This window comes from Lissotriton vulgaris, chromosome 10 (genome assembly GCF_964263255.1).
Source record: "Lissotriton vulgaris chromosome 10, aLisVul1.2, whole genome shotgun sequence".
Classification (NCBI taxonomy): Eukaryota; Metazoa; Chordata; class Amphibia; order Caudata; family Salamandridae; genus Lissotriton; species Lissotriton vulgaris.
Genome location: NC_141698.1, coordinates 846,760,434 through 846,832,522, shown reverse-complemented (window position 1 = coordinate 846,832,522; position 72,089 = coordinate 846,760,434).

Genomic DNA, 72,089 nt, shown 5'->3' with positions numbered 1-72,089 from the left:
AAACAGGGTCAAAAACCATGCTGACAAATACTAAATTGATTTATTCAGAAAGATTTTATGAAAAAATGATTACATTTGGTTTTGATTTCTGTAAAAACAACATTGAAACAAAAACCATCTGGGGTACAAAAGAATGGCAAGTCCAAGGTTTAGAAGCATTATTTCGAGCCTGTATGATCCCAGAACAAATAATGTTCTTGAATGATACCATTCAACAAACTACCTGTCTTGGCCTAGTCAAGATCAAAGACTTACACATACCGTCTATTCCAAAGCCAATACCTGAAAATACAACCACAGATATTGAGATAGACGTATCCCAAATTTTACACCAAAATAGAACACATCCTGATTGGAAAAAGTGGTTAATCTGGCCAACAGACACAAATAACTGTCAAGATAGATTCCTGAACAAAATACAGGGGTTAAAAATGACCAGACCCTAGATACTCCCAGAGACAACATCCAGGGATAGTAACAACATACAGTGTAGGGAAACTATGCCTTGAATGCCTACAAACATCCACAATGGCAGAAATTAAGCAACACTTGACTTTATTTAAAGACGGTGCTGACTTGCGCGATTTCATAATGGGACCACGCAAACAGAGTCAAAAACGTTTCATAGCAGCCAGTATATACGCTGCGTAAGACGAAGCTTGGAAAGTGACTCAAATTGAGACAGCAGAGAAAATACGAGAAATTGAATGTATTAATTTTGAAAAATCACTTTCTGTTGTGGACAGTGGGTTAATGACTCTGTCCTCCAGAATATATTCACTGGACAGTATTGAGTCATCTGCTATCGATATATTAGATCAGGACCTGCTAATGTTACAACATGGCCAGTCCCAATTACGTTCTATTGTACAGCTAGGCTGGACGTTGCAAAATCTGCGTTCAGGCTATGTGCCGTGGCGTTTAATCAACACAACGTCATTGTTCTCTATCTTTAACCTTACTGATAAACAAATCAGTTTGGCACAAAAAGGAGCAGACTATACGATTCTGAGCATTGAAAAACTTGAGAGATTACCGTTGACAATGCCAGAAAGACCTGTCATTGAATGGATAATACACAGAATAATCACAATTCCGATAACAACTTTCCATTTTTAAAAAATGCCAATAGTATATACCAGCAGGCCAGTATGAAAGGTTGGGTAAAGGGTACATTAAGTCATCATGGAAATTACCATATACACATACATGTTATAGTGACAAAAACCAGAATGTATTTCTTAGTGGTAATAATTGTAAACGATCACTAAGCGGTATACTTCTGTGCCAAGGTATTAATGGAATGGAGACATTGGGTGATGGGAGCGAAACATCAAGTCACCGTATCCAAGGTATTAATTTACATGCGGCCTGTGAGGCGACTTCAAATAACCTTTCATGCCACCAGAACGGCACACCTGCAGCAAAAAAAGAGCCATTCTTTAGACAACTTTCTAACGGGAGTTACGTTCTAATAACGGACCACAGCTGTTGTGGCATGGTGCCAGGGAAAGCATATCTCGTAAGCGTTATTTCCATGGTCACTTGCTGTATGCAAGCATTGTATCCAAACATCCCTACTGATACAGAGGCGACGATTTGGCCTCCCTTGAATATCTCTTCTATACGAATTGATACTTTAAGCAGAATGAAGTCTGTGCTTTTACAGACAACAGTGCCTATTACGTCATCAAAGGAAACGTATGATCTTCAAGTTGCAAGGACAACGGCAGAGATACATACACTTTTATCAACTAATTGCCCAGTGCATTTCGTAGAAATGCTAAGCCAAATCCTAAATATGTCAGATGCCAGTGGTATCGCACATGTATTTAAGACAATTTTTTCGGGACTGTTAACACCCTTCGAAGCAGTCCTGGGCATCTTTCCCAATTTTGTCCATTCGGTCTTTGGTGGCCTACCACTACTTTTGGGACTCGAAGCAGGAATTTTATTTTTGACTCTTCTGCTCCGATATGGCAAGCCAAAACGCAGACAAGACTCCAGCAACAATGGAAGAAACGATCCTAGTATACGCTATCGGGACCGCATAACTAAAGTCCTTGGATTAGCCCAGCTAAGAGATCTGAATATGACCTGTTTTCTTTCATTCAGACCTATATGGCAGAACTGCATCTTACCTGTGCTTCGATGTATGCTATGCGGAGAAGAATGCGTGTTGGACACCTGTCTTACACTACAATCAGCAGTACCAATGGATATTGATACTATGCTAAGTCCTGTAACGGCTCATGCATCGTGTTGCCCCCAGCGGTTACCAATCCTGATGACGGCATTTGTTGAAACTTCACCACTACGATTAGGCGGGAGTGAAGCAAGAAATGAGAGCAACATCACCCAGGTACGACTTTCCGTGAGCATTGCTGATCCTAACATCGATGATAGCAATCATTCTCACGACTGCCCGGTTACAGCATTATAATCCTTGGTCGAACTTTCACCAGAAGCTGTAGACTGTTTTTGCACATCTAACTGAAGTAATGTTCTCCCCTGAAAAAAAGAATAACTTTTAAGCAAACCGGCACACAGCGTTCCCCTGAACTCTGAATTCGGCCTTCAGCTTTGATAAACAAAAGCTACTGAAAACATTTGGAACTATTTTTTCCCCTGAAAACGATTTTTTTTTTCCAAATTCCAAAATATTTACCTTTTTTTGGCACATGTACTCTGCTTACAGTAGAACTATTCATAAAGAACAGAGCTTCTATTTTTAGTACTTCTAGAGACAAAATATTACCTCAGCCTCTAGCATACTTCAAGTAATTGCATTTATATGTGATGAAATAGTCTCGACCTTCTTTTCTGTATTAAGAGACATTTCATGTGTAATTTTCGTAAATCGTTCAGCTAAATATATATGCATCCGTTTTTTAGTGAATGATTACACTGTTAAAAAACGTACAGTACCTATAATCTTTTGTGTATTTCGCATACACCATTTCGAAGGCAAAATGTATTTTGGGGTGGGTTGGAATACACTTGCACCTTTACATGTTTAATATTGCTTCGTTTTAGTAAAGATGGACATTAGATCGTGGAGTGGGTATTGTGTTTTTATCTAGGAACAAGAATCAATATTACCATTTTATGCCCTTGTATGGCTATAATCAATAAATATCCCTATAATGGCATAAGAATCAGATCCATATTTCAGTAAATCGCCCTTGCAGTCCAAGGCACGGCAAAAGCCACTTCCTTAGATTCCTAGAAAGCACAACGAGTTCTTTCAACACACCAAACCTCCAGCAACCTGGGAAATCCCCGCTTGCTTTGTTTTGATTTTTAATAGAACTCCTGCGAGCACTGTAAGAACGGCAAGTTCTTAGTGACATCTTTATGTCCAAACCTTACGTCAAACTCGGCACCTTTCAGGTATAAATATACCAACGTTGCCTTAAGCAAACACACGGTGGTGGTTTTGGAGCAGAGCAGCTAATCTACTTGCCGAGAGCCCAGCAGACGCGAAGTGCTCACGGACGCTGCCCCATCTCTTTGAAGCGCTGAGAAAGACGCTATCTTTTCTCCTGCCGATAAAATCCAGCTCCGGCATTTCCAGCCTACCCTTGCGGGTGACTGGGATATCGAGCCCTGAGAGAGAGATACCAGACCTCCTACATTCTATTCCCAAGGTACAGTGCTGACTAAACCCTTAGAGAGAATTCTTGAGTCAGATTCTTGGCAAAACCAACTTAACTTAAACTGCTACTTACTTACACCTTCCCACGTATTAGGCTTAGGTCAGGTACACCGGGGTAGGCGTATTTTAGAAGCACCAGTTAATTACGTTAGCCAATGTATATATGTATGTATATATTTTATCCATTTTATCCATTTTAAAGTGTCATATGGCTAAGAAACCATATCAATGCTTTTACAGTATTATTTCATAATACTCCTTTTACTGTACGTACTTTACTTTACATTAAGTATTGCAATTGTGGCAATTCATTTCTCTTGCATGAGAAGGAAGACTGCTCAATAAATAATACCTTTTCTCTGCACTCTGGTGAAACTAAGAATGCACATCTGACTGAGTGAAATAGCTGTCTATTGCTTTCAAACGCCTCTAGAGATTTACTCTTATTCTGAGGGAGCAAAGTTGTCATGTTTATGAGGTTGTCAGAAGCTGAATCCCTTCTTGTCTGAGCCAGGGAAGCTGATCCCTTCCTATTCAATCAAGAAAGTTTCCAGTGAACTCTGAGCTAGCTGGCGCAAACCTAAATTAAGTCTAACATAGTCAGTAGAGACCTAGATGACCTCAGTCCTTCGTCTACACTGCTGTTTATGTTATTCCAATGCGCAGAGCCTATTGGGAAAATAGGAACTACACTACAGGACGGGAATCCCAAAAGTGTTTTAAAAAAATAATATACATTTATTCCAGTTACAAATATAGAAAATGTACAAATTTGAAAGTAAATCTGTTTGTATAATATATATTATAAAGGTATATACATATATATGTTTTTTAGAACTAAATAATTTGCGCTGGAGTCGCGTACCTATCGCGACCCGGAAATACATGCATGAGATTACGTGGGACCATTGCGGCTTCAATATAAGAACTCAAATATTCAAAAAAATAATTTTGTATAACTCTGTCAATAAATCACATACAATTGATTTAAAAATATATAATATATAACATATTTTTAAATGTGACATCATCAGCAGTGCATGGGGGTCGCAAGTCATACTTAGCTCAGTTAACTATTGTCAGGCTCTGCTTTCTGGCCTCTTCGGGGATGTGTTGATATGCCTATTACCTCCCCTATAAACGACCTCAGAGACTGAATCAGATAACACTGACTACAGAAGAAGTTAAACCGGGGAGGGAAAGGAAGGGGACGGCAGGGAGGGAGACCTGTAACGACAAAGAACAATTCGTTTAGAAGACCCTCCCTGTTTTGAATCTAACCCACCCACTTCTCTCGCTGACCCCGTAACAACAGAAAGACTTTACAGTACCACTCTTGTACCTGTAAAGAAAAATACAATTGGTTGCTTCTCAAGAAGACACGACGTGAGGTGGCACCAGGCACTCTACCCAACTGTGAAATAACCAGACAAAGAAACACTTTGTGAAAACCTTACCCTACGAGGGTTGTACTATGTAAAGGGAGGACTGACACACCTACCTAAAACAAGTAATAAACATTCCTCAATGGGTGTGCTGAATCCCTCTGAATATGTACCCCTCTTGTGTCTCCTGAGTAAGAAGAAAGAAAAAAACAAATGTTGTGGTATGACATCAAATTATATAGAAGCAGGAATGGAAAGGGTCCTCTGTTCGATTTTCACATAAAAGAGTGTCTGTGAAATGTGGGTGTTCAATATCACACCCTGCACTGAGAAGCACTATATTTCAACAGCACAAAGTTTTACCGAGGTTCAGCCTCGTGTTCCCGGACTTGAAACAATGATAATTGCACACAAAGGTTCTCTTCTTTCCCCCTCATCCGAGAGGAAAAACTTAATAATCAACAAGATGCCACTTTTCCAGCGTGGCTCTGATGCTCGTAACTCAGGGTCTCACTTGTTGCGCTACAGCGCCATTGCTTCCCTCTCAGCCGAGAGGAAATTGGGAAATAACACAAAGCTCCACGCCACCAGTTTAGATCGCACTGTTAAAACACAGTGTGCCGCAGGGAAACAGGAATTTGCGGACCAACTCCGCTTTCTTACCACTACTGTCTGGAAACAAACCATCCTCCGAACAGGATCAGGAATTATCGGCAAAGCCGTGGCTGCCGGGGCTCCTTTTGATTACGTGGTGCGCACGCTCCGTGCGTCCATCACGTCATTGTCCCATAGCCTGCCGGGAAACGTAGTTTCTTGTTTTCCCGATGCTTGTGCATCTCGGACCTATGAAACATGACAGTACATCCCCCCTCACAAGGGGCGGGCACCGGGCTTAGGACGGTCCGGGCACAAACGATGAAAACTGGCAACCAACCTGGGAGCATGCACCGCCCCAGCCGGCTCCCAGAAGTTCTCCTCCGGACCGTAGCCCTTCCAAGAAATCAGGTAGTGTAAGCGTCCCCTCACCCACTTGGAATCCAGAACTTTCTGCACTTCAAATTCCCTTTCCTGTTGGACCCTGATAGGCAGGGGAGCACGGCGTACAGGACAAAGAGAGGGTTTCAAGAGTGACACATGGAATACAGGGTGTATCCTAAAGTGCGATGGCAAACGTAACTTCACAGCAACAGGGTTGACATGTTTAACCACTCTGTATGGTCCTATGAACCGGGGATTGAAAACGCTATGCCTCTTGAATTTGATGTGCTTGGTGGACAACCGCACCAAATCCCCTTTCCTGTACACTGGGCTAGGCCTGCGGTGTTTGTCAGCCTGCACTTTGTATCTACCCTTGGCTTTCATCAGGTTGTTGCGTGTGGCAAGGAGCACCTTGCGAACACGCAGCAATCTCTCCCTGACTTCCGGTAGCTTGGTGCTTGAATTAGGCAACAACATAGGATCAAACCGGGGATGATGTCCATAAGAACTAAATAAAGGTGTGTGTAACGTAGAAGAGTGTTGAGAACTGTTATAGGCGATTTCCGCTACCCATAACCAATCCACCCACGCATCGGAGTTGTCTTGTACGTAACAACGGAGATACTGTTTCAGGGTTTGATTCAGTCTCTCCGTCTGTCCGTCAGTCTGGGGGTGGAAACTAGTCGACACAGAGGAATTGATCTTTAGCTCTGAACACCACGTTTTCCAAAAGCGTGCTGTGAATTGCGCTCCCCTATCGGACACAATATCCCTCAGGAGACCATGAAGCCTCACTACATGTACAAGGAGTAGATGCGCTAACTGACCTGCCGTTGGTCCTTGCCTACAGGCTACGAAATGCCCCATTTTAGTCAGGTAATCCACCACTAGCACTATGGCTGTTTTCCCCTGATCTTTTGGAAGACCCACTATAAAATCCATGGAAAACCTTGCCCACGGGTGAGCGGGAGTGGGCATAGGTTGAAGCAGCCCCTGTGGTTGTTGACGATCAGACTTCATTTGATTGCATTTCGTGCATTCGGTTACCCATCGACGGAGATCCAGCCAAATTGAAGGTCACCAGAACTGTCTTAAGGTCTTCTCGAGGGTTTTTCCATACCCCATGTGACCTGCGCAGGGAACGGTATGGCACCAGGAGAACACAGTCTTGCGCAAGAACACCGTAGGAACAAGGACTTGAGTTCCTTTCATAGGTACGCCATGATTCATCCTCCATTCAGGGTGATGTCTCAGCCAGGTTCTCCACACGCATGTCTGTATTCCGTTTTTCACCCCTTTCAAAAAATCATGAGATTGGGTTACTCCTATGACATTAGATGGATTGATAATGGCTCTGTTAGGGGTAGTGGTGTGTGGAGTTGGGTTCTCCTGTCGTGTCAGGGCGTCGTCCTTTCTGTTGAGGGCACCGGGTCTGTAGGTAACTATGAATCGGTACTCCTCAAAGAAGAACATCCAGCGAAGCTGTCGGGGAGTTAGATGTTTGGCTGCCCGCATAAACTGTAGATTACGGTGGTCACTGTATACGGTGACTTGATGTTTCGCTCCCATCAGCCAATGTCTCCATTCCATGAATGCATCTCGGATGGCCAGCAGCTCCTTCTCCGCGATTGTGTAATTGAACTCCGCTGGACTAAGTTTTCTCGACATATAGGCGATGGGATGCGACTGGCCCGTGGCTTCTTCCCTCTGCGACAACACCGCCCCCAAAGCTGCTTCGGATGCGTCTGCCTCTACTGTAAAAGGCAGATCAGGATTGGCATGAGTGAGCACTAGTGCAGTTGAAAAGGAGGTTTTTAACTGATCGAAGGCTTCTTGAGCTTCAGCATCCCACACAAAAGGCACGTTTTCCTCATAAATCGGGTTAAAGGGGCCACCATGCCCGAGAATCCTTGGATGAAGCGCCTATAGAAGTTAGCGAACCCTAGTAGGCTCTGTATGTCTTTGATGTACTTTGGACGAGGCCATTCTTTTATTGCCAGGATCTTTCGTTCTGCCATCACTTGTCCAGAGGGGATGAGCATCACTCCCAGGAATTCCACCGTTGTTACATGGAATTCGCATTTAGTGATCTTGCAATATAAGTGATGTTTCTGTAGTGCTCGCAAAACTGACCTGACGTGAGAAATGTGTTCTTCTGTGGAATTCGAGTAAATAAGTATATCATCGATATACACGACGACATGATGGTCCAGGAATTGTCTCAGTAGTTCGTTTAGGAAGAACTGAAACGCGGCCGGGGCGTTACACCGCCCGAAGGGCATCACCAGGTATTCATAAAGCCAGTACCGCGTCTTGAAAGCCGTCTTCCACTCATCACCTTGTCGCATACGTACAAGGTGATAGGCGCCTCGGAGGTCCAGTTTTGTGTATATGGTTGCTGATCATACCTGTTCCAGCAAAACAGGGATTAATGACAGGGGATACTGATTCTTAACGGTGATGGCATTCAACGCCCTGTAATCGATGCAGCATCTTTTTTTGCCATTCGCTTTCGGGATAAAAAGAGCGGCGATGCCGCGGGAGATCTTGAAGGACGGATATATCCTAGGGCAAGATATTTGTCTAGATATGCCCGTAAAGTTTCGTTTTCCGGCACCGTGAGAGCATATATCCGGCCATTGGGTATTTCTGCCCCTGGCACCAACTCTATTCGGCAATCATATGTTCGATGCGGAGGGAGTATATCCGCTTCTTTGTCGCTGAAAACAGCCTCGTTGGTTTGGTAACACTCCGGAAGAAACACCTGACTTCTCCGCGGCCGTGGCTATCCATTGAAAAGCTGCCAATGCTTGTGACGGACGCGATAGCTTGTTGCTGCAATGTTCTTGGCAATAAGGAGACAGAAATTGGACTTTCTTGGTAGTCCATTGTATCGTAGGTTCGTGCTTCTGCAGCCAGGGAAGCCCCAAGATTATTCCATATTGGGGCGCCTGGATGATATTGAATGTCATTCTTTCATAATGCGTTCCATCGCATGAAAGCACATACTCCGGAGTGTGGTGTGTAATGGGTCCGGCCTCTAATTCTTTCCCATCAACCGCGTATACGACCACCGGATGTGTCTTGGGGATTAGACGCACTCCCAGCCTCCGGGCTTCTACAGAGTCCATGAAACAACCAGTAGCTCCTGAGTCTATCATAGCCCGCACATCTTTTTCTTCAGAACCCATCACCAACACCATCTTTAAAAACAAATCATTCTTCTCCTGATCAACGTCAGGGGTTATGGAAGGGATGACATTCATGCTTGATGGCCCCCCTTCAGACGCCCTCAAGCTTTGGAGTTTCCCTGCACCTTCCCCGCAGCGCCGGCTGCGGTCTGTCCTGTTCGAAATCTGCCAGATTTTAGTTTTATTGGACATTCTCTCAGAAAATGGCCCTTCTTGCCACAATAAAGGCACAATCCTTGTTTACGCCGTTAGTCTCTTTCGCTCATGGTTAGTGAGGCCCTCACGGCTCCTATATCCATGGATTCTGGTAGAGCGGCTGCTTTCTCCCCAAGGCTTTGGCTTTCGTAGGGTGTGATCGGTCTGTCTTTCTTTCTTCTTGTGGTCTCCCTTTCGTTCCTTTATCCTATGGTCCAAGCGTAGTGTCAATTCTATAAGAGCAGCGCAGGTACGTGGTTGAGGGTCAATTTGGGCCAAAGTGTCTTTCAGTTCCTCACAAAGACCTTGATAGAATAAGGCTGTTTGCTTTATTTCTGGCCAGTCGGTTTCCACCACCAACCGACGAAAGTTGTTTAAATAAGTTACTAGATCTGTATCTCCTTGTTTGAGCTTCAATAATTCCCGATCAGCAGTAAACGTTTCTGCCCTTCTGTCGAAAGTCTTTTCGAATTCTGCACGGAATTCGTCCCATTCATAAAGAAGAGGGTCGTCTCTCCTAACCACAGGGACTGCCCATTGTGCGGCTTCACCTCCCAGATACGAGATAAGAAAGGCCACTCTTGCTTGGTTAGTAGCGAACATTTTTGGTTTACACATAAAGTGTAACATTATCTGCGTCATGAACACCTGTACCTTTTTGTTGTCCCCATAAAACCGCTCTGGCGGGGCCAAAGGGATCTGAGAGGGCATTTCAACCACCACCGAGGTGGATGCGGAGGGTCCCCCACCCACCACTGCTGGGGTTCCAGGCAATCTATCCAAACAGGCTCTCAGTTGTGCGTTCTCCGCCCTAGAGGCGGCCACCTCTCTATTTGATGCCCTGAGTTCTACCTGAACCTGCGCTAACGCGGCCAATACGTCATCTAAGGTTGTCGTGTTTTTTAGGGGTCAACACAGCCAAGAAGTGGATAAAATTCTTGGGGCGATAATTCTGTCAGGCTCTGCTTTCTGGCCTCTTCGGGGCTGTGTTGATATGCCTATTGCCTCCCCTATAAACGACCTCAGAGTCTGAATCAGATAACACAGACTACAGAAGAAGTTCAACCGGGGAGGGAAAGGAAGGGAACGGCAGGGAGGGAGACCTGTAACGACAAAGAACAATTCGTTTAGAAGACCCTCCCTGTTTTGAATCTAACCCATCCACTTCTCTCGCTGACCCCGTAACAACAGAAAGACTTTACAGTACCACTCTCGTACCTGTAAAGAAAAATACAATTGGTTGCTTCTCAAGAAGACACGACGTGAGGTGGTACCAGGCACTCTACCCAACTGTGAAATAACCAGACAAAGAAACACTTTGTGAAAACCTTACCCTACGAGGGTTGTACTATGTAAAGGGAGGACTGACACACCTACCTAAAACAAGTAATAAACATTCCTCAATGGGTGTGCTGAATCCCTCTGAATATGTAACCCTCTTGTGTCTCCTGAGTAAGAAGAAAGGAAAAAACAAATGTTGTGGTATGACATCAAATTATATAGAAGCAGGAATGGAAAGGGTCCTCTGTTCTGTTTCACATAAAAGAGTGTCTGTGAAATGTGGGTGTTCAATATCACACCCTGCACTGAGAAGCACTATATTTAAACAGCACAAAGTTTTACCGAGGTTCAGCCTCGTGTTCCCAGACTTGAAACAATGGAAAGGGGCGACCACTCGGTCCCCCCGAACGTATGGTGGAGTACCCCGATCCCCCCGGGAAGCCATCTTGGGCGGGAGGCGAGTCTCGGCTGGTATGCCCAAAGCGGCGTAGCCGGGGCGCGCTTTTTCCCGCCCAAGAGTGGGTTGTCCTAGACACTGAAGCCGCCAGCCACGCCCCCCGGAGGCGGGCGGAGGCGGGTTTACGCCCGCCCGAAGAAGGATAAAAGGAGCGACAAGCCATGGAAGCATCCTCTTGTTCCTGTACTCTGAAGCTGCACCTCCCCGCTGCACGTGAGCTCGAGACGGAACGAAGAGCCAATTTTGAGTGTTTTAATTCTTGTCTTTGTTCTTCCAGGAAACCAGTGTTGGAGAATGCCGGGCAAGAAGGCCGGAAAGCGGGTCGGAACCGATCAGATGCTCCGCATGCTCGTAAAAGACATGGCCGAGATGAAGAAACAGATGGCGGCAATGAACGGTGTAGGGGGCCCTAAGCGAGTCGTCGGACCAGCATTGCCGGGAGTAGTCCCTAACGGGAGAAGTAGAAGGGCCAAGAAGGGAGCAACTGGGGAAGAGGCCCCGGTTCCCGAGGCGCCGCCGGCGCACCCTGATACACCGACTGAGGCGCCGATCCCGGTCCCGAAGGAGGGGCACCCAATCCCCGTTGTAGTCACCCCTGTGAACAGGGAGGATATGCCTCCCGAGTTGGCTGCACAGCTGGCAGCGTGGTTGGGGAAAGGGAGTGAGGGGGCTACGGCAGATGACGCCAGGGCAGTAATGAGGCAGTTGCGGCAATCAAGGGAGGCCGCAAAGGCCCCATCTCCTTTTGTTCCCCTGCAGGCTCCAGTGGGTCAACCCGCAGCGGGCGTGAGTTCGGCGGCGACTACGGTTACAGCTTCTGGTACAGGTAAGCAGCTACTGCCGATTGCGGGGGAGGGGTCAGTACCCTCGCGAAGGGAGAAAGTGGCTCAGCATATTCCGATTGAAATCAAAGAGAGGATATGGGCTGAGAAATATGTAAACATGTTTTCGTTACTAACTGATCATTACGAGATTGAGCACGTGAAAGCTCAAAAAGAGTTTATGCACCCGAGTGTTTGGCGCGCCAAGATGGCCGCTTTTAGAGTCGATGAGACGATAGGAAATTGGGGCAGAGCGTTTGGCATATTCACTTCAATTATGGGGGAACGGAGGCCTGAACTGTTGGCCGAGTTACCCGTGTACCAGACACATATTATGGAGTTTTCTCAGACATATGAGGGCAATCAGTGGTTTTGTTATGATAATATTTTTCGTAAGGCCAAAGAGTTCGACACATCTCTGACGTGGGATTGTTACGACTCCATTTCCTGGCAAAAAATGGAGAAATCAGGCATGACAAAGGCGCCATTGTTGGGGGGAAACGGGGGCGATTTTTCCCGCCATGCATCTGGGGCGCCCTTTCGGGCGGGTTCAAGTAACGAGCATCACTCAAGGTCGAATGGCAGTACAGGTAAAAAAGGGGTCTGCTGGAATTTTAACAGGGGAAAGTGTACAAGGCCCCAGGGGTCATGCAAATTTAGGCACGACTGTGGGGGGTGTGGACAGTCCTCGCATCCTGAGACCATGTGCAGAGCCAAAACGGGTGATAACGGAAGTAGGGGAGGCGCCAAACAGGTCTGAAACAGTCCGAGGGGCGCCTTTACCTACCCCGGTTGATACCATGGCAATGATTCCTTTGCTCAATGAATACCCGGATCATGTCTCCGCTGGGGTGTTGCGAGACGGTTTTTCGTATGGTTTCCGCATCCCAGTGGGGAATTTTCAGGGTAAAGCACAATGTAGGAACCAACTGTCGGTCCTGCAGAATACGGCGGTGGTACAAGCGAAGATTGGGAAGGAGGTGACCCGGGGTCGGGTTGCCGGACCATTCGACATGCCACCAGTTGCTAATTTTGTCTGTTCACCCTTGGGAGTGGTCCCTAAGAAGGACCCGGGTGATTTTAGATTGATACATAACTTGTCAGCCCCGAGAGGTCTTTCAGTGAACGATGCGATAGACCCGGAGGTGTGTTCGGTGCGGTACGCATCTTTCGATGATGCCGTCGCCATGTTGAATCGCCTGGGGCCCGGAGCGCTGATGTCCAAATCAGACATCGAGTCAGCGTTCCAGTTGCTCCCGGTACACCCAGACGATCAGCGTCTCCTTGGTTTTATGTTTCAGGGACGTTATTACATGGATAAATGTATGCCAATGGGATGCTCCATATCTTGTGCTTATTTTGAGAAATTCAGTTGTTTTTTGCAATGGGCATTCACAAGAATGACGGGGTTTCAGCATGTTATGCATTATCTTGACGATTTCTGTTCCTGGGGGCAGCCGGGGACACGGAATGTGCACAGGCTTTGAAAGAATTTTGTGGTTTGATGAGTCAGTTTGGTGTGCCATTGGCGCCAGGTAAGACTGTGGGGCCATCAACTTCGCTCGAGTTTCTTGGAATTGAGCTCGATTCCGAAGAGGGTTGCTTCCGATTGCCCAAAGAAAAGGTGAGGAAATTCAGGGCCTCGCTTGAAACATGTATGAGGGAGACTAAGGTGAATTTGCATCAATTGCAGCAGACTGTGGGTCAGTTGAATTTTGCCCTTAGAGTAATGCCAATGGCCCGCCCTTTTTCCCGCTCGATTGCACAAGCCATGGTCGGTCTTAAAGAGGGGCACCACCGCACGAGGCTCTCGGCAGAGATTCGCCAGGACATGCGCATTTGGTTGGCATTCCTGGCGGATTTCAATGGTCGTGTTGTCTGGAACAAGCCGGCGGTGTCCTCCGAGGAGTTGGGGCTGTGGACAGATTCGGCGGGGAGTATAGGCTTTGGCGCCATATTTGGTAATCACTGGTCGGCTCAAACGTGGCCGTCATGGTGGCACGAGTGTGGGCTTACAAGTAACATTGCTTTTCTTGAACTGTTCCCTATTCTGGTGGCCTTGAAAACATGGCCTGAGGGGTTTCGGGATCACTCTGTGGTGTTCTGGTCTGATAACATGACCGTGGTTGAGTGTATCAATAGTCAGGCTGCACGATGCAAATGGATTCTGAGATTGCTCAAGGAAATTGTCTTACTCTGTATGCAATTGAATGTGCTCTTTAGGGCGAGACATGTGCCAGGGGTGCTGAATCAGGCTGCTGATGCGCTTTCTCGTTTCCGTATGCAGGCCTTCTGGGGTTTTCTGCCCACAGCGGACCCGGTGGCGGCACCATTTCCCGAAGCTCTCTGGTCTCTCGGTGCCCCGAACTACAAAACCTCGTGGGAGAGAGTTTAGCACCCAGGACAAGGAAGGCATATGAAGGGGCGTTCCGTTCCTATTGGTCCTTTTTGGGTTCTGCTAGGAGGGAACTTTGGGGCCAGGAGGAGTTTGTCGTAAAGTTTTTGCTGTCATTACATCAGGCAGGCAAATCGGTAGCCACGGCCCAGAGGCATCGGGCCGCCATTTCCTTCATGGCACGGGCTCATGGTATCCAGGACCCTACAGCGTCTTTTGTAGTACAGAAAGCGCTGCGTGGGTGGCAACGCCTTGAGGGTCGCAGAGTAGATGAAAGGCACCCGATAGGTCTGGAAAGGTTGGCCCTGTTACTGTCCGTACTCCCTGCGACATGTTCATCCCGGTCAGAAACAGTGTTATTCCGGGCCGCTTTTGCATTAGCATTCCATGGGGCTATGCGGGTAAGCGAACTGGTGACAAAAAACAAGCAGGATACGGGGGGGGGGGGGACTGTGCCGAGAGCACATCCAAGTTAAGGGGGAGACGATGATTGTCTCGTTTGCCAGGTCCAAGACCGATCAGGGTGCGATCGGGGACAGTGTAGTAGTCCATCGGATTCCCGGATCTCCCATGTGCCCTGTTGTATGCGTTGAGGAATATTTGGCGCAGAGGGCGGCATCATGGGGGGGGACCTTGCTGAGACACGCTGATGCCACCCCACTGACGAGGTTTCAGTTCCAGCGGGTGCTTGCAATGGCAATTTCGGCCGCGGGCTTGAACCCGGGCGAGTTTGGGACCCATTCCTTCCGGATAGGGGCTGCTACAGAGGCTACAGCCAGGGGTCTGAGTGTGGAAAAGGTGAAACAGTTGGGGCGTTGGTCCTCGAATTGTTACAAAAGGTATGTGCGGTTGCACATGTTGTGAAGCTGATATCATGTACTCACGCTTCTTGTTTTTTGTTTGGTTTACAGTTTCGCAAGCTTACGAGGCGGGGCGGACTGTGCAGTCGACCCGACACCTGGGAACCAGCGGTCAAAGATCACCGGCTGAGGAAAAAGTGGTGTGGGTCGTGGGCCACTCATACGTGAGGCATGCCGCGGACGTATTCAATGCAGGTGACATGATTCACATGGCTGGGGAATACGGGTACAAGGTGACCTTCTACGGAAGGGGCGGGCTCTGTATTGACCAGTTTCAACCTTTTTTCGAGGGTTTGTTAGGGCGGACAAGGTCACCGCCATCTATAATCATAGTGCATCTTGGGGGCAATGATTTGGTGACCACTGGTAGACGACTACTTCTCGAGGCGATACTATCCACAGTAAGTTGGTTGGCGAGAAGGGTTCCAGGGTGCACGATTGCATGGTCCCATATGATTCCACGAAAAGTGTGGCGGGGGGCTAATTCAGTGTCTGCTATAAATCATTCTGTGAAGAAGGTAAATAACAAGCTTGGTAGACTGTTCCGTAAAAGTACATTGCATTCGATCCCTCATGGGTGTATCAGGGGGGACCATATGTATCTAGAAGATGGGGTCCATTTGTCCCGGGTGGGGAATTCTTTACTCATAGGAGACCTCGTGGCTTGGTTAAAGAGTTTACAGCATGACCTTTAGGTAGGAGTTTTGTGGGGGGTCCGGATAGCCGGTCAACTATCCGGCCTGTGGCGGTAAGGTCATGATCGGTGAGCAGTAATTGGAAGATCCCTAGGGGGGGCGTCACCCATTACTGATGGGAGCGCCCGGGGGGAGGTGGCCATTGGCCCCTCAACGGGGAGGCGGTCCCTTCTAAGGATGGGACGCCGAAAGGAAAGGGAAGGCGGTCAAGGCCCCTCCCTGGATAGGAGGGGCTACGGGCCCCTCCTGGGAATTTCCCGGGGCCAGGACATCTGCGACGGCAGATGTGGTAAGTTGTGTGGGGTGGGGAGGGGGGTCTACGCTACCTTCTAGACACCTCACACGAGTCCTCGGACGACCAATAAGATGGCGTCGAGTTAATTGGGGCCCCCGTCAAGAAAAGGGAAATTGGTATGTGCACATGAGGTGCAGTCCTCTGTGCGGCCGCCCCTCACAAGTGAGGGGGGAGTTCTGGTTTAGGGATCTGACACCGGTTACGACCTTGCCGTTGGCCCTTAAACGTTAGGATGTACAATTTCAATTTGAAAATGCATTTGTAGGATGTTAGTATCGGCTAGGAGAACCTTTGTATTAGAAATGTGTTAAGGTCAGCCAAAACATCGTAATGTGGAAATGAAATTGTACATGATATGAAACTGTTATTTTAATGTTTTAATTTTGTTTCATATTTTAATAAATACGGCCGGGAGGGTAACTCCCTCCCGCCTTCCAAAAGTTCAGAAATGTTTCCGTATTCCCATTCTTGGGGATTGTGTTGAGAGGGGGTGGCGGGTATCTCAGCCATATGGAAAGGGGCGACCACTCGGTCCCCCCGAACGTATGGTGGAGTACCCCGATCCCCCCGGGAAGCCATCTTGGGCGGGAGGCGAGTCTCGGCTGGTATGCCCAAAGCGGCGTAGCCGGGGCGCGCTTTTTCCCGCCCAAGAGTGGGTTGTCCTAGACACTGAAGCCGCCAGTCACGCCCCCCGGAGGCGGGCGGAGGCGGGTTTACGCCCGCCCGAAGAAGGATAAAAGGAGCGACAAGCCATGGAAGCATCCTCTTGTTCCTGTACTCTGAAGCTGCACCTCCCCGCTGCACGTGAGCTCGAGACGGAACGAAGAGCCAATTTTGACCCACCCACCAGCCCCTGAAGACAGCAAGTTGTTTTTTTAAATAAAGTTATTTGACGTGGTAATTCACTTTTTTACAGGTGGTTCTGAATAAAGATTGTGATTCGGTATGCAATAAAGTGGATAATTCTTTACAGTATGTTTTATCGAATAAAAGTTTGCACCAGAGTTGATCAGTGATGTTTAGAAAGTCCATACTTTGAATATCTTTTTGTCTTTTCCTCTTTAGTAATTAGTCTCTCTAGTTTAGTTTGTCGTATTTATTATTTGGTCGGGCGGTAAGGTCATGATCGGTGAGCAGTAATTGGAAGATCCCTAGGGGGGGGCGTCACCCATTACGGATGGGAGCGCCCGGGGGGAGGTGGCCATTGGCCCCTCAACGGGGAGGCGGTCCCTTCTAAGGATGGGACGCCGAAAGGAAAGGGAAGGCGGTCAAGGCCCCTCCCTGGATAGGAGGGGCTACGGGCCCCTCCTGGGAATTTCCCGGGGCCAGGACATCTGCGACGGCAGATGTGGTAAGTTGTGTGGGGTGGGGAGGGGGGTCTACGCTACCTTCTAGACACCTCACACGAGTCCTCGGACGACCAATAAGATGGCGTTGAGTTAATTGGGGCCCCCGTCAAGAAAAGGGAAATTGGTATGTGCACATGAGGTGCAGTCCTCTGTGCGGCCGCCCCTCACAAGTGAGGGGGGAGTTCTGGTTTAGGGATCTGACACCGGTTACGACCTTGCCGTTGGCCCTTAAACGTTAGGATGTACAATTTCAATTTGAAAATGCATTTGTAGGATGTTAGTATCGGCTAGGAGAACCTTTGTATTAGAAATGTGTTAAGGTCAGCCAAAACATCGTAATGTGGAAATGAAATTGTACATGATATGAAACTGTTATTTTAATGTTTTAATTTTGTTTCATATTTTAATAAATACGGCCGGGAGGGTAACTCCCTCCCGCCTTCCAAAAGTTCAGAAATGTTTCCGTATTCCCATTCTTGGGGATTGTGTTGAGAGGGGGTGGCGGGTATCTCAGCCATATGGAAAGGGGCGACCACTCGGTCCCCCCGAACGTATGGTGGAGTACCCCGATCCCCCCGGGAAGCCATCTTGGGCGGGAGGCGAGTCTCGGCTGGTATGCCCAAAGCGGCGTAGCCGGGGCGCGCTTTTTCCCGCCCAAGAGTGGGTTGTCCTAGACACTGAAGCCGCCAGTCACGCCCCCCGGAGGCGGGCGGAGGGGGGTTTACGCCCGCCCGAAGAAGGATAAAAGGAGTGACAAGCCATGGAAGCATCCTCTTGTTCCTGTACTCTGAAGCTGCACCTCCCCGCTGCACGTGAGCTCGAGACGGAATGAAGAGCCAATTTTGACCCACCCACCAGCCCCTGAAGACAGCAAGTTGTTTTTTGAAATAAAGTTATTTGACGTGGTAATTCACTTTTTTACAGGTGGTTCTGAATAAAGATTGTGATTCGGTATGCAATAAAGTGGATATTTCTTTACAGTATGTTTTATCGAATAAAAGTTTGCACCAGAGTTGATCAGTGATGTTTAGAAAGTCCATACTTTGAATATCTTTTTGTCTTTTCCTCTTTAGTAATTAGTCTCTCTAGTTTAGTTTGTCGTATTTATTATTTGGTCGGGCGGTAAGGTCATGATCGGTGAGCAGTAATTGGAAGATCCCTTGGGGGGGGCGTCACCCATTACGGATGGGAGCGCCCGGGGGGAGGTGGCCATTGGCCCCTCAACGGGGAGGCGGTCCCTTCTAAGGATGGGACGCCGAAAGGAAAGGGAAGGCGGTCAAGGCCCCTCCCTGGATAGGAGGGGCTACGGGCCCCTCCTGGGAATTTCCCGGGGCCAGGACATCTGCGACGGCAGATGTGGTAAGTTGTGTGGGGTGGGGAGGGGGGTCTACGCTACCTTCTAGACACCTCACACGAGTCCTCGGACGACCAATAAGATGGCGTTGAGTTAATTGGGGCCCCCGTCAAGAAAAGGGAAATTGGTATGTGCACATGAGGTGCAGTCCTCTGTGCGGCCGCCCCTCACAAGTGAGGGGGGAGTTCTGGTTTAGGGATCTGACACCGGTTACGACCTTGCCGTTGGCCCTTAAACGTTAGGATGTACAATTTCAATTTGAAAATGCATTTGTAGGATGTTAGTATCGGCTAGGAGAACCTTTGTATTAGAAATGTGTTAAGGTCAGCCAAAACATCGTAATGTGGAAATGAAATTGTACATGATATGAAACTGTTATTTTAATGTTTTAATTTTGTTTCATATTTTAATAAATACGGCCGGGAGGGTAACTCCCTCCCGCCTTCCAAAAGTTCAGAAATGTTTCCGTATTCCCATTCTTGGGGATTGTGTTGAGAGGGGGTGGCGGGTATCTCAGCCATATGATAATTGCACACAAAGGTTCTCTTCTTTCCCCCTCATCCGAGAGGAAAAACTTAATAATCAACAAGATGCCACTTTCCCAGCGTGGCTCTGATGCTCGTAACTCATTGTCTCACTTGTTGCGCTACAGCGCCATTGCTTCCCCCTCAGCCGAGAGGAAATCGGGAAATAACACAAAGCTCCACGCCACCAGCTTAGATCGCACTGTTACAACACAGTGTGCCGCAGGGAAACAGGAATTTGCAGACCAACTCTGCTTTCTTACAGCTACTGTCTGGAAACAAACCGTCCTCCGACCAGGATCAGGAATTATCGGCAAAGCCGTGGCTGCCGGGGCTCCTTTTGATTACGTGGTGCGTACGCTCCGTGCGTCCATCACGTCATTGCCCCATAGCCTGCAGGGAAACGTAGTTTCTTGTTTTCCCGATGCGCGAGGAGCGCGGTATCCAGGCTGCTTGTGCATCTCGGACCTACGAAACACGACAACTATAATGGCTAAAATTCTTTTGTACGAGTGAAATGTCAAGCAAACTATAAAGTCCCTGAAACCTGTGGCTTTTTCAGTGAATTGCTAAGGTTTTTAAATGCTAATTTCTAACTATAACGTCCCTAAACCCTGTGTTTTTTTCTTTTTTTTTGAATTTTTTTTATTTGAGCAGGTTTAAAGGGTACATAAACGGAAAATACCGAGAAATATATAAGGAATTTACAAACATGAGTTCGAATAGAAAATAAGAATACATAAATATAAATTTGGACAATAGAAATAAAAGCTTATAATACATTTAACATTTTAAACAAATATATTAAGCTAAATAAGCAATACATCATTACATAATTCATTTCACCGTCATTTCATAAAAGCTCTTACGTATCCGAGGGATTTTAAGGAAAGGATATCTACAAGGAATACTTTTGTATAGTGATTTCCAGTTAGGAAAGTTATTAATTCCTTTGACTCTCATACCAGGTGGCAATTGGAGCCCATATTTGTTCGCCAAGTGATCTCGATTTTTTACCTCTGGTTCTATAAATTGCTGTTTCTTGTTTATAAATGTCTAACAGTCTATTCAACCATCCCTGAAAAGTGGGGGCGTCATGATCTTTCCACCGTGCTGCCCAGATAATTCTATAGAAAGCCGTGCCTACATAAATAGCCATGGTTTCTTTATTGCTATGATCTAAGGAGCCATCGTATCCTAGGATAAAAAGAGTTGATGATACTCTTACTTCATGTCCGAAGATTTCAGCCCAAAACTTAACAATGCATTTTTTAATCTCGTCAAGCTTTGGGCATTCCGCGAACATGTGGATGAGATTGGCTGGTCCTAATGCGTATCTAGGGCATTGATCATGTGCCCTTTTTCCCCAAGAGAATAGTTTAGAAGGGGTAAAGTATAGGTTATATATGGTTTTGTAGGTTTGGGCTTTTAAATTGGAGGCCAGCAAAACTTTAGATGATAAGTGTAGAGACATATCTATATCAATATTTGCATTATTCAGTTTATTAGCCCAGTTTGTTTCGATATATTCGAGATCATCAGGATGATTCCTTATAAATAAATCGTAGATATTGCCTATTCTGGTTGTATGTTTGCCTATAAGGTCTAAAAGTGGTATGGATTTTACGTCTATATTTAATATCGACTGTCTAAGGGATGTGGAGATTTGTATGTATTTTAAATAATCTGTAGGGGGGATTTGATATTTAACACATAGTTCTTCAAAGGTAGTTTTACATTCTCTGCCAAGAAAATCACCAACTGTTACTAGACCTAGACTCTCCCACCGCCTAGAGGTATTATCATTAAGATAGAGTGGAATTATTGAGCTATGCCATAAGGGTGTATATTTAGTATATCTTGGTATTATTAGTGTTTTGGTAGTTCTTTTCCAAATTTTTAAAGTATCTGTAAGAATCTTGAATTTGATCTTTTTAAAATAAGATGGTTCAACTTGTCTTAACAGTAGGTCCCAGGCTTTGCTACCCAACATTAATTCATAAATTGATGGTATAATCTGGTCTCGGCTGATGTCCATATAGCTTCGGGTTGAAAACAAGATAGTCATTTGTTGTAAGAGGGTTGCCCATAGATAGTATGTTAGGTTTGGAATTGCCAATCCGCCTTTAGAATATGGTAGTGTTAACTTAGGGAGCGCTCTCCTAGTTTTTCCGTAATTCCAAATAAACCTAGATATTGCTGACTCTAACGTTTTGGTTGTATCTCTGTTAACTAAAAGAGGAATTGCTCGAAACATATATAAAATCTTTGGAAATACACTCCTTTTAATGTAATTTCCTCTGCCAATTATAGAGAGGGGAAGATTATTAACTCTAAGTAGTTCTTTTTTAATTTTTTTAATAAGTGGGTCATAGTTTAGCCGATAAATTTCACTAATTTTTGGCGAGATATTCACCCCCAGATATTTTGCATTATTGACTCTATATTGACTGGTAAAAGGCGTGTTCTCAGTACAAATGACCATTGTTTTATCACTATTCAGGGAGTATCCTGAATATAAACCAAAGGATCGAGTGATTTCGACGATCTCAGCTATAGCCTCTGTGGGATTTGTTGTTACTACTGCGATGTCATCAGCGTAAGCGAGCACTTTAGTGCTCTGTATACCTACTTTGATTGGTTCGATTAAAGATGAGGTTATGAGTTTAAGAATTAGTGGGTTGATGTATAGGGCAAAAAGTAGTGGAGAGCACGGGCATCCTTGCCGCGTGCCTCTCTGGATATTGATATGTTCAGACTCGCATCCGCCCATCATGACCTTTGCCTTAGGGTCCACATAAAGGGATTTAATAGATTTTATAAAGACCGGGCCAATGTTATTTACAGCTAGTATCTCCCAAAGGAACTGCCATGAGACCAGGTCAAAGGCCTTCTCTGCGTCTAATAGGATCATCGACAGCTGGCCTCCCTCTACTCCCATGATGTCAAAAAGGGCGATGACTCTACGAGTATGATCTGTCGTGCTTTTGCCAGGTATAAAGCCGTGCTGCCAGGGGGAGACCAGCGGTTTGATGATCCGACTCAGACGATTGGCAAAGATCTTGGCATAGGTCTTTGAGTCTGAATTAATGAGTGATATTGGTCGATATGAAGTTGTTTGCTCTGGTGGTTTATCTTTTTTTGGGAAAATTGCTATGTTAGTTTGTTTCCATGATTCGGGGGGTTTACCATGCCATTGTATCCCGAGAAAAAGATCATGAAGAAATGGAATGATTAAGTTACCAAGTATTTTATAGAGATCTAATGGGATTTTGTCTGGCCCTGCTGCTTTTCCTGTAGCTAGTTCTGATAAAGCTAATTCTACCTCCGTTCTAGTTATTTCTTTTTCAAGATCTTCTCTTGTAGTTTCATCTATGGTTTTAGCCAGATTTGTCTCTATAAGCCAATAGTTTAAAAACTCTTTAGTATCAGATGTTGACTGTCTGTCTTCATTCTGGTATAATTTCTGATAATAGTCTTGAAATTATGATGCTATACCATCCTGGGTAGTATGTTTCTGTCCCCCATATTCGATACTTTGGATAGAATTATGCGATTGTGTCTGGCGGGTTCTAAGAGCCAGAAATTTCCCTACATTTTCTCCAGTTTCGTATGTTTTGTTTCGATTTACTTGGAGAATTTCTGCTGCTTTTTGTGTAAGGTCACTATTGATCTCGGCTTTAAGAACTAGGATCTTACGGAGGGTGTCTTCCGCGTGATTCCCGTGATGTATCTGACTGGCATGTAGGTGTTCTAAAATCATTAGCTCATTTGTTAGTTGTGCAGATAGTGTATCACGCTCTTTTTTGCGAGTTGCTACAAAAGTAACAGTTTCTCCTCTTAAATCTGCTTTGTAGCTGTCCCATACATTCAGCCTAGATGCACTATATTGATTAATATCAAAAAATTCTTTAGTCCATTGTCTAATATGCATTATATAGTCCTGATTAGCAAGAAGTGTACCATCAAATGACCACTGGGAGTACACTTTCTTATACCTGGGAACTTCAAATGTTATACAAAGTGCATTGTGGTCTGATATCGTCTTGGGGGCTTTCGAGATAACGGCGTTTAGGGCAATATCGGCAGTCGACAATATATAGTCTATACGTACATACTTGTTATGAGGATATGAGAAATAAGTATATCCAGGGTCACCTTTGTTCTTTAGAATCCAAATGTCTCTTAAGTTATGACTAGTAATCAACTGCTGTATTGCTCTAAATACTTTGGGTTTACGTCCTGTGTACGCATGCTGAGACTGTCTATTCTGTGTATGGCCCATCGTTATGTTAAGGTCCCCGCATACTATTAGCGTGCCTGCCCATGATGCCAACTCTAGTTCTAGGTCAATAAACAGAGTGGGATCATCAAGGTTTGGGCCATAGATCGAGCAGATGGTGATACCTATGTCAAGTTGTACAATGGCCCACCTGCCGTGTGGGTCAGCCTTTTTGCGAATTGGTTTACCCAGCTTCACTCTTGCTAGGATGATACCTCCCCTGGTCTTGGAGGTCTGTGTATTTGAGACCAGGATGTTATACCCAGGGATTTTTAGTTGGTCTATTTCGCCTATTGGAATGTGGGTTTCCTGTAAACATATGATGTCCAATGAGTTCTGATATATTATTTGATACAGTTGAGCCCTCTTCCCCCTGTCATTGAGTCCTGCCACATTCCAACATCCTAAATTTAGCTTCCCCATAATATTATTTCAAAGTTTAGACGATGTATAGTATTGTTTGAATTCGTGCGTTGAACCAAAGTAATTGTGCTATTTACGAAAGTAATGTTAGTATCCTTTAACCTGCTCATTTTACATTGCATTTTTCCCTAACCCCACCCAACACCCCCAACGAACCCCTCCCCCCTTACAACCCCCAAAAAGGCAACTAGACTCCATAAGAGTCTACAATGATGGATTAGCACTGCCTAACCAGTACCGGAAAAAACACGCAACATTAAGGAAAAAAGAAATAGATAGAGTGAAGGGAGAAACATTAAAAAGAAATATGTGGATATTGTGAAACAAAAAGAGAAGAGAAAAAAAGAAAAAAGAAAAAAAAGGAAAGAAGGAGAGAGATATAGAATATTATCAATGTTAATTTAAATCTAAGCTGTTGCATTCGACGAAGGACTATTCGATCCTGTGATTCGGATGCCTTCATTACTTCTCTATCCATATAGTGTTACTAACATTATCTGCCTGGTTTATTTAGAGTCCCAGTAGAGTCTGCAGACTGTAATCTAAAAAACTGCAATTAAATTTATTTTATACTCTCAAGATATTCTTTTGCTTTGATCTCTGATGTAAAGAATTTTGTTTGTCCACCATATGTAACTTTCAGTTTGGCTGGATTGTTCAAATATACCACCGCTCTTTTCTCTTGAAAAGGTTTGATTAGCTGTCTGAGTCGCCACCTCCTTTCTACTGTGAAGTGGCAGAAATCCGGGCGTACAAAATACGAAATAGAATCTTTACTGCGGTGTTTGTCTGGTGTAACTTTATCAGAGATGGCCTGTCGAAGCACAAAGTTCCCAAAATAGACTAAAACAGCTTGTGGGTATTTCCCTGTTGTTGCTGTGGGTTTTAAAGTTAGTGGAACCCTGTGAGCCCGCTGTATCTCGTAGTTCCAACCCCAGCTAGCGAGTTCAGGAAGGGTGTCACGCAGTAGCTGTATAATAAATGCTCGACAATCCTCGCCTTCAGATTTTTCAGGTATGCCAAGGACACGTAGGTTATTTCTACGCAGCCTATTTTCATAATCCTCAAGTTTTCATCTTATGTCCTGGAGCTCAGCTTCATGAGCTTCTACTCGCTCATTAGTCGTTGCTGCTTCTGTCTCGTTCAATACTATACGATCTTCCATATCGTTAATTCGTTCGGTGAAGGCACCTACGGTTTTAGAAAGCTTACGTACAACACCTTGGACCTTTTGTAATGCAGCTCGTGCCTTTCGACCATCCTTAGATGCCTCTTCGCGATGGGATGCAATGGCTTGTAGTACAGTGTCCATGACTTGTGTTAACGTAGCTCCTGACGAGTCAGTTTGCTCTGATGTTGACGCTTGGGTTAAGAGTGGTGGTTGAGGCGTTACAAGAGTAGGACTTTGGTTCGAACCCAGATTTGTTGGGGTATAATCCCATACCAGGTCATTTGCCCCATGGTGTCCTCCTTTTTTCTTTTTGAGTATAGTCCTCCTTATGTCACGCGTCTCCTTTGGGGGATCTGAGTCAGTCTCTGAGCTTATATTTGACTCGCGATCTTCTTCTGCTTCGTCGATCTCCTCCTCTGTATCACCCGACCAGCTGATATCCTCCGAGAATGAGTAGAAGTCTGTAGGATCTGTAAGATCTTTATCCGTTTCTATTGTCTCCGCCAGATCGATCGCGATAGTTTCAGTCACATTATCAGTTGCCATAACCCTTTCATTTACTCCTACATCTACATTTACATTCAGTTTGGTGGTTGCTTGTTCGGGTTTGGTGCCTTGTTGAACAGATGTACTTTGATCAGCACCAAGCCCCCTGTTGGTGTTTTGTGATAATAGGGGGGATATAGGTGTATTTATAGGCACTTCCATACTCTGTTGGGCATTATTATCATTGTCTTTAGTACCCTCACCAGTGGGAGCAGCAGTAGTAGGAGGAGCAATAACTTTTAGGGGGGTCTGTACGTGTATTTCTGACATATCTGTTATCGCCACTGCGGCACCCATGTTAGATACTGCGCTGCCATCACCCATTAAAGACATACCTTTCACAGCTTGAGGTATCAGGAGTTTCGTTGAAGTTTCTACATGATTCAAAGTCCCAGGAGTCTTATGAGTGGCCGTCGCAGAAACCCCTTGCCTTTCCATTTGCTCCACAGGGGCCAAGCCTCGAGGCACCTCCATACACTCTGTCATTGATGCAGACTCTAGCCGTTCAACAGGTGTCCCAGTTGGTGAATAATCCTCCACCCGCGTAGAGGTTTCGGGAGCAGAGGTCGCTTTCAAAGAATCCTGCTGTGCGTGTTTACCTGAAGCTTTCTGGCTTGCTGCTCGCTGCATCAATGAAATCACAGTCAGGGCAGGAGACAATGCGGTTGTGGATTTGGTAGTACCTTTCCGAGCCGGTGTTCTTTCAGCTACAGGGCTGCCATCACAGCGAGCAGCTCCACGTCTGTTCATTGCCTCCTGGTCGCGGATAGCTTGTTTCGCCGCTCTGGTTTTTGCTGCAGCGGTAGCGACAGCAGCAGAATTCTTTGGAGCCATGCTAGCGGGGAAAGCGGCGTCCTCCGTGCTTCCTTCTTGCTGCTGCCACCGTTGGAAAGGCTGGACACCTGGAGAGGGGCGGTTACCGGTCAGCAGCCGTATCACTGGAAGACCGATCAGGGAGGCAAACAATGAGAGCTGTGTTCTCAGCACCGTAGCTTTGCAGCCGGGAGGTGAGTTTACTAACTCGGTGCTCTGTCTATTCTGCAGCTCGGACATATTTCAGCTTGGCTTTGCGTTAGACATTCTTGCCGATTCTTATTGATTTATTGATTTTTTGTTAATACCAGGACTGCATGAGGTTATCTCGGCATATTATTTTAAATTCCCAGCCGATAGTTAAAATTTGAGGCTTTTTCATTCATTTTCTCCCAGTATCGGCGTGTTTCTTCCGGAGCAGTTAGGAGCTGCTAACGGCGTTCTAGCCTGACGCCGCCATCTTGCTGAACCCTGTGTTTTCTTCAGTGACTATATATATATATATATATATATATATATATATATATATTACCTACTGGCGGTCGCCAGTAGGTAGTTATAGTTAGGATTTTTTTCAATGTTAAATCTCAAAATTCTATTTGGAATAACTTTGGCACCGGTTGACGAATCTGCCTGAAAATTTCCTGAAAATGGCCCCGTCGAGCTCCGGTCCTTCCTTGAAAGTTTGGGGGGGATACGTCAAGCGGGGGCCGAGATAAAAGGGGGGTCCCAAAACACGTTTTCCCCATGTTAATTTCCATAGGGCGGTCGATTTCACTTTTAACCCGAACGGCTGAATGGATTTCCACCAAATTTGGCAAAATTGTAGGGATTGGTAGCCTGATGTGCCTTTGCTATGTCTCAAGATATGTGCTGCAGTGGATTTTGAGTAATTTAGGTTACAAAAAATATATATATCTATAGCAGCGCACCGGTGCGCGCACCAGGGAGCGCTCCGGGCGCGTGACGCGAGGTGCGCATGGAAAGCTGATTGGCTCTCGGGTGTCTGTAAACATTCGAAACAGTCCAGAGCGGCCGCCATCTTGTGTCTCGGTAAAATCGAGACATAAGAGGTGGCTAAAACAAAGGGGGAACTGACCATAAGGCGTCAGGGATAGACCCCTTTGACCCCCTAGGTTTGATGTGGGGGCTATAAAAGGGCCCCGCGGGGCATTTAAAATATTTTTTTTTTTCGTTTTGCGCGGGGGAAGCGCCCGGTACGCGCACCAGGTAGCGCACCGGGGAGCGTAAAATGAGGGAAAAAGATGACAGTTTATAAAAAAAAAGCCTTTATTTAGAAATTGGAGGTAGTTCTAAAAAGAACTTTTTTTTTTCTTCTTTTTGTTGTTTTATATTTTTTTGTGTTTTTTGAACTTTTTGAACTTTTTTTGGCTTTTCAAAACAGTTTTATATTTTTTTTGTATTTTTTTAGGGGGAGAAACAAAAAAAGGGAATTGAAACTGGCTCAACTGGAGCAAAAAAACAAAAAACCCAAAAAATTACTTCTTTTTGGGGCACTTATGATTATCACCTGCAAGGACGATGAGCTTAACGCTTTTTTCGCCATAGGCGATAAGCTTGCCACATGCAGAACAAGTGATTTTAAAATCAGCAAATCTCGGCTGAATGCAAGGCATCACCTCGGATGTTTCTGGTTCTGATGAGGTGGGTTGGTTTCTTTGGGAGGGGGTCCTTGATGACTGGGGGAGGTTACTGGCCAGTTCCCTGAACTCTGCACGAGAGTAGTTGTTTGGGTGCTTTCTGGTCATGTGCCAAATCATGGTATAGTTACCAAAAGAATATTTTTTGTTTGGGTTGCCCCGTGAAAGTTCATCATTGCAGATGAGGCAAGTCACCTTGGGCGCATTCACCTTTTTTTTCCCCTCTGGGATTGAAAAAAACTGCCATACAATGTGTGGTTTGGGTTTGTAAGGTGTATTTTCTTCTGGCAGCCATCTTCTTCTCCCCTCCTCCTCTTCCTCTTCCTCCTCCTCCTGTTCTTGACCACCAATATAATTTGGAGCTGGTCCTCTTGGTGGTTGTGGTGGTGGTGGTGGGGCAGATGCACCAGCTGATGCTACTACTGAAGCCATTATTTGGAGCAAAAAAGTAGAGAGAGCAACAAACAGGTCTTCCTCAGTCAAAGGACAAAGTCAGAATAAGGAAAAAAGGTGGGGTCTTTCATCATTTAGAAAAAAAAACTGTCCTGAACCAATGAGAAGTGTTATTTTCAGGTCACAAGACCAGGGGCTTCATCATTATGAAACTAAAACTGTTATGAACCAATGAAAAGTGTTATTTTCTGCTCACATGACCCGACGCGCTTACGCTACGCGCCCGGGGGCGCGCAGCGTAAGCGCGTCGGAAGTTTACGTTGTGCGATCGTATTCGCTCGAGTACTTCCGGGTGCGCTTACGCCGTGCGTATCACGCGGTCGCGGCTACGCGATACGTCACGATCATGTTTTCGTTTGCGATATTGGCGCTCACGGGACGCTCCCCGGAGCGCGCCCGGGGGCGCTTTTCAGAAATACGCTTTTTGGGGCGCACTCCGGGGCGCGCTCTGGGAGCGCTCCCCCCAAAAATAAAAAAAAATAAAATGGGATAATTGTAGGGACAGGTAGCCCTATTCTGAAGTGGTTTGTAAAAAAATTAACTTTATAAAAATATGTATTGTGCTACATTGGGCTTAATATATGTTAGAGCAAAAATGTAGCCCAAATGTAGCCCAAAGTAGCCCAATGTAGCCCAAAGATGGCCACCAGAGACCAAAAATTGTAAATGTAGCCCAAATTTCAACTAGATGTAGCCCAACTGTAGCCCAATGACAGAATGTACCAGAGTGTTAAAAAGAACAACTAGAGTGCTAACAGTCTTATTTATAAAGTGAAACTTATAGTTAGGAATTAGCATTAACAAAACCTATGAAATTCACTGAAAAAACCATAGGTTTCACACCAGTTATAGTTAGGAATTAGCATTTAAAAAACCTATGAAATTCACTGAAAAAACCATAGGTTTCACACCGGTTATAGTTAGGAATTAGCATTTAAAAAACCTATTAAATTCACTGAAAAAACCATAGGTTTCACACCAGTTATAGTTAGCTGGAAATTTTACTGATATAAAACCATTGAAATTCCCACGTTATAGTTAGTCGGACTCACTATAACTTGCGCGTGCAATGCACTGCTGATGACATCACATATTACATCACTCATGACATGGTGAGTGACATCACTCATGACATCACTGATGACACCATCCTTGTGACACAGTGACAGACCTCCTCTCAGTGTAAAGTAACCCTTGAGACACATATTCAAAAATAGAAACTGAAATTCTTAAAAAATGGACATACCTATATCAGTTACAACAAGCAATTCTGTACTTCCACTATCTATATACACATCCACTCATTCACCAACAGTTCTATATAGTCACTCATACATATACTCACTCATCATATGAAGAGATACACCTATACATCCTGTTACACACCGACATTCATCCAAAAGTTACTCACACACATATTCACACGTGCAAATAAACTATTGAACAACCATTTATTTGAATATAGAGTTATACACACACTTCCACCTTACTTCTATTGAAAATTACACATATTTATTCTCTTAAACAATCACTTATAGAAACACATACTTATTTAAACAGGAACTCTTACAATCTCTTACTCTCACATATACTCACTTATATACATCAATATTCATATATACTAGATTAAAACATATGTAGTTACTGATAAAGACACTAGTGAGACAGTCATTCACTCACTAACAAACACATATAGACACTCATCCACCCATACAGTCCTGTACATATGCTGTCTTCAAAACACATACAAACAAAGAGTCAGTCACTCATGCATCTATGTGCTAAGTAATACCCCCACCAAACCATATAGACACTCAAACTGATACTAATAAAAATATCAAATAACCCATATACATACGCATGTAGCTACTTATCAACACATGTAGCCACTTATACACAAAGTGAAACACTAATATATGTATTTAAATATTTAAACATAACTCACTAATATTTATTTTTCAGAAAGACACATATTCACTGGATGGTGTCATCAGTGATGTCATGAGTGATGTCACTCACCATGTCATGAGTGATGTAATATGTGATGTCATCAGCAGTGCATTGCACGCGCAAGTTATAGTGAGTCCGACTAACTATAACGTGGGAATTTCAATGGTTTTATATCAGTAAAATTTCCAGCTAACTATAACTGGTGTGAAACCTATGGTTTTTTCAGTGAATATATATATATATATATATTCGGCATAGAGACGTCTATGCAGCAATGCAGCAGCAGCAGAAAGAGACGAGGCAAACCCAGTTTTTTTCGTGAGTAGTGATTTATTTGCTCACCACCAAACCACCACAACGCGTTTCGGTGCAAACAGCACCTTGATCACATGACACCGTTACATGGTGGGTGTGCTCAATTTAAAGGGCTCTTAGCCAAATATTGCATGCCAGATGTAAAGAAAATAGAAAACATACTGACAAATTCAACTAACTGCATAAATGCATGAAAATGAATGATGACAATTCATAAGCAGGAATGTGCATTTGAAAGTTTGGTCCTTGATGACCCATTTGAGAGGACCATAATCTACACTAAATATAGATAAATAAATAAATACATTGGTATATATACTCATTTAAAATTCATCTATATACACAACAAAGCAGCAATAGGCAAAACTGGACTTGGAGTGCAAGGGCACATCAGTTTTGTTGTGCCTGGTGAAAGCTATATATATGTATATATATATACATATATATATATATATTCAGGCTCACATCCTTCGCGTCAGTGCCGGGACACCAGTACAACGGTGCAATCCAGGGGCAAAGGCAACCCTGTATACAAATTCTGGCTCACAGCGCGTAGCCACCGCTATGCGAATGCACTCTCCTCGATAGGCAAAGATCACTTCCAATCCTTTTTGCGCATTCCAATAGTATTTATTTTATCAAATGCAGCATCGTGATAGCAAACACGGAGTAAACCCCAACACGTTTCGGTGAAACACTCGCCTTGGTCACGGGTGATTACATTGCCGGTGCTCAAACAATAAATAAAGTTTCACGTGATAGGTGCTCAAAAATAAACAAAGGACTCAAAGCCCCATTACCGTGGCCATCTTGGAGTGGAGTATACTATCGTAAATACATCAAGCCCCCTTCAACATATTCCACAAATTTATGTAAACATTCCTGTCATTTGAGAAAAGGCATGGGAAATATCATACAAATTAATTAATAACATTTGTAAATTAGTTTCATGTCACATATTATCCAATATAAAGTGAATCGGTGTGCAGTACAATTTACATATTCTTGTTGCCGATAACGTGGGGCAACAGGCTAATAGCACTTTGTAAACATTTGATTGCCACAACAAAAGTTCATTAGAAAATAGGAGTTCATTAGAAAATATCATGCATGCTCCAGTGAGCAACGTTATATTGTCAATATTCAAAGAATTGTCGCAAAATTGTGTGTCTGTTGTATAGTCCCAAGTGAGATAAAATAGTGTTTAGTCCACATGATATCCAATAGTCATCACTCAAGTGGGATTTCTTTCTGTACACCATTATACTTCCATTACCTATAATTAAAACACAAAAGAATGGGCCAGACAGAATTCCTGTATTCTATATGCCACTCCATAAGCCCTAACTGGGTTATGAGTCTTAAATTTAGTGAAAAAGTGAAACAACAAAATTTAAACATTTTAAAATCAGCAGAAGACAATAGGTTTGACTTCTATGTTTGTGCAAACCACTAATGGATCTGCCAGTACTGACCCTCTCTCATCTGGGAAAGTGACCGTAAATAAATATCACAAACCGGAAAAATTAATACAGAAAGAAATATCGCGGTGGTGGGAGGCAATTACCCTCGAAAAATACCAGGAGGAGAAAAGAATTCCGAGAGGATTGAGGATTCTAATTGCCCCTTCACACGAGGAACCCGATATAGAGCTGGCAGAGGAATGGGCTGAGAATTTGATGGACTGTTCAAACAGAATGCTTTCTATTTTAATCAAACATGCATGGAAAGATAGAATGGCATTGTTGAAATTAATCTCTGATCTTAAGGAAGATTTAATGAAGGAAGATACTAATGAGAACTTCACAAAGAAAATGGAGGAAATAAATAAAAAAATGACCAAACATGAGGATGAAATTATGGCAAAGAAAGAAAGAAAATTTCTCAGAGACAAAATCGACTATCAGGGAGGTCGAATTTTCACTTTCAGCCGCAAGTATGATAATATAAAAAGGAAAGGTGTGCAAGCGAACATCGACACAGTAAGTGCGGCAGCAGTAACATCGGAGGAGGAAGTAGTAGAAAGTGATGTATCTGAAGATGGCCAGGTGCATGCAACTAAGAGTGTAACCAAAAGTGTAAGCAAGGCCTCAAATTTTTGGGAGGAATTCAAGATGATGAACCAGACAGCTCAAAAACAGAACTGGCAAATAGACAGAGGTCAGGGGCAAGGAAGAGGATACAGAGGAAAAGGCAGAGGAAGTGAAAATCTTGGAGGAAGTACACCAAAGACCAACAGCCAGTCAGGAGGGGCGGCTGGAATAAGCGGAAATGCAACAACCCCAGTGGGAGTGGAAACACGGGGTCAGAAAAAAACAAGAGGAAAATGAATCGACGAAATGTGGTAAATTTATCCTCTCATATACTTTCTGATATAGAAAATGATGTACTGCAATTTGGCCTTTCCTTTTGCCCCTAGGCTAATTTTAATTACTCCCAGGAACGAATAAACCTTTTTAAATTTACCAGAAAATTATGGTTACATAAATGGAACAAACTCAAGGTCAAGAATGCGGCTATGAGTGTTTCCAACATTGAACCGGCATGTGAGACCATTGAAGAGGTTGCAACTTTAATTGCAATGAAAGACTTGGAGTTGGGCACACCAGAGAATACTCCAAATGATGCAATATCTCTGGGTTACAAAATAGATCTGAACTGTCCAAACCCATTTAAACCAAAATCCACATTCAATCCGACATTACCTGCTTGTAGCATTGATACTTTCGAAACCTTGGTCATCAATGATTTTGAAAATTTGGCTAAGAAAAAATGTTGGTCAAATGACAATTTAAGTAAACAAGAAAGATTAGCTGTTAAGTCACTGGAATGTGACCCTTCAATTGTCATTCGCCAATCTGACAAAGGGGGCAATGTGGTTTTAATGGATGTGGAAGATTATATCAAGGAGGGTATGAGACAATTGAATATGAAAGATTGCTATGAAGTCTCTTCCTTACAGACAATTGAAAAGAGTAACAGTACTTATCATGAGATGTTGAACAACTGGCATTCAAGTGGTATCATTGAATGGGACGAGTACTCTTTTCTATTGAACCGTAATCCTAAAATAGCAGTGTTGTATTTACTGCCTAAGCTTCATAAGAACTCTAGCAATCCCCCGGGCAGGCCAATTGTATCTTCGATTGGTTCTCTTTTAGAGAACACGTCGAGATATATTGATTTTTTTCTTAGACCTTTCATTGAAAAAGTTCCTTCCTATCTTAAAGATAGCAGAGACTTCATAAACAAACTCACTGACTTTGTATGGCATGACAACTACATACTTATCACCCTTGATGTGTGTAGTCTCTAGACATCTATCAGGCATGAAGATGGCATTAAGGCTTGTCGTAAATGTTTGAGCTCTAGATCAATTTCATACCTCAGCCATACGGAAATGATCATCCAAATAATGAGATTTTGCTTGGAACATAACTTCTTTGTCTTTAATGGTATGCATTATAGACAACGACAAGGTACGGCGATGGGAACTTGTTTCACTCCCAGCTTTGCCAATTTATTCATGGCAAGCTGGGAGCAGCAAGTAGAGAAGACCCGCCAGATGTACCGCAGCCATGAGAAACTTTGGCTGCGCTACATCGATGACCTGTTCATCATCTGGGAAGGTTCACAAAAGGAAGCATTGAGCTTCATTGGTGATTTAAACAGGAATGATCAGAATATTATCTTGGAGGGCCAAATGAATACAGAGACTATGGTGTTTCTTGATCTATGTGTTAAAGTATCTGGCAAGAAGCTATCAACCAGCCTATACCGCAAGGAAACTGCGGGAATACCTTACTGCATGTGGAGAGTGGACACCCAAAAACCTTGATAAGGAGTATTCCCTTTGGTGAGTTCCTCCGGGCTCGGAGGAACTGCAGCACAGATCACGACTTTCTGATTGAAAGTAAGTGTATGAAGGAACGTTTCTCCGAAAGGGGATACCAATCCTCTGTCATAGAGGCAGCACTGAAAAAAGCTAGTGAAGTTAGCCACTCTTCCCTATTGGTTGCTAATAAAGACTCGAGACCTGCAGCAACTAGTGATGTGATAAGGTTTATATCTACTTATCACTCGAGATCATGGCGAGTACAAAGTAGTCTCAAACGTCATTGGAATATCCTTAAGACTGAACCTACTCTGAGGGATGTTTTGGGTGACAACCCTAATATGACCTATAGGAAGGCTCACTCTTTGAAGGATAAATTGAGCAGGAATGATGTGAGCACCAATACAACTAAAGGCAGTGATATTCAAGGCTTCTATACCTGCATGAAATGCAAGGCGAGTAGGTATAGTAACAACATCAAGAAAGTCTTCTTCCCGATAGAAGCTGTAGAGAAAACCATTAGCAAACATCTTACATGCTTATCCGAATATTGTGTATTTGTGTTGATGTGCCCTTGTTCCAGGAAATACGTAGGGAGCACTATGTTCCCAGCCAAAAACGTGTCCTGGAACACATGAGATCGATTGACAATAGAGACCAAACTTCACCGATTGCTCGTCACTTCGAAGAGCTACACAAGAGTAATAGAAACTTGTTGAAGTTCTTCGTAATTGACAAGCTTCCTGCTATGAAGAGAGGAGGTGACAAAATCCATAAACTAAGGCAAATGGAGAACAGATACATTCTTGAATTAGACACTCTGATGCCCAGAGGACTTAATTCGGAGGAAGAAATGAAATGGCATTTGGGGGATTAAGAGCTTAATATTGAGAATTTTATGGAATGATGTCTGAGTTATCTCGGTGTTGATTATGTCTCCTAAAGATCTTGTCAAAACTTTATTAGATATATTCTAGTGATTTGTTGGTTAGGCCCAAAGTCAAACCTATTGTCTTCTGCTGATTTTAAAATGTTTAAATTTTGTTGTTTCACTTTTTCACTAAATTTAAGACTCATAACCCAGTTAGGGCTTATGGAATGGCATATAGAATACAGGAATTCTGACTGGCCCATTCTTTTGTGTTTTAATTATAGGTAATGGAAGTATAATGGTGTACAGAAAGAAATCCCACTTGGGTGATGACTATTGGATATCGTGTGGACTAAACACTATTTTATCTCACTTGGGACTATACAACAGACACACAATTTTGCGACAATTCTTTGAATATTGACAATATAACGTTGCTCACTGGAGCATGTATGATATTTTTTAATGAACTCCTATTTTCTAATGAACTTTTGTTGTGGCAATCAAATGTTTACAAAGTGCTATTAGCCTGTTGCCCCACGTTATCGGCAACAAGAATATGTAAATTGTACTGCACACCGATTCACTTTATATTGGATAATATGTGACATGAAACTAATTTACAAATGTTATTAATTAATTTGTATGACATTTCCCATGCCTTTTCTCAAATGACAGGAATGTTTACATAAATTTGTGGAATATGTTGAAGGGGGCTTGATGTATTTACGATAGTATACTCCACTCCAAGATGGACACAGTAATGGGGCTTTGAGTCCTTTGTTTATTTTTGAGCACCTATCACGTGAAACTTTATTTATTGTTTGAGCACCGGCAATGTAATCACCCGTGACCAAGGCGAGTGTTTCGCCGAAACGTGTTGGGGTTTACTCCGTGTTTGCTATCACGATGCTGCATTTGATAAAATAAATACTATTGGAATGCGCAAAAAGGATTGGAAGTGATCTTTGCCTATCGAGGAGAGTGCATTTGCGTAGCGGTGGCTACGCGCTGTGAGCCAGAAAAAAAAAAAATATATATATATATATATCGATTCCGTCTGGCCCAAATGCGGAGGCTCTCGGGCGCTCTGGGGCGGTGCACGCGAGGCGCAGCAGGACCCGTGAGCAAGGTCTCCGTAGAGACCGAAACGCGCTAGGTTTTGCTGGATGCTGTATTAATAAAGAAAGAAAATTGCAAATCTACTCTAAACCCGGTGTGGTTTCCTGATCTCAACACACGGGAGTGCATGAGGAAAAACCTTCCTTTGTGGGAAAAACCGAATGATATATATATATATATATATATATATATATATATATATATATATATATATATATATTACCTACTGGCGGTCGCCAGTAGGTATATATAGTTAGGATTTTTTCTCTATGGGATTTTTGAAAATTCTATGTCTAATAACTTTGGCGTTTGTGGACGGAATTGGCTGAAATTTTCAGGAAAATGGAACATTTTGTTTCTGAGCAGCCCCTGTTAATTTGGGGGGGTTTCATCAAGGGGGGGCCGAGAAAAAAGGGGGGTCCCAAAACGCATTTTTCCCATGTTAATTTCCATAGGGCGGTTGGCCTCACTTTTAGCTCGAACGGCTGACTGGATTTGCACGAAACTTGGCAAAATTGTAGGGACTGGTAGCCCGATGTGCCTTTGCTGGGTCTCAATATATGTGCTCCAGTGGATTTTGAGTAATTTAGGTTCAAAAAAAGATATATATCTGGGCGGAGCCTAACCACACATCTGATCTGATTGGCTGTCAGCACTTCATCCAAGAAGTGTTGGCAGCCATCTTGGGACCAATATACATGATAGCACCTCATTAAAAAGCATTGTAGTTAATAGAGGGTTTTAGGACTTTAGTTACATTATAAATCATTTGTTGATGGTACCATACTCGTTTTAGGAATTGTGGTGGGTTCTAAGGTGATTTTACCATGTGAAAAAACCTTCTGCTGTGATATCATGAATATTGTTTGAAAGAAAATTAATATCTCATGATTTTCCCACAGTGGTTTGGAAGGGGATCTATAAGCTAAACTGAAAGCATATTTTCTGTAAATTCACATTATCTTTCTCAGTCATGTGAAAATGAAGTCTGACATTCTCAGTAAAACATGTACATCCAACAAGGACAGAGACTGTCAGTTGATTCCTTTGTGTTCTACTGCAGCCTCCTAGAGTGTTCTAAAGAACAACTAGAGCGCTAACAGTCCTACTTATTACAAAGGTATGGCACACCTGAAGCCATCTTGATTGGAATAAAGTGGTAACTCTTAAAACATTTAATTTAAAAAGAAACAACATGAGGGGGTATATTTTGCCATAGAAAGTATGATTAGTGCTGCAGAATGAAAAATTAGGGCACATTTTGAGTGACTTCTCAAATCCTTTTCTATTTCATTAAAACATTCTGACATGCAGTCTCCCAAAATGGCCACCAGAGACAAAAGAGCCCAAATGTAGCCCAAATATCACCCAGATGTAGCCCAAGTACAGCCCAATGACGGAATGTCCCAGAGTGTTCTAAAGAACAACTAGAGCGCTAACAGTCCTACTTATTACAAAGGTATGGCACACCTGAAGCCATCTTGATTGGAATAAAGTGGTAACTCTTAAAACATTTAATTTAAAAAGAAACAACATGAGGGGGTATATTTTGCCATAGAAAGTATGATTAGTGCTGCAGAATGAAAAATTAGGGCACATTTTGAGTGACTTCTCAAATCCTTTTCTATTTCATTAAAACATTCTGACATGCAGTCTCCCAAAATGGCCACCAGAGACAAAAGAGCCCAAATGTAGCCCAAATATCACCCAGATGTAGCCCAAGTATAGCCCAATGACAGAATGTCCCAGAGTGTTCTAAAGAACAACTAGAGCGCTAACAGTCCTACTTATTACAAAGGTATAGCACACCTGGAGCCATCGTGATGGGAATAAAGTGGTAACTCTTAAAACATTTAATTTAAAAAGGAACAAAATGAGGGGGTATATTATGCAATAGAAGGTATTATTAGTGCTGCAGAAAGAAAAATTAGGGCACATTTTGAGTGACTTTTCAAATCCTCTTCTATTTCATTAAAAAATAAATTCTGACATGCAGTCTCCCAAAATGGCCACCAGAGACAAAAGAGCCCAAATGTAGCCCAAATATCACCCAGATGTAGCCCAAGTATAGCCCAATGACAGAATGTCCCAGAGTGTTCTAAAGAACAACTAGAGCGCTAACAGTCCTACTTATTACAAAGGTATAGCACACCTGGAGCCATCGTGATGGGAATAAAGTGGTAGCTCTTAAAACATTTAATTTAAAAAGGAACAAAATGAGGGGGTATATTATGCAATAGAAGGTATTATTAGTGATGCAGAAAGAAAAATTAGGGCACATTTTGAGTGACTTTTCAAATCCTCTTCTATTTCATTAAAACATTCTGACATGCAGTCTCCCAAAATGGCCACCAGAGACAAAAGAGCCCAAATGTAGCCCAAATATCACCCAGATGTAGCCCAAGTATAGCCCAATGACAGAATGTCCCAGAGTGTTCTAAAGAACAACTAGAGCGCTAACAGTCCTACTTATTACAAAGGTATGGCACACCTGAAGCCATCTTGATTGGAATAAAGTGGTAACTCTTAAAACATTTAATTTAAAAAGGAACAAAATGAGGGGGTATATTTTGCCATATGAATTATGATTAGTGCTGCAGAAAGAAAAATTAGGGCACATTTTGAGTGACTTCTCAAATCCTTTTCTATTTCATTAAAACATTCTGACATGCAGTCTCCCAAAATGGCCACCAGAGACAAAAGAGCCCAAATGTAGCCCAAATATCACCCAGATGTAGCCCAAGTATAGCCCAATGACAGAATGTCCCAGAGTGTTCTAAAGAACAACTAGAGCGCTAACAGTCCTACTTATTACAAAGGTATAGCACACCTGGAGCCATCGTGATGGGAATAAAGTGGTAACTCTTAAAACATTTAATTTAAAAAGGAACAAAATGAGGGGGTATATTATGCAATAGAAGGTATTATTAGTGCTGCAGAAAGAAAAATTAGGGCACATTTTGAGTGACTTTTCAAATCCTCTTCTATTTCATTAAAAAATTCTGACATGCAGTCTCCCAAAATGGCCACCAGAGACAAAAGAGCCCAAATGTAGCCCAAATATCACCCAGATGTAGCCCAAGTATAGCCCAATGACAGAATGTCCCAGAGTGTTCTAAAGAACAACTAGAGCGCTAACAGTCCTACTTATTACAAAGGTATAGCACACCTGGAGCCATCGTGATGGGAATAAAGTGGTAACTCTTAAAACATTTAATTTAAAAAGGAACAAAATGAGGGGGTATATTATGCAATAGAAGGTATTATTAGTGATGCAGAAAGAAAAATTAGGGCACATTTTGAGTGACTTTTCAAATCCTCTTCTATTTCATTAAAAAATTCTGACATGCAGTCTCCCAAAATGGCCACCAGAGACAAAAGAGCCCAAATGTAGCCCAAATATCACCCAGATGTAGCCCAAGTATAGCCCAATGACAGAATGTCCCAGAGTGTTCTAAAGAACAACTAGAGCGCTAACAGTCCTACTTATTACAAAGGTATGGCACACCTGAAGCCATCTTGATTGGAATAAAGTGGTAACTCTTAAAACATTTAATTTAAAAAGGAACAAAATGAGGGGGTATATTTTGCCATATGAATTATGATTAGTGCTGCAGAAAGAAAAATTAGGGCACATTTTGAGTGACTTCTCAAACCCTCTTCAATTTCATTAAAAAATTCTGACATACAGTCTCCCAAGATGGCCACCAGACAAAAGAGCCTAAATGTAGCCCAAATATCACCCAGATGTACCCCAAGTATAGCCCAATGACAGAATGTCCCAGAGTGTTCTAAAGAACAACTAGAGCGCTAACAGTCTTACTTATGACAAAAGTATGGCACACCAGAAGCCATCTTGATTGGAATGAAGTGGTAAGTCTGAAAACACTCAATTTAAAAAGGAACAACATGAGGGGGTTAATTTTGCCATAGAAAGTATGATTAGTGCTTCAGAAAGAAAAATTAGGGATCATTTTGAGTGACTTCTCAAATCCTCTTCTATTTCATTAAAAAAATTCTGACATGCAGACTGAAACATGCACTTTGAATACCAGCAGCAGACGTCCCTGGTGAGCAGTAGCTTTACTACAGTGATCTAATGTGCGACTAGAGTGCTAACATTCTGAATTTATGGCAAATGTGTGACACATCTGAATGCCTTCTTGATGGAACCAAAGTAAACAAGCATTGAAAATGCAATAGATCTCGCCCTCGTTTAAGTTAAAGCCATTCTGTTTGTAATGAGGTGGCTTTTTAGCTTTGCTTTTATTAGTGTTTTTTCAACTTTCATGTAAATAACATGCATCTGTATGCATATAAGTATATGTATGTATGCCAGCGACGGCTCGTGGAGGGAGTTACGGTGGGGCAGGAGGGTGGGGAGGGGGAGGGGCAGGGTGGAGGTTGCTAAAAACCGGCATATGGATAATTGTAGATAAGTAAACAATTTAATTAATAAAACGAATTTCGTAGTGCGCCTTGCATCGCAAAATGCAATGCAGTGCGAGCTACGAAATTCGTTTTATTAATTAAATTGTTTACTTACCTGCAATTATCCATATGCCGGTTTTTAGCAACCTCCACCCTGCCCCTCCCCCTCCCCCTCCCCACCCTCCTGCCCCACCGTAACTCCCTCCACGAGCCGTCGCTGATGTATGCATTTATGTTTGTATTTATATAGATATACAGATGATATATGTTTATATATGTATGTATATATATATATATTCACTGAAAAAACCATAGGCTATAGACCATATATAGTTAGGAATTAGCATTTACAAAACCTTGAAAATTCACTGAAAAAACCATAGGTTATAGACCATATATAGTTAGGAATTAGCATTTACAAAACCTTGAAAATTCACTGAAAAACCATAGGTTATAGACCTTATATAGTTAGGAATTCGCATTTACAAAACCTTATTTTACTCACACAAAACCATTGAAATTCCATATATAGTTAGTTGCACTAACTATATATCGCGCACCCGCAATCCACTGCTGATGATGTCACATATTACATCATTCATGACATGGTCAGTGACATCACTGATGACATCACTGATGACATCTCAAATGACATCACTGATGACATCACTGATGACAACATCCAGTGACTGTATGTTTCTGTAAAGTTAAAATATGTCTTACATATTGAAGAATGAGTGGATGTATAAGTGTCTGGATGAAGGATTTAGTAGGTGCATGACTGACTGTATGAGTGAGTGATTAAATGTGTCTCACTGAGTGCATGGGTTAGTGACTAAACTGTCTTAATTTGTGCATCATTATGTCTGTTGTTCTGTAAACTGTTGCATGTGTTGATAAGTAGCTATATGAGTAACTATATGGGTTATTGATTGGTTGCCCAAGTATTTGTATGGGAGACTGAGTGTGTGTGTGGGTGGCTGGGAGGTGTATGACTCTGTGCATAGATGTGTGAGCAGTTGATTCACTAGATGTATGGTTTCAAAAGTGCATGTGGAAACAGCTGTATGGGCGGTTGACTGTGTGCATGAGTGTATTGGTGAGTGAATGGATATCTCAGTGCTACATGTCAAAGTAAGTACATATGTAAAACACAGTACATGTGAGAGTTGACATATATAAATAACTGTGCATAAGAGCCAGTGAATGTGTGAGTGGCTGTATGGATCATTGTGAACTTGTATCAGGGATTGTATAAGAGAGTAAATATGTGTTAGTATATGTTTGAATAAGTAAAGTTTGTATAACTGTATAGTTGAGGAAATGGAGGTGTGATTGATTCTTTGCATGACTGACTAGGTGTGTGAGTAACTCCATGGATGAGTGACAGTCTGTGAGTGTCTGTTTACACTGATTGTATCTAAGGTTATATTAGAGTCTGAAGAGGTTCATCGTATTATCACATGAATGATATCATCAGTGATGTGATCAGTAATGTCAAATGAGATGTCATCAGTGATGTCATCAGTGATGTCATTTGAGATGTCATCAGTGATGTCATCAGTGATGTCATTTGAGATGTCATCAGTGATGTCATCAGTGATGTCAAATGAGATGTCATCAGTGATGTCATCAGTGATGTCATTTGAGATGTCATCAGTGATGTCATCAGTGATGTCACTGACCATGTCATGAATGATGTAATATGTGACATCATCAGCAGTGGATTGCGGGTGCGCAATATATAGTTAGTGCAACTAACTATATATGGAATTTCAATGGTTTTGTGTGAGTAAAATAAGGTTTTGTAAATGCGAATTCCTAACTATATAAGGTCTATAACCTATGGTTTTTCAGTGAATTTTCAAGGTTTTGTAAATGCTAATTCCTAACTATATATGGTCTATAACCTATGGTTTTTTCAGTGAATATATATATATATATATAGTGGCAGAGGTGGCTGATTAAAGGATATTGACTGCGCAATACTTTGCGTCCACACTCGTTTTTTCTACAAACGAATTGCAAGTTCGAGCAAGAAGCTATATACATATATATATATATATATATATTAGCTACTGGCGTTTGCCAGTAGGTAGTTATAGTTAGGACCAGGTTTCCATAGGAAATCCGCAACATTCTATTTGGAATAACTTTGGCGCCGGTCGACAAATCTTTGCAAAATTCTCCAAGAGGATGAGGCGCTCCGCTCCGCTCCTATCCTGAAAGTTTGGGGGTGATTCGTCAAGCGGGGGCTTAGAAAAAAGGGAGATCCCAAAATGTGTTTTCCCCATGTAATTTTCCATAGTGACCTTTAGCCACGGCTACAGCCCGAACTGCTGAATGGAATTACACCAAATTTGGCAAAAAGGTAGAGTTTGGTTTACAGATCACGCTTTTTGTTAACTGGTGTAAATCCGTGCAGTAGTTCCTGAGAAAATCAAAAGTAAAATCATAGATATATCTATGGACAAGGTAGGGTACGCGAATCCACCGAGGATCATACACGTACCCTTACGAGCACAAGCTGCATGCTAATTTGCTGTCAACTGTCTGTCAACACTCCAAACCAGGAAGTGTTGGCAGTCATCTTGTGCCTCGGTAGAACCGTGTCACAAGAAAACTGAAAAACATGTGCGCAAAAGACGCAAAAGGGGGCAGGGTAGAAATACCCTGACCCCCTAGGCCTTGCTCAGGGGGTCCCACTAGGACCCCCAAGCCAAAAACACATATTTCCATATTTTTTTTAAACCGCGGGATGCGTGCATCCTGCCGATGAAAAACGTTTATTTTCTTTCCCGGGGCATTAGTAAAAAAAATAGTGTGGGGGGCTCCCAATCCACCACACTGCCCCAGAGACCGCCACCCGGGGGCTTATTTAAATTACATATGGGGGGCTCTCAGGCCCCCCCCTAGCCCCGGGGACCGCCACCCCTGGGCTTTTTACAAAAATACGGGATCGGGGAGGAGGCCACGTTTGCAGAGGGGGAAGTAATTCCCCTTGAATACTGGGGGCCTACCAGGAACCTTCAGTATACGCCAGGGGGCTGCATTGCAGAGACGTGTAATGAGGCCACTCCCCATTTTACACTGCTCTGCAACGCAGCCCCCTGGAAGTTCCTGGTGGGTTAGTTGGCCCCCAGGGACCCCCAGTATTCAAGGGGACTTAATCCCCCAATTTAGAATGTGCCAGAGGGCGCATTTGCAAAGTGGTGAAGGTAGGGGCGGGGCTTGAGGTGACGGATTGCACCACTCTGCAAAGGCGCCCCCCTGGCGCGTTTGCAGAGGAGGAACTAATTCCCCTTGAATACTGGGGGTCCCTGGGGGCCAACTAGCCCAACAGGAACCTCCAGTATGCGTCAGGGGGCTGCGTTGCAGAGACGTGTAAAGAGGCCACGCCCCTTTTTACAATTCTGTGGGGCGGTTTAAGTTGGGGAATTCATTCCTCTTCAATCCAGAGGTCCCCTAGGGGCCAACTAGCCCACCAGGTACCTCCAGTAAGCGCCACGGAGCTGCGTTGCAGAGTGTTGTAAAAAGGGGAATGGCCTCTGAACACCTCTCTGCAACGCAGCTCCCTGGTGCATACTGGAGGTACCTGGTGGGCTAGTTGGCCCACAGGGGACCTCAGGATTGAAGAGGAATTAATTCCTCAACTTAAAACATGCCACAGGGCGTGTTTGCACACATGTCACCTCAGGCACCGCCCCCTTCCTTCAGCATTGTGCAAATATTCCTCTAAAATCAACCGAACTACGAATTCCGATTTACTCACCTGTTATCAGGAGTGACCTCAGTGCTGCAACTTTAAACCCAGTACTGATCCTGAAAAGTAATTTTAACCGTACTTACCAGTTACTTGAATTTCCTTCCATAGGAATCCATTGTGTGGTTTTCACCAGAAAAGTTTCTAAGTGTGGAGTTTTAGAATTTTTAAATATTCGTATAAAATCAGCAGAACTGTGAATTTCGATTTACTCACCTGTTATCAGGAGTGACCTCAGTGCTGCATCTTTCAGCCCACTACTGATCCTGAAAAGTAATTCTAACCATACTTACAGTAACTTGAATTTCCTTCCATAGGGTAACATTGACTGGTTTCACTTGGAATTCTTCTAAGTGTGGAGTTTTGGAAATTTAAAATATTCCTATAAAATCAGCTGAACTACGAATTCCGATTTACTCACCTGTTATCAGGAGAGACCTCAGTACTGCATCTTTCAGCCCACTACTGATCCTGAAAAGTAATTCTAACCATACTTACAGTAACTGGAATTTCCTTCCATAGGATATCATTGCCTGCTATATAAAATATATATAAATTAAAAAAAGGAAAAAAAATAATAATTTCAATATTTTTAAAAACATTTTTTTTCAATTTATATTAAAAATATGTAATGTAATTTAAAACATAAAATATCTAAAAATAAATAGTTTAAAACAATGTATTTAATCAGTATAAAATAATATAACAATTAATACTTAAAAATTATCATTTTCAAAACCTTTGAAATTCACAGAAAAAAACATAGGTTTCAGCCACTTTATAGTTAGGAATTAGCATTTAAAAAACCTTTGAAATTAACTGAAAAAACCATGGGTTTCAGCCACGTTATAGTTAGGAATTAGCATTTAAAAAATCTTAGAAATTCACTGAAAAAAAACATAGGTTTCACACATATTATAGTTAGCTGGACATTTCACTCATAGAAACCCATTGAAATTCGCCCGTTATAGTTAGTTCAGGTAACTATAACTTGCGCGCCTGCAATGCACTGCGGATGACGTCACATATTACATTACTCATGACATGGTCAGTGACATCACTCATGACATCACTGATGACATCTCAAATGACATCACTGATTACATCATCCTTGTGAAAGAGTGGCAGACCTCCTCTCTCCCTAATATAACCTTTGATACACATATTCAAAAATAGAAAAAAAAATCAAAAAAATGGAGATACCAATACCAGTTACAACAACCTATTCAGTAATTCCAACATCTACATACACATCCACTCATTCACCAACAGTTCTATATAGTTACTCATACATGTACACACTCATCATATGTACTCATACACCTATACATTCTGTTACACACCAACACTCATCCATAAAGTTACTCACACACATTCTCACACATGCAAATAATCTATCAAACATCCATTTACTTGCATATATGGCTATACACACACACCACTACACTTACTTCTACAGAAACATACACATACTTACTCTCTTAACCCCTTCCATGCTCGTGACAAGGTCAACTCGTCATGGGTTTTACCTGCGCTGTGCTTATGACGAGTTGACCTTGTCATGATTCTATAGTATTCAAGCATCATCAGAACAGGAGGGGAAAACCCCCTAGCAGCCAAGGTGTTAAACAATCACTTATAAAAACACATACTTATTTAAACAGGAACTCTTCCAATTTCTCACTCTCACATATACTCACTTATATACATCAATACTCACAAATACTAGTTTAAAACATATGTAGTTACTCATAAAGATACTATTGAGACAGTCATTCACTCACTAACACACTCATACACCCACTCACTCACCCACCCATACAGTCCTGCACACATGCTGTCTTCAAAACACATACAAACAGTGAGTCACTCATTCATGCACCTATGCGCTAAGTAATACCCCCCACCAAACCATACAGACACTCATACTGACACTCAAAAAACCAACTAACAACCCATATACACACTCATGTAGCTACTCACCAACCCATGCAGCCACTTATACACAAAGTGAGACATTGATACAGATATTTTCATATTTAAACATTACTCACTAATACAAGTATTCACTATGATACACTTAGTAAGTCAGTTATTCAATCATTTTTACAAAAAAAACATCCAGACACTTATTTACCCATTTATTCTTCCATTGACCTTTAGATATACATATATAAAACATATTTATTTTTTCAGAAAGACACACATTCACTGGATGATGTCATCAGTGATGTGCACCATAAATCATCGCAAAGAAGAGTGAACAGTTTTGTGTCACAGTCAGGCATACTATCACTTTTAAATATAATTTATGCAGAATTCAATCAACAAAAGACATTACTGAAATTACTGTGCCTCCCCCCTCCCCCTCCCACGCATCATCACAGGGTATGTACACGCTAAGCGCTAAAGGTACTACTAACTCAATGCACCAAAATGAATCGCCCCTGTGGCCTTACTAAGACAAGACAAAAAACATTACTATCAGTACAGCCTGCCCGAACCACGCATCATCGCAGGCTCCACAGAACCTTTTTTGGTTCAGGTGTAACTAACTCAGTGCATCACTTATCATTGCTGGCTACACATGCTAAATTACCAATACTGTGGAGCTCTAGACAACCCCACATGGCCGTGGGCTCTTGCTAACCGGAGCCTCCTGTCTACACTGCGGTCATCAGAGTTCACAATTAAATAGACTGTTGATTCATTATTTGCAGAGTACAATACCAAACTAAGTATAACACCTATCAAACCTATAGAATTTCCCTTTAGTTTGCTTCCTTTAAAAACTTCTTTTATATCACTTATAGATTTAGTTGAATAATACAATTCATGCTGCAAGTGCAAAGGCACACTTAATGACAGTCTACACTGCGGACAGCATAGGTCACAATTTGAACCTCACTTTTTCTTCACTGGAAACCTGAATTTCTTCTTAGGAGAAAAAAATGGCTACACCAATGGAAGAATCATCTGATTCTGATAATTTTGTTACTGAAGAATTGATAACCATCGATGGTACATTTTTTCCCACCTCAAAGTACATGCAGTCCAGAATGCAATATTCAATGCTTTGAGTGCAGCCCGTCCAGACCATGCATCATCGCAGGGTGAGCACACGCTAAACACCAGACGTACAACTAACTCAGTACTCCATAAATAATCGCCACAAGGCTTAAATAAATGCAAAATTTAGTAGTAAAAAAATCACCCCCAGTGCCGCCTGCCCAGACCACGCATCATCACAGGTTACGTACACACTCAGTCCCAAAGGTACTCCTAACTCAGTGCACCAAAATTCATCGCAACGTGGCCGTATTCAGGCAGAATCTATAGAGTGCAGTACCAAACAAAGTATAACGTCCCTCAAACTTACACAATATCCCTTTAGTACCCTTCCTTCAAAAACTTATTTTATATCAGTTCTAGGTTTAGTTGAAAAACAAAATTCATGCTGCAAGTGCAAAGGCACACTCAATGGTAGTCTACACTGCGAACAGTATAGGTCACAACTTGAACTATAATGTTCCTGAAACATACATATTTCGAAAATGTATTCCATTCATGTTTCATCTTTTATTTCAATTGTGAATACAGATTATACAGTCCAGTAGGCAACACGTTGAGTACCATACGTACAACTAACTCAGTGCACCATAAATAATCGCCACATGGCCTTATTATGGCAAAATTCAGTAGCCAAAAGATATTCTTGCCAGTGCGGTCTGCCTGAACCACGCATCATCGCAGGTTCCACACAAACCAACCATACCTTATTGCACCACAACTCATGAAACCTTTACGACAGAATCTTCTGAGTATTATTTCACATATAGTGCTCCTACCTTTATACAGCAGAAGTCATAAACCATTTAGTATTGAATGTCTGTGTATTGTATCATGATTACTATTCTACTTGTTACCAACAGCAACGTAATAAAATAGAGTCGAGCACACATGCCCGTACCCACTTCAACTATCTATCTGTGTCTGAGTATTTATTATGTTTGTAAAATGCTGCTCCTGCGCCCTACCAAATTATATTGTTCTGTAAACAGCGTATGCAACCATCTTACCTCTGCCAGTAACAAAAACTTCGACTATACAACTTTATCTCGCTCATTCTACAAATACGAACGTACAAACTGGATCATTACAATACTGCAAAGAAAGTGTGTAGTAAATTTATAAGTGTGTGCTATTTCTCTTTTTTTTTAACATATTTATATAGCACGAAGTCGACCCAAAACTATATCAGCAATTTACTTGAGCACTGTATTTACAGTACATTTTCAGGCACGCGTAGACTACGTAATTTTTGTCTACAATAACAGAACGGGGACGCGCCTCGAACACTGATTTCCAGCACCAAGTTCGACAGTATACCTGAATGACTACATACATATATATATTAACTGGCCTTCATGTGCCAAAAACTGCAACCTAAAGCTTACACTGCCCTGTATTACTACAGCTACAACACTCCACTGAATGTCCAACATACATTCATATTCGCAGATATGCCTCATGTCCACCATCTTTTATGTGTGCAACTATGGATGAATATAGGGTCAGTGATACCCCGTACCTTCCATGTTGGCCATGCGGTGGGACTTTACAGACATAATGACACATTTGAGTTTAAGACCCGGGTGACGGCAGCACTACAACACGGACTCATATAGCTCACAACGGAACCACGCCCATAGCTCCAGAGTCATCGTTCACAACCTCGCGCAGCACTGGCATACGTCAGGACAAGCCACTCCGCTCATGCTACCAGGAAAACACAACAACGCTACATGGCCCAGATTTCAATTGTAGTGATTTCTTACTTCCAGGTCTAGTTGTCAGATTGGCACACACATACTTCTTCATGGCTGGTATTCATCCACACCACACTCATTCAGCACATGCGTCACTATACACGTGACCCTACCAATAAAAAAGGCGGAGCGCACGTGCTCTACGCCATTTTAGAGTTGCTCCCATCGCAAGCGCTGTAATGGCCCGTCCTAGTGGTTCGAACACCTCATGTAGGTCTGAACTACCAAACGGGGGGCCCACTACCACGTGCGTGGCCTCTTTCATCACTGAGTTAGTGGTACCACAAGGACTGAGTGGGTGAGGAACCTGCGATGAAGATAGGTGCACGATTATGTCCTTTGCCATAGTGATATCAAGACTCAGCACCAAATCTGATACTTCATGGTGGCAGAGCGGGACTGCATGATGTGGAACGTACCCTGTCCGCAAAAAGGTGAGCAGTGAGGCCTGGGTGCGCAGTGGAGGGAGTAGATGGGGTGTAGCAGACTGGATACAAAAAGGCGACGCAGCGATTTAGGCATACGCAGTCCTATATACCGTATCTTAATGCATTTGTATTTTTTTTGCCAATAGCAGGAACGTTTTTATAGTCGATCAAATGTCCGTCGCTCGTGATGGTTGAAACCACGTGTATCACTGCGCTCCACTTGCTTTCACAACCGGATGGAAAACACTACTACTCTACTAATTCTTCATAAATCAAAGCCCATTAAACAAGTTGGAACTGTACAAATAGTTGTGTTTTAAATGCGGGAGGGAAGGTGTGTGAAAGGGTGATGTTATTCTACTCCACATTAAGATAGTGACAATTACAAATCATAACATCTTTCTTTTACTATCTTTTAGAATAGAGCTTCAGGGTGCACTTTGTCCTGGCACATGGTGGAAGACACACCATTGACAGAAAGGTGAGCTGCAAATATTCTTTTCAGTCACTCTCTCACTTTCTCTCTCCTTTGATAAAGAAATGGCTCAAATCTTATCCTCCTTTTTATCTAGCAGGTTGTGTTTCACAAATTGGCATCCCCCCAACACCTCAAAAGCTCAACGTTTGAGGATTCTGCGATGATGCATGGCCATCGTAACGCCTGAGAAGGCTGCTTTGACATATGGTGCACCCTCTTTGAATCACGCCAATGGCACAAGGTGATCAAAGAAGCTTGTTTCTGAAGCAACGAGAAGTCACCTGTGGGCGGAGAGAGAGGATAGTGTGCAGCAGCTTGGCTGCATAGGAATGTACAATTACCTCCGGGCAGTGAGAATGGGTAGGTTGGAACACTCTGGGTGCGCAAGAAAAGGCACTCACCTCCATACTCTGGAAGTTAATGAGGTGCAACAGTCTGGGTACGCAGTATTGAGAACTCACAGCTATACAGTGGGAGGGCATGGGTGTGGTACTCTGGGAGAAAAAGAGCGCACAGATACCACCTTGCAGTGGAAGTTGATGTAATACAGTATCCTGAGTGTCCAAAGGTGTAAATCAGAAATACTCAAACATTACACAAAGTGTGGGGGGTCAAGGGGAGTGTTTAACGACCTGTCTGCTCAATCCCCTACTTACAAGATACATACCATAAAAGGGCAGACCGGGTCTTAAGATAGTATGTGGCTATACCAGACTGTGAAGCAGTTGGATGTATGTGTGTGAAGTGCCGCTGAAAACAAATTGCAATTCAAAACACAATGTTGTTAAGAACACAAGCTAGGACAATACCCATCAGCCCACCCTTATGGTGGAAGTTACGTCATGTGGGAATTGCTGATCATCCCAAACCGCGTCCGACCATGTAGTGCCGGTGCGGGAATGGATGTCAGTGATCTAGCTCTAGTGTTTATCCTAGGCTAGTGCTAATTAAGTGCACTGCTCAAATAATAGTGACAGTTTAAAATTGACTACCTAGATTCTAGAAACATTCAAACAGAAAACTATGTGTCAAAGGTTAAAAACGTGCTGAGTAGTAAGACTACCCTGTAGCGCTATACAGAACGGTCGACATGTTTCAGCCATTGGGGCATTGCCCCGGCTTTCTTCAGGACCTTAAGAGTAGAATAGCTACTGCAAATGCACGTAATAAATCAGAAATATACTTGTGCAGGTGTACGTACTCTGCTATTACTAACTCTATACTATCTTTCAGATCACTAAACTTGGGGGTGCACTATGAACCGGCACGTGCTTGGACACACAACGGAGGCAAAAAGGTGAGCTACGAAGATTTTCTCCAGTATTAACACTACCTCTCCTGCTCCATCTATTACTTTCTCTCTCTCACACTTTCAATGTCGTTTTTTCTCTCTTTCTCTCTCTCCCTGTCTTTCTCTTTTCAAGTTATGGACGCTGCTGTCCACTCTGCGGATAAATAAATCAAGGCTGAATTTATTACAGTCTGCAGTGTAGAAACAAAGCAGACTTCAAGTTGTAAACTCTGTTCGACACAGTGTTTACAAAAGGTAAGCAGAGCGGCCTAGATACACAATGCCTCCAATTAAATGTGTTGCAAATAAACGATATTGTCCTGCATAATGACGTGATCTCTCACCTAATTCTGTCTCATCTCGGAATCCAATCCAATCCAAAAATTCTTTATTTCGGCCATATAGACCATAAAAGATACAATACAAATAACATACATTTTAAAATACATATTAAAAACACAGTTATAAAAAAGTTCCCTTCTTATCCAGCGAGGAGGTAAAAAGCGTATCAAATCAGTGACCACAGTTTAAGGGGCTTTTTTCTTCCTGATTAGCCATACTGCCATTAGAAATTTGGCTATTGCGAACACAATATGGCCAAGAGTGCTGGTTTTCATTACTCTATATGCCTGTGAGTGATTTCTGAACCCCAAGTTTCTGCAGAGCGGCGCTATCCAGTATTTTCTAGGTCTGTGATAGGCAGGGCACACAAACATAATGTGGAGGTCGTCTTCCTCTTTAATCCATTTGTGGGTAAATTTTCTGATGGGGAGTGAGCCTATACTCCATTGTACAAACAATTTCCTCGCAAGGATGGGGAAAATAAAGTCCATAAAAGTTTCAAATACATAAGAATTTTTGGATTCCAGAAATCGCACTGTAAGGGTGCCGCTATTTTGAGCATTCATCAAAAGTGAGAGACTCTTATCTTTGTAGATTTGGGTCAGGCCTTTGCGTGAAACCCTTTGGCAGCCTTGCACGGGATCCTCCCATAGCTCAGATAAGTTCATAGTGAGCAGTTCATTTTTTACGAAAGCAAGCCAGGGGATTTTATTGCTTTGATTCAGGCTCATGACATGGATAAGGTCCTGCCTATAATGATGTAATTTGTTTGTTGACCAAAGCCTGTGCCAAAACTTCACTGGCTTTGACACCAGCTCCTCAGCAATAGAGGGGAGACCCATATCTAATCTCAATGGCAGGAGTGGTGTGCCTCGTGGAAGAGCTAGTAGGCATCTAAGGAAGTTATTTTCCACTCTCGCCAAATCTTGGCCTGCTTTATACCCCCATAGCTCACTCCCATGCATAGCAGCTGCCTTAGCTTGGGTCCGGTAGGTTTCAAGTGCCGGGCTTATAGGCTTAAAAGTGGAAGTGTTGGCCACCTTCAAGATTGCACCCGACAACTGGGACAATTTAAGTCTTGATCTTGCTATCTGTCGATCCCATGATAGATTTTCCTGTAGTGTTATCCCCAAGTATGTAAAGGTAGTTACCCTCTCAAGGCTGGCAGTGCCCAGGGTGGGATTGGGCCTGGCTTTGTTTGGTGTATTAAATATCATGAATTTGGTCTTTCCTGTGTTCACCTCTAGACCATGTTGTCTACAGAAAAGACCAAATCCATCCAGAATCCTCTGGATCCCCATTGGGGATTTGGAAATCAGGAGGGTATCATCGGCAAACATGATTGCCGGAACCCTCCTGCCTGCCAAATGTGGGGCATCATTGTCCTTAACGTTTTCTAGATGGGATATAACGTTGTTGATGAAGAGACAGAACAGGGTCGGTGCCAAGACACAACCCTGCTTCACCCCTCTTCGGACAGGGAACCTGGACGAGAGAGTGCCATCCCTCCCACACCTAACCTGCGCATAATTATTCTCATGTAGCCTAGTTATAATACTAAGTATCTGAGGGGGTACCCCTAACTTTTCCAAAACCTCCCTGAGTTTCTTACGCGTGACTATGTCAAAGGCTGACCTCAGATCCACGAAGACCATGTACAGCCTTCCCCCCTCCAACCTCACCGTCTTCCAGTAAAGCAGGACGAGGCGGAAAATCTGGTCCATGGTCGACGTGTTTTTTCTGAAGCCAGCCTGTAGGGGGCTCATGATATCATTGGCCTCCACCCAGTCTAGCAGGTGGTTCAGGATGAGGCGCGCGAAAAGCTTTTGGGGGACATCTATGAGGCTAATCGGCCTGTAATTGGCCGGGAGGAGAGGAGACCCCTTCTTGTATATTGGCACAATCTCTTCCCCCAGCCAAGAACACGGGACCGCCATACCTCCTAAGATGGCATTAAAAAGAATAAGAAGGTACGTGCCCCAGATTTCAGGGTGATGTCTGAAGAGGTCCCCCGGTAACTTATCTAAACCAGGGGCCTTTCCCAGCGCTAAGCGCTCCATTGCAATCACCACCTCACCTAGAGAAAATTCCAGGGCCTCTTCCGGGGAGGCGGAGGGCTCAACCGCCACTCCATCGGGCAGTGGGATGGTATCTTGGTAAAGTGTCCCAAAGTGGGTCTCCCAGACAGAGGAGGCGATATTAGGCTCCACTGCGGATTTGAGTTCCCCTGTCCCAGTATTCACCAGGGCCCAGAATCTCCTAGAGTCTTTAGCATTTAAGGCTTCAGACAGATCATGCCAATGGTTCCAATCCCACTCCGCCCTTGCGTTGGCCATTGCTACTTTATACTCCCTCCTGAGATCTACAACCTTGGCCTTGTTAGAGCCCTCTTTAATAGTGGCAATTAACTCGGACTTGATTTTCCTACAGGAAGAGTTGTACCAGGTCGGGGTACGAGTCTTTTTCCTACGCGACGGTACCACCGGATGGAAAACCTCGGCAAGGCCCCTCACTAGTTCCTCATGAATGTTAGCTAGCCTCTCGTTGTAATCAGTGGGTCTCGGTTGGTTTATAAGATCCTCCACTTCCTTGAATCTGGGGAGTGCTAAACCGTATAACTTGTTCATACCATCTTCTGTATTAAGCAACTTTCCCCATTTAACACGGCGCCTGTTTGTGGAGAGAAGCAAGTCCCCACGGTCATCGCCGAAAGGAGTGGTGGACGACCCATCTAAAAGTGCAGGATGCTGAATCTCCAGTTGTAGGGCATTGTGGTCGCTATCTGTCCTTGGTAGCACCCTGAAGTCGTGAACTTTAGGCCACATGGTAATATCTATTAATATATAATCCAGCCTTGACTCATGGTCCTTTCTATTGAAAGTACACAGTGAGGGGGAATCGGACGGAGTACGCCCGTTGCAAGCCCTCATTGCGAAGTTCAAGGTAAGGGACATAAGCTGTATTGCGCCAGCGGGAACCAGGATTTAGGGTGGGGTGAAGACGAGGGTGGGACTCCCCAATAGTCGTCCTCAGCGGTGAGAGCACCCTCCTTTAACCCTTCCAGGGGTTCCAAGTGACAGTTGAAGTCCCCTCCCATCACTATCTTGTGGTCGCCTGACAATTGACCCAAAAAGGATGACAGTTCGTCTAAAGTGGGGGATCATTTTAAAGACCTGCTGGACCATACTGTAGATCTAACGCAGTAGGCACTTCCCTACAGACACCTCTTCAACGCTGGCCTATAAGAGGGGTGGGATGTATCAGGCACACTGCAGACGTGCAAATAACCAAATATTGCCAAATGTTATGTTAATATGTGATCTTTAACCTCATTCAGTCACATCGATCTAATTTTAAACATTTATTTCCATTTTTGTTTTGCAGGTTAGCTACTTTCCTACCATTGGAGTCCATCTCACATTTTGTTTATTACATTGTTATGTTAAAGTTACGTTTCTAGATATTTATTTTTGTTGTAATAAAAGTTAATTTTAAAAAAGTGCATACGTCTTCCTTTTCTGACAACATTTCACTATTATTTAGTGTGATAATCATATGCTTAGAGAAGATTTAACAATTAAAGTAGAAATTATGTGTATAACTAGAAGTATAATACTGAGGTTAACTCTTTACCAGCTCTTTACCAGAGTCTGTAGCTGCGATTAAAGGTTTGGATGGAAAATTATAAAAACTCCAGCACAATTACTGTTTGGATTAGCAACATTTTGTGGTGAACTTGTGACCTGTGTGCTCACTTAAGTGTTTCATGAACTGTTACTATGGTAACAGGCAATACGTAGTTCTGGGTAGGGTTAAAAGGTACTGGCTGTACAGAGACCATTATATTTACCCAGGATCCTCTACATGACAGAGGAGAAAGCAAACTGAGACAACAGAACACTGTGGAGCAGAGTTACAAGCCCCTTGCACCACTTTTGCATCACATTTCCCATGTTAAAAGTGACGCAATAGTGGGGCAAGGGACTTGTAAAATCTGCCCCTATGTACATTACGAGCAAAAGAAGTACACAACTCTTTGAATTCTTTATCGATCACAATTAGACAGTGTTGCTTCACAATTCACAATGCACTTCACTAAAAACTTTGTGCCTATTTAAATGGGAGACGGGATTGTCGACATTACAAAACTTAGGGGCATATTTACAAAGACGGGATTAAAATTATCGCTGCTTTAACGGCAGGAAACTACAACTAAAATGGCAATAATGGACTTCAAAATCCTTTGTAACATATTTTCAACACTGCTGTTAGCTATGGCTCTCACCCTGCCATATCAAACTTGGTTTGAATTTTGAAAGAGAGAACACAAAAACCTCCCCTCTCTTTAAAAATGCAAAGCAGAATGCTTTTCCCCATGGGGAGCTGCATATTGGCAGGTCCCCGTGTGCAAAAGTAATGGCGGCTTCCGAAAAACGCAGGGAGATAACTAGGACCGTAGGGACATTGGGCCTCCACCCAGAGTCCCCAGCGTTGAAGTCCATGGGATTGGATCCCAAGGAAGAATAAAAATGAATAGGTGATATTTTTTTTTTACGGTAAAATTAGGAGCCTGTAATGAGCATATTTACAAGGACAGCGTTAAAATATTCTGCTGTAAACCTCGGCTTCAATTGCAATTCTCACGAATTCTAAAAAGCCTATTATTAAGCCCATTATGGCCGCTTTAACACCACTTTTCTAATGCTAAAGCAACTATAATTTTAACGCTGTCCTTGTCAATATACACTCAATATCGCGAGAAATACAGCGATAATTCATGTTCGCAAGTGAAAAGTTTGTTAATATAAGACTGTGGACTTAACATATCAATCCACCTCGCATATTAAACATGCTTAAATCTACTTCAGAACAGATGTTAGGATCCGACATAAACCGCAATTAGCAAGAGTTTTGCTATTGGTCCTCAAATCCAGGGCCGCCTTGTAAATACAACGCTATTGTCATACCTCCCTCTTCCTTTTTGTATTTTCATAGAAACACCTACCTTGCCACTGAGAACACCTACATTGCAACTCATTGGAGATAGGAGGCGAGCCCTAAGCAAACCGGCTGCTAACATGCATTAATGCATCTTAGCGTCGCCTAGTAAATAGGGCGATATGATTTTCTCCGCATTTTTGGCTTTTTAAAAAAAAATGTAAGCTAAATGGCACTTGTTAATATGCCCTCAAGTTTCCTATGACAGAGCGGGAACATCGACTCCCGCCCTGCCATAGCAAACAGCAGTGCCCCGGGGGTAGACACCCCGAGACACAGCAGGAGTCGCTCCTGAGGGGTGATGTTCCCCAAGGCTTTGAACTGCCCCAGAATGCAAACCAGGCGGCCCCCCACCCAAAATATAAAAAGCCCCGGAGGGTGGTAATCCCCGGGGCTTAGACGACCTTTGAGCTCCCTCACCCATTTATTTTGTAGCACCGAGGAATGGTGGTCCCCGGGCTACAGGGCCCCTCGGAACCCCCATCAAATGTTACATTCTAGAACCCGGGAATTGGCTCTCCCAGGTAGCTAATTTTTAAACAAGCACAGGAGACGGCATTTTGTTTTTATTTTTTTACGGCGGATCCATGCACCCAGCGCACATTTCTCAGTGTTTATAAAAAAATATGTTTTTGGGGCCCTAGGGGTCCTTGTGGGACCCCCTAAGCAGGTCTAGAGGGTCAAAATATTTCTTACCTGCCCCCTTTATACCTTTTGAACACTTGTTCCACTGATTTCTAGACCCTCGCTTCTACCCATGCACAAAATGGCTGCCACCACTTCCCGGTTTTGAATGTTGACAACCACTTAACAGCCAATTAGCAATCAGAGCGTGATCAGGACAGTGTGCTTATAGTACACGCAAGATGCGCGGATCCACCAAGGCCATAGATATAGATGTACTTTTAATTGGAATTTTCTCAGCAACTACTGAACGAATTTACACCACATAAGAAAAGGCAGAGTCTGAACCGAGGACTACCACTTTGCCAATTTGGTGTAATTCTGTTCAGCCGTTTGGGCTGTAGCAGCGATGAACAGTTCCTATGGAAAATTGCATGGGGAAAACACGTTTTGGGACCCCCTTTTTTCTCAGCCCCGCTTCAAATGCAATATTTTAGACCCCGGGATTTCTCCTTTCCATTTAGCTAATTTTTAAACAAGCACAGGAGCCCGCGCTTCGTTTTTATTTTTTTTACGGCGGATCCATGCACCCACCGCACATTTCTCCGTTTAAAAAAAATATATTTTTTCTGGGCCCTAGGGTTCCTTGTGGGACCCCCTAAGCAGGTCTAGAGGCTCAAAATATTTCTTACCTGCCCCTGCCCCTTTATACATTTTAAACACTTGTTCCACTAATTTCTAGATCCTCGCTTCTACCGAGGCACAAATTGCTGCCAACCCTTCCTGGTTTCGAATGTTGACAACCACTTGACAACCAATTAGCATTCTGCGCGTGATCATTTGAGATGTCATCAGTGATGTCACTGACCATGTCATGAATGATGCAATATGTGACATCATCACCAGCGGATTGCGGCTGCTAGAGTTACAGTTAGTAGAACTAACTATAACGGAGGAATTTCAATGGTTTTGTATGAGTGAAATGTCCAGCTAACTATAACACCCCTGATACCTATGTTTTTTTCAGTGAACACACATATATATATATATATATATATATATATATATATATATATATATATATATATATATATATATATATATATATATATATATATATATATATATATATACCTACTGGCGGTCGCCAGTAGGTATATATAGTTAGGATTTTTTTGAATAGGGATTTCTGAAAATTCTATGTTGAATTACTTTGGCGTTGATGGACGGAATTGGCTGAAATTTTCAGGAAAATGGCACATTTTGTTTCTGAGCGTCCCCTGAAGGTTTGGGGGGTTTCGTCAAGCGGGGGCCAAGAAAAAAGGGGGGTCCCAAAACGTGTTTTTAACATTGAGTTTTCCATAGGGCGGTTGGACTCACTTTTAGCTCGAACGGCTGAATGGATTTCCACAAAACGTGGCAAAATTGTAGGGACTGGTAGCCCGATGTGCCTTTGCTATGTCTCAAGATATATGCTCCAGTGGTTTTTACGAAAATGTACTTTGAAAAATATATATTGGGCTACATTGGGCTATATATATGTTAGAGCCCAAATGTAGCCCAATGTAGCCCAATGTAGCCTAAAGATGGCCACCAGAGACAAAAAAAAACAAATGTAGCCCAAATATCATCCAGATGTAGCCCAACTATAGCCCAGCGACAGAATGTCCCAGAGTGTTCTAAAGAACAACTAGAGCGCTAACAGTCTTACTTATGACAAAAGTATGGCACACCTGAAGTCATCTTGATTGGAATAAAGTGTTAACACTTAAAACATTTAATTTGCAAAGGAACAACATGAGGGGGTTCATTTTGCCATAGAAATTATGATTAGTGCTGAAGAAAGAAAAATTAGGGCACATTTTGAGTGGCTTCTCAAATCCTCTTATATTTCATTTAAAAAATTCTGATATGCAGTCTCCCAAGGTGGCCACCAGAGACAAAAGAGCCCAAATGTAGCCCAAATATCAGCCAGATGTAGCCCAACTATAGCCCAATGACAGAATGTCCAGAGTGTTCTAAAGAACAACTAGAACGCGAACAGTCTTACTTATGACAAAAGTATGGCACACCTGAAGTCATCTTGATTGGAATAAAGTGGTAACACTTAATACATTTAATTTGAAAAGGAACAAAATGAGGGGTTTCATTTTGCCATAGAAATGTTATATATATATATATATATATATATGTTCAAGCAAATGTCCCTTGCTGGAGAAGGAGCGACCATTCAGCTGGTGCCGGTGCCGAGTCAAGGACAAGACTCGTTAAACTTTCACAAAGCAATTTGAAATAAGTCACCGCACTCTTCTAGGATTTGGTTAAGCTTTTTAATCCATCAAGGAAAAAACTTCCTCACCTACGCGTTTCAAACAGATTACTGTTCTTGCTCACGGTAGTTACAAGTCCATTTTTTCTTTTTACTATTTATACCCTCCTTCCCATATGGCAATTAGGATGCATTATGGGAGGGGTAGTTTTTGGTGAAAACGACCATGTCAGGTCCCTTTTACAAGTTATCAAAGTCTTTTTGGGTGACTTTATGAGGACGGCGTGTAGGTGGCTGAGTGCCAGATGGCTTTAAGAAATAAAACCATTTCATGCAAGTCGAGTTATTATCTCTCTTGCTGCTTGTATGTACTGGTATTGTACATAGTGGTGGGTGATAGCTAAGTGCTATATACCAAGGTCATTGACTTGTAACTTGTTCCAGGACTCTGACATTATTTAAAATAAACGCTGTAAATAACAAACAATAAATCTTTCATAATTTTTCTTACATCAATTCTCGGTTTAACCCTAAACATTTCAGAATTTTAAGCAATATGTACTCAAAGGAATCAATACGTCTGGTTCAAGTTTCAAGTTTACATTTCGTATAGTTATTTTTGATTCAAACAGTTAATTTATGAGAAAGGTATCATAGTTAATGGAGGTCTTCATACTTAAAGTCATGTGATTGTTTAGAATATTGGATTTGAATTGATTCATAAATGTACATAAAGTTCCTCGTCCCCGTTCAATCCTTGCGGGGTCTTAGTTTTGAACTTTATTATTAATTTTGATTCCAAACGTCTCAGTTTTTGCAGGCGATTTCCTCCTCTTTCATTGTCAGGTATCATTGCTAATCCTGAATATCTCACATTTAACCAAGTTTTGTTTTTGTGAGTCATGAGGTGTTTTGCCATTGCATAAGTTTGGTCCTTGTTTTGCATGGCCCTAATATGTTCTAGCATTCTTTTCTTTAGGGCACATATGGTTGATCCAATATATCTCTTTCCACAATCACACTCCAAAAGATAGACAACATAATGGGATTCGCAAGTGATCTTGGTACGTATTTCAAATGGTTGGCATTTTGGATCTGTTATGGATTTGAGATTTTTGCCAATCTTGCACGCTTTGCACGATGTGCACTTAGTGAATCCTTTCTGCCTTTTTTCTAGCCACGTTTCTTCTCTTTTGTTTATGAAATGGCTGTTGACCAGAATGTCACCGATTGATGGTGCTTTTCTGAAAGAGATTAAAGGGGCATCTCCTATCGTGTTTCCAATGTCAGGATCCTTTTTTAATACACTCCAGTATTTGGTGACCGCTTTTCTTATGTTTACACTTTCTTTTGAATATGTCAAGATTAGGCGTGGTTTTTCTTCCTTTGTTGTTTCAATAGCCTCTTTTTTCTTGATTATCAGTGTCTCTGTTCTGGTTTTTTCTCGAGCTCTCATTTCTCCTCTTTTTATTGATTTCATCTTGTATCCTCTTTGGGAAAATCGATTAACTGTTTCTGCAAATTTATTCTCCATTTCCGATGGTTCCGAACAATTGCGTTTCATCCTTAGAAACTCTCCATATGGTACATTTAGTTTCAAGGATGTTGGATGAAAACTAGTCCCATGCAGGATGCTGTTAGTAGAGGTTTTTTTGCGAAAAAGGGTCGTGTGCATTGTGTTGTCCTTAATGTATACTTTCGTGTCCAAGAAGTCTATTTCCTTCTCTTGGATGTTAAAAGTAAATTGTAGGCCCACATTGTTCTGATTCAAGATCATTATGTACTCTACCAGCTCTTCCCTGGTTCCATTCCACACAAGGAAGAGATCATCAATAAATCTCAGCCAGAGAATTGTCTTGGCAGTATATGGTTCGTTTTCTTCTCTCCAAGCTATGTGTTTCTCCCACCATCCCATGGTGAGATTGGCATAGCTTGGAGAGAAAGAAACTCCCATGGCAGTTCCACAGTTTTGGGAATATATTCCATTGTTAAAGAGGAACACATTGTTTGTTAAGCATATGCGTATCATGTCCAATAGCATAGCAGAATGTTTGAGTTCCCCTATTGGTCTCTGTCTTAGAAAGTAGGCAATTGCTTCAAGACCTATTTGGTGGTTTATTGATGTGTAAAGTGAAACTACATCAATTGTAGCTAAAAGATATGTTGGTTGCCATTGTGTGTCCATTATTATTCGAAGAAAGTCTCCAGTGTCCTTAATGAAGGAGTTTAGTGTGGGTACTATGGGAGCTAAGAAATGATCCACATATGAGGCAATATTTTCATACAGCGATCCACAGCTGGAAATGATCGGTCGAGCTGGCGGTTTGAACAATGTCTTGTGAACTTTCGGCAGAAAGTAAATAGTTGGTGTTATAGGATTTTCTACTGTCAGAAATTTGGTTTCTTCCTGACTTAGCAGCCCACTTTCTTGCCAAGTTCTTATTTGACGATGTATTTCTGTTGTCATTGTCGCTATTGGGTTGACTTCCAATTTTGTATAGTTTTTGGTATCTTGCAGTTGTCGATTGGCCTCTTCTATGTAGTCAGTTTTGTTTAAGACCACAATATTCCCACCTTTATCAGCTGGTTTTATTTCGATTTTGAAGTTGGATTTTAGAGAGTTTAATGCTTGACGTTCCTCCCAAGTTAAGTTTTCTTTACTTTTGTTATTGAATGTCAATAACAAAAGTAAAGAAAACTTAACTTGGGAGGAACGTCAAGCATTAAACTCTCTAAAATCAAACTTCAAAATCGAAAGTTCACAAGACATTGTTCAAACCGCCAGCTCGACCGATCATTTCCAGCTGTGGATCGCTGTATGAAAATATTGCCTCATATGTGGATCATTTCTTAGCTCCCATAGTACCCACACTAAACTCCTTCATTAAGGACACTGGAGACTTTCTTCGAATAATAATGGACACACAATGGCAACCAACATATCTTTTAGCTACAATTGATGTAGTTTCACTTTACACATCAATAAACCACCAAATAGGTCTTGAAGCAATTGCCTACTTTCTAAGACAGAGACCAATAGGGGAACTCAAACATTCTGCTATGCTATTGGACATGATACGCATATGCTTAACAAACAATGTGTTCCTCTTTAACAATGGAATATATTCCCAAAACTGTGGAGCTGCCATGGGAGTTTCTTTCTCTCCAAGCTATGCCAATCTCACCATGGGATGGTGGGAGAAACACATAGCTTGGAGAGAAGAAAACGAACCATATACTGCCAAGACAATTCTCTGGCTGAGATTTATTGATGATCTCTTCCTTGTGTGGAATGGAACCAGGGAAGAGCTGGTAGAGTACATAATGATCTTGAATCAGAACAATGTGGGCCTACAATTTACTTTTAACATCCAAGAGAAGGAAATAGACTTCTTGGACACGAAAGTATACATTAAGGACAACACAATGCACACGACCCTTTTTCGCAAAAAAACCTCTACTAACAGCATCCTGCATGGGACTAGTTTTCATCCAACATCCTTGAAACTAAATGTACCATATGGAGAGTTTCTAAGGATGAAACGCAATTGTTCGGAACCATCGGAAATGGAGAATAAATTTGCAGAAACAGTTAATCGATTTTCCCAAAGAGGATACAAGATGAAATCAATAAAAAGAGGAGAAATGAGAGCTCGAGAAAAAACCAGAACAGAGACACTGATAATCAAGAAAAAAGAGGCTATTGAAACAACAAAGGAAGAAAAACCACGCCTAATCTTGACATATTCAAAAGAAAGTGTAAACATAAGAAAAGCGGTCACCAAATACTGGAATGTATTAAAAAAGGATCCTGACATTGGAAACACGATAGGAGATGCCCCTTTAATCTCTTTCAGAAAAGCACCATCAATCGGTGACATTCTGGTCAACAGCCATTTCATAAACAAAAGAGAAGAAACGTGGCTAGAAAAAAGGCAGAAAGGATTCACTAAGTGCACATCGTGCAAAGCGTGCAAGATTGGCAAAAATCTCAAATCCATAACAGATCCAAAAGGCCAACCATTTGAAATACGTACCAAGATCACTTGCGAATCCCATTATGTTGTCTATCTTTTGGAGTGTGATTGTGGAAAGAGATATATTGGATCAACCATATGTGCCCTAAAGAAAAGAATGCTAGAACATATTAGGGCCATGCAAAACAAGGACCAAACTTATGCAATGGCAAAACACCTCATGACTCACAAAAACAAAACTTGGTTAAATGTGAGATATTCAGGATTAGCAATGATACCTGACAATGAAAGAGGAGGAAATCGCCTGCAAAAACTGAGACGTTTGGAATCAAAATTAATAATAAAGTTCAAAACTAAGACCCCGCAAGGATTGAACGGGGACGAGGAACTTTATGTACATTTATGAATCAATTCAAATCCAATATTCTAAACAATCACATGACTTTAAGTATGAAGACCTCCATTAACTATGATACCTTTCTCATAAATTAACTGTTTGAATCAAAAATAACTATACGAAATGTAAACTTGAAACTTGAACCAGACGTATTGATTCCTTTGAGTACATATTGCTTAAAATTCTGAAATGTTTAGGGTTAAACTGAGAATTGATGTAAGAAAAATTATGAAAGATTTGTTGTTTGTTATTTACAGCGTTTATTTTAAATAATGTCAGAGTCCTGGAACAAGTTACAAGTCAATGACCTTGGTATATAGCACTTAGCTATCACCCACCACTATGTACAATACCAGTACATACAAGCAGCAAGAGAGATAATAACTCGACTTGCATGAAATGGTTTTATTTCTTAAAGCCATCTGGCACTCAGCCACCTACACGCCGTCCTCATAAAGTCACCCAAAAAGACTTTGATAACTTGTAAAAGGGACCTGACATGGTCGTTTTCACCAAAAACTACCCCTCCCATAATGTATCCTAATTGCCATATGGGCAGGAGGGTATAAATAGTAAAAAGAAAAAATGGACTTGTAACTACCGTGAGCAAGAACAGTAATCTGTTTGAAACGCGTAGGTGAGGAAGTTTTTTCCTTGATGGATTAAAAAGCTTAACCAAATCCTAGAAGAGTGCGGTGACTTATTTCAAATTGCTTTGTGAGAATATATATATATATATATATATATATATATATATATATATATATATATATATATATATATATATATATATATATATATATATATATATATATATATATATATATTACCTACTGGCGGTCGCCAGTAGGTAGTTATAGTTAGGATTTTTTTCAATGTTAAATCTCAAAATTCTATTTGGAATAACTTTGGCACCGGTTGAGGAATCTGCCTGAAAATTTCCTGAAAATGGCCTCGTCGAGCTCCGGTTCTTCCTTGAAAGTTTGGGGGGGATACGTCAAGCGGGGGCCGAGATAAAAGGGGGGTCCCAAAACGCGTTTTCCCCATGTTAATTTCAATAGGGCGGTCGATTTCACTTTTAGCCCGAATGGCTGAATGGATTTCCACCAAACTTGGCAAAATTGTAGGGACTGGTAGCCCGATGTGCCTTTGCTATGTCTCAAGATATGTGCTCCAGTGGATTTTGAGTAATTTAGGTTCAAAAAAATATATATATCTATAGGCGCTCTCCGGTGCGCGCACCGGAGAGCGCTCCAGGCGCGCCACGCGACTTGCGCGCAGAAAGCTGATTGGTTCTCAGTTGTCTGTAAACATTCTAAACAGTCCGGAGCGGCCGCCATCTTGTGTCTCGGTAGGATCGAGACACGAGAGGTGGCCAAAACAAAGGGGGAAATGACCATAAGGGGGCAGAGTAGACACCCCCTGTACCCCTAGGTTTGATGTGGGGACCATTAAAGGGCCCCGCGGGGTCTCACCCCTTTTTTTTTTTTTTTCGATTTTCGCGGGGGAAGCGCCTGGTACGCGCACCGGGAGCGTATCAAGGAGGGTACTATGGAAAAATAATCACTTCAAAAAATTGTATGTTTATTAATTGTTTTTTTTTAATTTTTTTATTTTATGTAAGTACCTACATGTAGGTACCAATGAAGAGACTTAAATTTAATGTACACCATCTTCTTTGTAGACATCTTGCATGTTGTTATTGTATTTTTTGTGGTATATGGAATTCATAACATAGTCTGTCTGGAAAGCAGAAACAGATCTTTTAAGCAGTCCCTGAGAATTTCTAGGGGATCATGAGTAGTCTATCCTGCTCCCTTATGAAAATGAGGTGTAAAATATTCATATGAGATAATATAGTGGGAGAAAGGTAGTAACTATGAGTAAACTTACTATGTAACAGAAAAATAGTTGAACAGTATACTATAAGTCTCACTTTATATTTTAAACATTTTTGGTAATACTTTATGAATTACATATAAAAATGAATATTGTCTCAAACAATTTGAAATTATTAAATATAAATTTATTCCTCTGATTCTTTTTCATAATTTAATAAAATTTCTAACATAATATTGTCCGGAATTTCCTCATAATTATAAGTATATGATTCCATTTCTTCCAAACATTCTATTAACTGTTCATCCAAAGAGTCATCCATGAAATCTACTTCATCTTTTTGCTCTTCTGGTTTTTCCACCTTTATTTTGATAGAAGTAACATTTGCTTGATTTTCTCCTTCCATTTTCTTTCTGAAAATTGCATACAAATTAACTATATTAGTAGAGTTAGGGTACTGTATACCAGAGAAGCCTAACTCAATCCATAACTATTACAGAGAAGTCTATCTCAATCTATAACTATTACAGAGGGATAGTATATAACTAACAGAATATTTTTTCAGAAATTAACTTAAAGTGTACAATATACTTCCATAATAACAATTTACCTTGGAGAAATCAGTTGAAGTTGTCAGTGTAATTTGTTCTCAAATGTACTTCTGGAAGCAGTAGTCAAAATGGCTGTTTCCCTATCTTCTTTTATATATATTCTTGTACTTAACCAATGAAACGTCAGGAAATAATCGTAGAAAATAAAGAAACTTTTTAATTGGTTGTAAATTCTAACATTTCATATGTGTTTTTGTCATGTAATTTACCTCAGGATATTTAGACAGGCCTGTAGCCTAAATGTCTCAATGGAATTCCACCAAGTTTGGGTAAATTTTTAGGGACTGCTATGTAGTAGCGCCTATTCTATATTTGATGAAAGTGTCTCCAGTGTTTTTTTTGTAAATTGCTTTCCCACCTTTTTTTACCGAGCGCTTACCGGTGCGCGCTCCTTTACGCGTACCGGCAGCGTTACGAGAGTCCTCCATTTTGTGTTTTGGTACAATCGAGACACAAGATGGAGGGTAAACAATGTTCGGTATGGGTAGAAGGGGGCACGGTAGAGACTTCTTGACCCTCTAGGTTTTCTGAGGGGGGCTTAGGAGGCTCATAAACGTTAAAAAAAATAATAATTCTTTCATTTTCCACGGGGGGAGCGCCTGGTACGCGCACCGTTAAGCGTACCGGAAAGCGTACTATGGTGAAAAATAGTGAAAAAAGTTAGAAAAAGATAAACGTTTTGAATGATCAGAGGTAGGGTAGCTCTGAAAAGAGCTTTCGGGTTTTGTGGTTGATTTAGGTACCTACAAGTAGGTTCCAATGCACATTCTTAAATTCAGGAGGAATATTCTATTCCCTTCATCTGAGAAGTGCACACCATCTCCTCTGTAGATGTCTTGCATGTTGTAACGCAAGTTATTATTGTATATTGAACCCATTCCATAGTCTCTCATGTAAGCAGAAACAGATTTATTCACATGTTTCCGTGCTTTCTCAAATTGTGGACAAAATTGGTTGGACCAGTTCCATTTCTGTCTTTGGCATATATTGGAATATACCAAGGCAGTTTGTGGAAAAAGTGTCATTAATTGATCAAAAGTGTCCTTTAAAAGCATTTCCAGACCAACCCCAGCCATAGTGCCTAAATCATTTCCACCACAGTGCACTATTAAGAGGTCAGGTTTTGGCAAATGCATAAAGGTTTTCACCAATGGTATCAATTGGTGACATTTTAATCCTCTCTGGCCAATCCACTTGATTTCCACATTTGATAAATCAAGGTTGTGAAAATGTCTGCTATCTGCATACCTTTGAGCCCAGTGGATGTAGCTGTGTCCAAGGATCCAGACAGAAAACATGATGAGAGAAGGTTCTGATGCAGTCAGATGATGTGTGGGAATGAAATGGCAGTTGGAACAGTAGGAGTTTACAAAAAAATAATTGTGGAGTTTCACTGCTTTTGAATCAGAAGCAATGATTGGTGGATTCAGATAGTTGAAAACTTAAAGTTAGGGTGCATGGTTGTGTTGTGTTAAAGAAGCAATTTGAATGGTTAAAAAAAAGTCACTAAAAGCTAAAATACTCTGGATAGGCTGGTGTATTGAGAGGTCAAACATCCTTGCTGAGTTATTTTGCAACATTGTACAATAAACTTTTGAACCTGAGAGTTCAGTTAGGAGGGAGTTGCTATGGAAACAGATAGAAAGATCTGAGAGGGGGAAGGGTGTTGGTTTGAAAATAGTGAGGGAAAACTTTTGATTGGTTGAATTAAGGCATATGTGTACAAAGTTAGAGATTTTCTATGCCAGTCTTGGTTTCAGTGTATTGAGTGCACACTTTTTGCTCTGCTAAAGAGAAATTGGTGTGTGTCTGACACTGTTTTCAATCTCCCAAAGCTTTTGTAAAGGTAAGTAATGATTTATTTAATTTAGATAGAGACTTGTTTGCTCTATGGAGAATATTTAGAAGCAGATAGTTATGTTTTAGAAGTCAAATGGTATGCTAGTATATAAGTCCTGTGTTGTGTTTCTTATATGTTATTGAAAAATCGATTTTTGGGTGCAATTGATTGGTATTTGCATTTGGCCCTTTTTTATGATTGCCTTGTGCAGCTGATGCATCACTTTAAACATGGGTAATAAGTGACGCACTGGTGGCGCAAGGCCTTTATAAATAAGGCCCTGACTTTGTTTGCTGATATTGAGTGGTTGTACATAGGTTCTGCGCAGTGTTTCTTATATGTTATTGAAAAATCGATTTTTGGGTGCAATTGATTGGTATTTGCATTTGGCCCTTTTTTATGATTGCCTTGTGCAACTGGTGCATCACTTTACACATGGGTAATAAGTGACGCACTGGTGGCGCAAGGCCTTTATAAATAAGGCCCTGACTTTGTTTGCTGATATTGAGTGGTTGTACATAGGTTCTGCGCAGTGTTTCTTACATGTTATTCAAAAATCGATTTTTGGGTGCAATTGATTGGTATTTGCATTTGGCCCTTTTTTATGATTGCCTTGTGCAGCTGATGCATCACTTTAAACATGGGTAATAAGTGACGCACTGGTGGCGCAAGGCCTTTATAAATAAGGCCCTGACTTTGTTTGCTGATATTGAGTGGTTGTACATAGGTTCTGCGCAGTGTTTCTTACATGTTATTCAAAAATCGATTTTTGGGTGCAATTGATTGGTATTTGCATTTGGCCCTTTTTTATGATTACCTTGTGCAGCTGATGCATCACTTTAAACATGGGTAATAAGTGACGCACTGGTGGCGCAAGGCCTTTATAAATAAGGCCCTGACTTTGTTTGCTGATATTGAGTGGTTGTACATAGGTTTTGCGCAGTGTTTCTTACATGTTATTCAAAAATCGATTTTTGGGTGCAATTGATTGGTATTTGCATTTGGCCCTTTTTTATGATTGCCTTATGCAACTGGTGCATCACTTTATACATGGGTAATAAGTGACGCACTGGTGGCGCAAGGCCTTTATAAATAAGGCCCTGACTTTGTTTGCTGATATTGAGTGGTTGTACATAGGTTCTGCGCAGTGTTTCTTACATGTTATTCAAAAATCGATTTTTGGGTGCAATTGATTGGTATTTGCATTTGGCCCTTTTTTATGATTGCCTTGTGCAACTGGTGCATCACTTTATACATGGGTAATAAGTGACGCACTGGTGGCGCAAGGCCTTTATAAATAAGGCCCTGACTTTGTTTGATGATATTGAGTGGTTGTACATAGGTTCTGCGCAGTGTTTCTTACATGTTATTCAAAAATCGATTTTTGGGTGCAATTGATTGGTATTTGCATTTGGCCCTTTTTTATGATTGCCTTATGCAACTGGTGCATCACTTTATACATGGGAAATAAGTGACACTCTTGTGGCGCAAGACCTTCATAAATAAGGCCCTGACTTTGCTGATATTGAGTGGTTGTACATAGGTTCTGCGCAGTGTTTCTTACATGTTATTCAAAAATCGATTTTTGGGTGCAATTGATTGGTATTTGCATTTGGCCCTTTTTTATGATTGCCTTGTGCAGCTGATGCATCACTTTAAACATGGGTAATAAGTGACGCACTGGTGGCGCAAGGCCTTTATAAATAAGGCCCTGACTTTGTTTGCTGATATTGAGTGGTTGTACATAGGTTCTGCGCAGTGTTTCTTACATGTTATTGAAAAATCGATTTTTGGGTGCAATTGATTGGTATTTGCATTTGGCCCTTTTTTATGATTGCCTTGTGCAGCTGATGCATCACTTTAAACATGGGTAATAAGTGACGCACTGGTGGCACAAGGCCTTTATAAATAAGGCCCTGACTTTGTTTGATGATATTGAGTGGTTGTACATAGGTTCTGCGCAGTGTTTCTTACATGTTATTCAAAAATCGATTTTTGGGTGCAATTGATTGGTATTTGCATTTGGCCCTTATTTATGATTGCCTTGTGCAACTGGTGCATCACTTTATACATGGGAAATAAGTGACGCACTGGTGGCGCAAGGCCTTTATAAATAAGGCCCTGACTTTGTTTGCTGATATTGAGTGGTTGTACATAGGTTCTGCACAGTGTTTCTTACATGTTATTCAAAAATCGATTTTTGGGTGCAATTGATTGGTATTTGCATTTGGCCCTTTTTTATGATTGCCTTGTGCAGCTGATGCATCACTTTAAACATGGGTAATAAGTGACGCACTGGTGGCGCAAGGCCTTTATAAATAAGGCCCTGACTTTGTTTGCTGATATTGAGTGGTTGTACATAGGTTCTGCGCAGTGTTTCTTACATGTTATTCAAAAATCGATTTTTGGGTGCAATTGATTGGTATTTGCATTTGGCCCTTTTTTATGATTGCCTTATGCAACTGGTGCATCACTTTATACATGGGTAATAAGTGACGCACTGGTGGCGCAAGGCCTTTATAAATAAGGCCCTGACTTTGTTTGATGATATTGAGTGGTTGTACATAGGTTCTGCGCAGTGTTTCTTACATGTTATTCAAAAATCGATTTTTGGGTGCAATTGATTGGTATTTGCATTTGGCCCTTTTTTATGATTGTCTTGTGCAGCTGATGCATCACTTTAAACATGGGTAATAAGTGACGCACTGGTGGCGCAAGGCCTTTATAAATAAGGCCCTGACTTTGTTTGCTGATATTGAGTGGTTGTACATAGGTTCTGCGCAGTGTTTCTTACATGTTATTCAAAAATCGATTTTTGGGTGCAATTGATTGATATTTGCATTTGGTTCTTTTTTATGATTGCCTTGTGCAGCTGATGCATCACTTTAAACATGGGTAATAAGTGACGCACTGGTGGCGCAAGACCTTCATAAATAAGGCCCTGACTTTGTTTGCTGATATTGAGTGGTTGTACATAGGTTCTGCGCAGTGTTTCTTACATGTTATTCAAAAATTGATTTTTGGGTGCAATTGATTGGTATTTTCATTTGGCCCTTTTTTATGATTGCCTTGTGCAGCTGATGCATCACTTT